The following is a 72,089-nucleotide window of genomic DNA, read 5'->3' as shown; positions in this document are numbered from 1 at the left end:
AAAGTGATGCCGGATGTCACTGTGCTTTGTGCGGCTGTGCTCAACAGGATTTTCCGCTATTCGGATAGCACTCTCATTGTCACATAAGAGTGGGACTTTGCTCAGATTGTAGCCAAAGTCCTGGAGGGTTTGCCTCATCCAAAGTAGTTGAGCGCAACACTGTCCTGCGGCAACATACTCGGCCTCAGCGGTGGATAGGGCAACGGAAGTTTGTTTCTTAGAATTCCATGACACCAGGGACCTTCCTAAGAATTGGCACGTCCCTGATGTACTCTTCCTATCGACCTTACATCCAGCATAGTCGGAATCTGAATACCCAATCAAGTCAAAGTTAGACCCCTTTGGATACCAGATCCCGAAGCAAGGCGTAGCGACTAAATATCTAAGAATTCGCTTTACGGCCACTAAGTGACACTCCCTTGGATCGGATTGAAATCTAGCACACATGCATACGCTAAGCATAATATCCGGTCTACTAGCACACAAATAAAGTAAAGACCCTATCATAGACCGGTATGTCTTTTGATCAACGGACTTACCTCCTTTGTTGAGGTCGGTGTGTCCGTCGGTTCCCATCAGAGTCTTTGCGGGCTTGGCGTCCTTCATCCCAAACCGCTTTAGCAAGTCTTGCGTGTACTTCGTTTGGGAGATGAAAGTGTCGTCCTTGAGTTGCTTCACTTGGAACCCAAGGAAGTAGTTCAACTCGCCCATCATCGAGATCTCGAATTTCTGTGTCATTACCCTGCTAAACTCTTCACAAGACTTTTGATTAGTAGAACCAAATATTATGTCATCGACATAAATTTGGCACACAAAAAGATCACCATCGCAAGTCTTAGTAAAAAGAGTTGGATCGGCTTTCCCAACCTTGAAAGCATTAGCAATTAAAAAGTCTCTAAGGCATTCATACCATGCTCTTGGGGCTTGCTTAAGTCCATAGAGCGCCTTAGAGAGCTTACACACGTGGTCGGGGTACCGTTCATCCTCGAAGCCAGGGGGTTGCTCCACGTACACCTCCTCCTTGATCGGCCCGTTGAGGAAAGCGCTCTTCACATCCATTTGGTACAACCTGAAAGAATGGTGAGCGGCATATGCTAGCAAAATACGAATGGACTCTAGCCTAGCCACAGGAGCAAAAGTCTCCTCAAAGTCCAAACCTGCGACTTGGGCATAACCTTTTGCCACAAGTCGAGCCTTGTTCCTTGTCACCACCCCGTGCTCATCCTGTTTGTTGCAGAACACCCACTTGGTTCCCACAACATTTTGCTTGGGACGAGGCACCAGTGTCCAAACTTCATTCCTCTTGAAATTATTGAGCTCTTCCTGCATGGCCAACACCCAGTCCGGATCTAGCAAGGCCTCTTCTACCCTGAAAGGCTCAATAGAAGAGACAAAGGAGTAGTGCTCACAAAAATTAACTAATCTAGAACGAGTAGTTACTCCCTTGCTAATATCACCCAAAATTTGGTCGATGGGATGATTCCTTTGAATCGTCGCTCGAACTTGGGTTGGAGGTGCCGGTTGTGCTTCTTCCTCCATCACATGATCGTCTTGTACTCCCCCTTGATCACACGCCTCCTTTTGATGAACCTGTTCATCATCTTGAGTTGGGGGATGCACCATCGTTGAGGAAGAAGGTTGATCTTGCTCCAATTGTTCCTGTGGTCGCACATCGCCAATCGCCATGGTGCGCATTGCGGCCGTTGGAACGTCTTCTTCATCTACATCATCAAGATCAACAACTTGCTCTCTTGGAGAGCCATTAGTCTCATCAAATACAACGTCGCTAAAGACTTCAACCAAACCCGATGATTTGTTGAAGACCCTATACACCTTTGTATTTGAATCATAACCTAATAAAAACCCTTCTACAGCTTTGGGAGCAAATTTAGAAGTTCTACCTTTCTTCACAAGAATATAACACTTGCTCCCAAATACACGAAAGTAAGACACATTGGGTTTGTTACCGGTTAGAAGCTCATACGAAGTCTTCTTGAGGAGGCGGTGAAGGTAGACCCGGTTGATGGCGTGGCAAGCCGTGTTCACGGCTTCCGACCAAAAGCGCTCGGGGGTCTTGAACTCTCCAAGCATCGTCCTCGCCATATCGATAAGCGTCCTGTTCTTCCTCTCTACCACACCATTTTGCTGTGGTGTGTAGGGAGCGGAGAACTCGTGCTTGATCCCTTCCTCCTCAAGGAACTCCTCCACTTGAAGGTTCTTGAACTCGGACCCGTTGTCGCTCCTTATCTTCTTCACCTTGAGCTCAAACTCATTTTGAGCTCTCCTGAGGAAGCGCTTGAGGGTCCCTTGGGTTTCAGATTTATCCTGCAAAAAGAATACCCAAGTGAAGCGGGAAAAATCATCAACTATAACAAGACCATACTTACTTCCTCCTATGCTTAGATAGGCGACAGGTCCGAAGAGGTCCATATGAAGCATCTCTAAGGGTCTTGATGTGGTCATCACATTTTTGGTGTGATGAGAGCTTCCCACTTGTTTCCCTGCTTGACAAGCTGCACAAGGTCTATCTTTTTCGAAATGCACATTAGTTAGACCTATCACGTGTTCTCCCTTTAGAAGCTTGTGGAGGTTCTTCATCCCCACATGTGCTAAGCGGCGATGCCACAGCCAGCCCATGCAAGTCTTAGCAATTAAGCATGCATCTAGACCGGCCTCTTCTTTTGCAAAATCAACCAAATAAAGTTTGTCGTCTAGTACACCCTTAAAAGCTAGTGAACCATCACACCTTCTAAAGACAGACACATCTACATTTGTGAATAGACAATTATATCCCATATTGCATAATTGACTAACAGATAACAAATTATATCCAAGAGACTCAACTAAAAACACATTAGATATAGAGTGCTCGGATGAAATAGCAATTTTACCTAACCCTTTTACCTTGCCTTGGTTCCCATCACCGAATATTATTGAATCTTGGGAATCCTTGTTTTTGACGTAGGAGGTGAACATCTTCTTCTCCCCTGTCATATGGTTTGTGCATCCGCTGTCGATAATCCAGCTTGAACCTCCGGATGCATAAACCTGCAAGGCAAATTTAGGCTTGGGTCTTTGGTACCCAACTCTTGTTGGGTCCTACAAGGTTAGTCACAATTGTCTTAGGGACCCAAATGCAAGTTTTGTCTCCCTTACATTTGGCCCCTAACTTCCTAGCAATCACCTTCTTATTCTTTCTACAAATGGCAAATGAAGCATTGCAAGCATGATATATTGTAGAAGGTTCATTAATTTTCCTAGGAACATTAACAACATTTCTCCTAGGCATATGATGAACAACATTTCTCCTAGCAACATTTCTATCATGCACAACATGGGAACCAGAAGCAGTCATAGCATGAGAATCAAAAGCATCATAACTTCTAAAGGCATTCCTAGAATGTCTCCTATCATGATACATGAAAGCATGGTTCTTTTGCACACTACTAGCCATAGGGGCCTTCCCTTTCTCCTTGGCGGAGATGGAAGCCTTATGGCTTGTTAAGTTCTTGACTTCCCTCTTGAAGCCAAGACCATCCTTAATTGAGGGGTGTCTACCAATCGTGTAGGCATCCCTTGCAAATTTTAGCTTGTCAAATTCACTCTTGCTAGTCTTAAGTTGGGCATTAAGACTAGCCACTTCATCATTTAATTTAGAAATGCAAACTAGGTGTTCACTACAAGCATCAATGTCAAAATCTTTACACCCAGTGCAAATCATAACATGTTCTACACAAGAGTTAGATTTATTTGCTACTTCTAGTTTGGCATTTAAATCATTGTTAATTCTCTTTAAGCTAGAGATATAGTCATGACATGTAGACAATTCACTAGAAAGCATTTCATTCCTTTTAACTTCTAGAGCAAGTGAATTTTGTGCACTAACAAATTTATCATGCTCTTCATATAAAAGGTCCTCTTGTTTTTCTAAAAGTCTATCCTTTTCATTCAAGGCATCAATCAATTCATTAATCTTATCTATTTTAGTTCTATCCAATCCCTTGAACAAACTAGAGTAATCTATTTCTTCATCACTAGACTCATCATCACTAGAAGAATCATAAGTAGTACTGTCTCGAGTACATACCTTCTTCTCCTTCGCCATGAGGCATGTGTGACGCTAGTTGGGGAATAGGGATGACTTGTTGAAGGCGGTGGCGGCGAGTCCTTCATTTTCGGAGTCGGATGACGAACAATCCGAGTCCCACTCCTTGCCAAGGTGTGCCTCGCCCTTAGCCTTCTTGTATGCCTTCTTCTTCTCCCTCTTGCTCCCTTGTTCCTGGTCACTTCCATTATCGGGACAGTTAGTGATAAAATGACCAATCTTACCACATTTGAAGCATGAGCGCTTCCCCTTTGTCTTGGTCTTGCTTGGCTGTCCCTTGCGACCCTTTAGCGCCGTCTTGAAGCGCTTGATGATGAGGGCCATCTCTTCATCATTGAGCTCGGCCGCCTCAACTTGCGCCACCTTGCTAGGTAGCGCCTCATTGCTCCTCGTTGCCTTGAGAGCAATGGGTTGAGGCTCATGGATTGGACCATTCAACGCGTCGTCCACGTATCTCGCCTCCTTGATCATCATTCGCCCGCTTACGAACTTCCCAAGGACTTCTTCGGGCGACATCTTGGTGTACCTAGGATTTTCACGAATATTGTTCACCAAATGTGGATCAAGTACAGTAAAGGACCTTAGCATTAGGCGGACGACGTCGTGGTCCGTCCATCGCGTGCTTCCGTAGCTCCTTATTTTGTTGATAAGGGTCTTGAGCCGGTTGTATGTTTGGGTTGGCTCCTCGCCCCTTATCATCGCGAATCTTCCAAGCTCGCCCTCTACCAACTCCATCTTGGTGAGCAAGGTGACATCGTTCCCCTCATGAGAGATCTTGAGGGTGTCCCAGATCTGCTTGGCATTGTCCAAGCCGCTCACCTTATGGTACTCGTCCCTGCACAAGAGGCTAACAACACAGTAGTAGCTTGTGCATTTTTATGAATCTGTTCGTTAATAAATATAGGACTATCCGAGCTATCAAATTTCATTCCATTCTCAACAATCTCCCATATGCTTGGATGGAGAGAGAACAAGTGACTATGCATTTTGTGACTCCAAAATCCGTAGTCCCCCCCATCAAAGTGTGGAGGTTTGCCAAGAGGGATGGAAAGCAAATGTGCATTTGAACTCTGCGGAATACGAGAGTAATCGAAAGAAAAGTTCGAATTAACCATCTTTTGTTTCTCGTAGTCGTAGTCGTCCTTTTGGGAAGAAGTGGACTCATCGCTGTCGTCGTAGTAGACGATCTCCTTGATGCGTCTCGTCTTCTTCTTCTTCCCATCTTTGCGTTTGTGGCTCGAGCCCGAGTCGGTAGGCTTGTCATCCTTCGGCTCGTTGACGAAGGACTCCTTCTCCTTATCGTTGATCACGATTCCCTTCCCCTTAGGATCCATCTCTTCGGGCGATTAGTCCCTTCGTGAAGAGAACGGCTCCGATACCAATTGAGAGCACCTAGAGGGGGGTGAATAGGTTATCCTGTAAAACTTAAACTTAAGCCACCAAAAACTTGATTAGGTGTTAGCACAATAATGCCAAGTGGCTAGAGAGGAGTCTCAACAAAACACAATGACCACAAAGATATCAATCACAGAGATGGCACAGTGGTTTATCCCGTGGTTCGGCCAAGACCAACGCTTGCCTACTCCACGTTGTGGCGTCCCAACAGACGAGGGTTGCAATCAACCCCTCTCAAGCGGTCCAAAGACCCACTTGAATACCATGGTGTTTTGCTTGCTTTACTTTATCCCGTTCGCGAGGAATCTCCACAACTTGGAGCCTCTCGCCCTTACACTTGAAGTTCACAAAGAAGCACGGAGTAAGGGAGGGATGAGCAACACACACAAGACACAAAATCAGAATGTCAACACGCACACAAGTCGCAACAAGAGCTCGCAACACAACCCGACGAGTTCACAACTCAACTAGAGCTCTAGATGCTATCACGAAGAAACAAATGCGTGGAATCGAAGTCTTGGTGCTTAGGAATGCTTTGAGTATGCTTGGTGTGCTCCTCCATGCGCCTAGGGGTCCCTTTTATAGCCCCAAGGCAGCTAGGAGCCGTTGAGAGCATTCCAAGAAGGCTGATCTTGCCTTCTATCGCCTGGCGCACTGGACAGTCCGGTGCACCACCGGACACTGTTCGGTGCGGATTTCTTTCCTTCTATGGCGCAGTCGACCGTTGCAGATTGAGAGCCGTTGGCGCACCGGACACTGTCCGGTGCCCCAATGTGACCGTTGGCTCGGCCACGCGTCACGCGCGGAATCCTCGACCGACCGTTGCCCCGGCTGACCGTTGGCTCACCGGACAGTCCGGTGCACACTGGACAGTCCGGTAAATTATAGCCGTACGCCGTTGATGGTTTCCCGAGAGCGACGAGTTCGCCTGTGAACGGCTCACCGGACAGTCCGGTGCACCACCGGACAGTCCGGTGATTTATAGCCGTACAACGCCGTCGAACTCCCGAGAGCAGCAAGTTCGCCAGAGCCAGTCTGACGCACCGGACACTGTCCGGTGCACCACCGGACAGTCCGGTGCACCCAGACCGAGCTGACTTTGGCTGAACAAAGCCATCTCATTTCCAATTCAATTTTTTCTGTTTCCAGCACTTAGACACAATACATTAGTCCATAAAACAATGTACTAAGTCTAGAAACATACCTTTTGACATGATTTGCACTTTGTCCACCACTTTGCATAGATTAACACAAAAGCACTTGTGTTGGCACTCAATCACCAAAATACTTAGAAATGGCCCAAGGGAACATTTCCCTTTCACCTGGGCGTAGGACAACACGAGGCCGCGGGTTCCCCCTTACTGTTTTCCCCCCTTGTGTCTCCGTCTCGCGCCGACCCATCTGGGCTGGGACACGCAGCGACAATTTACTCGTCGGTCCAGGGACCCCCCGGGGTCGAAACGCCGACATCTCCCTTTCTAAGTTCTATTGCGCCACTCTTTGCTAACATTATTTGGTGTTACTTCAAGTTAAATTCTCATCTTGTGAAGCAACACCTTGCAAGAAAGAACTTGTGATTTTGCTCTTCTTATCTAAGCCCTCTTGTTTTATTCTCGTAGACCTATTAGTTGTATTGATTTATCAAATCCGCATTATTTGACAGCAATACTCTTTACAAACAAAGGACTTAATTTTTATACTCTGATAATTGTTTATCTTGTTCTAACCACTAATCAAGGATCTAGTTGGGGTGTAAAGTTATAATTTTTAGGTTTCGCCTATCCACCCCCCCTCTAGGTGACTTTCAATTGGTATCGGAGCTAGGCACTTCATCTTGAGTCTAACAACTCGAAGTGATGGCTCATAGAAGATCCCAAAAGAACAAGAAGATCCAGGAGAACAAGGAGGTAACTCTTGAGATATTACTTTCCGATAGTTCTAATTATGATTCATGGTCTACTAGAGTGATAAATGCTTTTAGAACCATAGATCCACAATTAGAATAAATTTTAGACAAGAGTATTTTTTCCTCCTAGTTATATTAGGGAAAATGCTTCCGAGGAAGATCTAAGATGTATACGCTTAAACTATCTAGCTTATGACATCTTAAGTAAATCCCTTAGCAAAGAAGATTATCATGCCTTCACAATAAAATATGATAAACCTATTTGTGATGTGCATGATATTTGGACTAGAATTAAAAGCAAATTTGATGAGTCCAAACATGATAGTTCATTTTGTGCCTCTACTTCCTTTGGTATTTGTGAAACTAACCCTTTGAAGGAAGAAGAAGAAAATGAACGATGGAGACCAAACGATGAATCCACCTCTCTAAAAGGTTTGTCTTCCCATTTTGATTCCCACATATGTTGTGTGGCTAATGAAAATGATAACGGAAGCACAAATGAGGATGAGGAGGAAGAAAGAAGCTTCTTTCAACTCTACGCTCGCTTAAGCCAAGAAGATAAGGCGGTCATGCTCAAACTTCTAAAAAGAGCGAGAGAGCAAAGCGAAGCTCGTCAAAGGCTAGAAGATATTCTCTCCATAAAAATGCTAAGCTTTGACGAGTTGACTAAAGAACATGAGGAGCTAAAGTGCTCTCATGTTGATTTGGTCCAAAGGTATGAAACTATTTCAATTGAGCAAGATAACTCTTTACATTGTATCGCTCAATTAGTAAATAAGAATGCCTTGCTTAAGGACCAAGTAGAAAAGCTAAAAATTGAAAATCTAGCTTTTCAAGATAAACATGATATGCTTCTATGTTCTTATGAAAATCTTATGGATGCACATATCATGTTAAACATTGCTCATGAGGTTGTAATAGAAAACTCAAAATTCCAACAACCACACTCATGCACATGTGTTCAAATTGAAACTATATTACCATGTGCTAATGCTTGTTGTCCGTCGACAAGCAAACCTTCCTTTGAGCTAGAATTTGCAGGAACAAAAGATGATACATATCAAAAGCTCAAAGAAGAAAATGAGAGGCTAAAGATGAGCTTGACACAACTAAAAGGGAAGTGCATTGCTCAACCTTCTCAAGATAACCGTGATCACATGGTGAAGATGCTTGAGATGGGAACAACTGTGGCATGCACTAAATCCCTTGAAGAAAATGTCAATGACTTGAGGATTGCCAAGAGGAAGGAACAAAAGATGAAGATCAATGCCTTCTCCAAAAGCCTCAACCATGCCTCCATAAAAGGTAACATCCAAGGTAATAATCAAGCCACACTTCACACTAAAATAAGTAAGAAGTGTAGTGAATGCTTTAAAAAGGGGCACTCGATTAGGTCATGTCCCTATATTAAAAATGACTTGATTATTAACAAGGATGATAAACTTTGTTTTAAATGCTCAAAGAAGGGACACTTAATTAGGTCTTGTCCCTATTTAAAACAAAAAGGCTTTATGTTAGAAAAGAAAATATCCACTAACCATGTAGCAAGCAAAAAATAAGGAAGGAAGAAATCTTCAAGGCTTGAAGATCGCCTATGCTACATATGCCGAAGGAAGGGACATCAATGCAAAGATTGTCCCATTGGTAACAACCCCACTCCTAGCTTGTCAATTAATTCTCATATAACTAGGCAACCCAAAATTGCAACTTGTGCTAGAAAGGTAATGAGTTTACCTAGTGCTAACACAAAGGACGTTTGAGTTCCTAGATATTTGTTGACTAACCTTGATGGACCCATCAAGAGATGGGTACCAAAAGATGCTTGACAAGCTTTGCAGGAGGAGATGATATGAAGCTTTGGAGTGCTTGAGAAAGTTAATTCAATTTAACTCAAGCTATCAATCTTCAATGATCTATATATCCAAGATTGACCCAAAGTTATTTCAAATTGTTATGTCTAAAACTCATATCATCTCGGGGAAGATATTGATGTTGTAGGAAATAAAGAATTATCTTGTGCGAAAAAATCAAGGCCTACAACATGGAGGAAAGCCGAAGGATGGTAACACTTGTGTTTTTGAGTGCAAGTATCTTAAATTATGATTTCTCATATGTCTTGTGTAGTCGCATAGAAAAAGAAGCACTTCAAATGTCTCTAAATTTATATTACCATTCTTTGAAGAATTTCCTCTCATATGGTAGATTGCATACTCATCATTTCCATCCTATGGCAATCTACATGCTTTAAATTGTTGCAAGTATCTCATGGCATGTTTTTCGCTAGTCATTCTATTATTGCCATGATTCTAGATATAGAGAGATATTTCAAATTCTTAAAAGAATAAGGTGTCATGTAAGGAATTCATATCCTTAGGACACTTATAAAAGGAAAACTCTTTCTATAACTAGAATAGTGAGACTAATGATTTTATCTAAGTAACCCAAGTAGTCTCTCTTGTAGAGAATAAGTTTCTCTTTGGAAGCGTGTAATCTAACATAAAAAGAAAATTCAATCTAATAATTTATGATGTATTTCTACTTGCTTAAATTGGATATGATTCTTTCACATTTATCGCTTTCCATATCATGAATTAGATTTATTCCCGTAATCTTAAAGGATTATTTATGCTTATTTTATGAGTTTAAATTAAGCATAACATCATCTATTGGATAATCTAGTTCATGCTATGAAGTTTCCATATTTTAGTAATCTAGCTTTTCATTCCTTATCAAAAAGGATTACAAAAATGGAAACTAGTGCTTGTGTTACTAACAACGTATCTCTTGAGCCTACTTATGAATATCTACAAAAGTGAAAGAGCACAAGCCTCAAGGGTTGCTCTTCACCCAAAGGAAGAAAGGTAAAAGCAAAGGTATGGGAACTCTCTTTCCCATCATTGGTTATTTGCTCAAAATTATGATATTCTATCTATGTGAAGAATAGATTCTTTATTGGACTCAAATTGACTGGGTGTACATTCAATCTCATTCTCATAAATGCACATGTCCATTAGAATCAAATTCATGCCTTTGCTATATATATATATATATATATATATATATATATATATATATATATCTGTTCTCATATTGACTTGCTTCCAAGTAATGATTACTAAATTCAATATGAAGAAGTCAAATTCCAATGATTGATCAAAATGTTTAAAAGGTGCATATTCCTCTTTCTCAATGAAATGCACTAATGTTAAGGATTTTACTTCATGTCTGTGTGACTTATGAATGATGAATTGTTTATATTTCCTATCTAAAGAAATCATCTTTCATCATATACTCCCTTGTGCTATTAACATCTTTCTTGAGTATGTTCAATAAGTTTGGAAGGAAAAAGAAACAACTACAAAGGGAGGACACTCACATGAAAGAGAAGACATCAAGTACAACAACACCTACTTGGACAATAAGATCTTCAAAACAATCAATGTGAGGTTGTGAGTATTCTAAATCCTTTCATAGTGAAGAATACCAGGCTTAAGTTGTTTATTGCAAATTTTATGAGCCTTGATCAAGATGTATAATGCTTCTCCCTATTTGTCTTTAAAGTAAATACATTCATTCAATTGATTCAAATTCTTGATGCATATCTTTAGGGGGAGCTTCTTTCTATATCTTGATTATGTTGAGACTATCGCTTTATCTTAGTAATTTCATATAGTCTCTTGCATGAGAATGAGTTTCTCATGAAGTATGCTACTATTTTTCAATTCTTATCTTTCACTCTAAAGTAGCATATTTGCTGGATTCTCCTACTCTAAGCTTAATTGATAATCTAATGCGTATGTTGTTCTTTTGATCACATCTGTCATTTGTTTGATCATTGAATAACTTCAATTAACACTCATGTTTCTTAGTGTCATATATACTATCAATCGATATCTCTCTTAATATGCACTAAGTTAAAAGGAGAATTCATGATACATTTATACAATTGGTGATCCATTTTGATATGTACTAACAATGTCTTGGAGAAGGATCACTAGTTGTAGAACACTCTATTGTGCAAAACATTTCTATATATTGTCTTGAGTATAGGTCTTAAGCAGCTAAGACTGAGGACAAAGCACAATAAAGAGAGCGTCTCTATGTGAAGGTACAAAAGGGTAAAACTACCACCTTTCATTTAAACTTGTACCTAAATCTTCATTTTCTATACTTTCTTTGCATATCTTGTATAAAAGGAAGAGAAAGCATGTCCATGCATCATCCCTGCTTCAAACCTAGTTTAACTTCTCAAACATTTCATTCCTGCATTTATGCATCTTTGATTAAACTGGGTGAAGCGATTTTATTATCAAAGAGCTTAAAGCTTAACCTTGTAACGAGGATAAGCTGCCTTTGTTCCAAAGGTGGATGGTCCTTAAGCCTCTTTGAAATCCTTAAGGGTAAAAGCTTAAGATGTTTACAACATGCTTTCATCAGTGCATAAACTGTCATGAGCATCACACTTATACTATGACACAATGCACTACACATTATGTATGATATAGATATGTTCTGATTAACCTAATTATGTGCAATTGGCATTTAAGGCCAAAATATGTGTTCATCTCCATGCACATATTTAGGGGGAGCAATCTATGTTATATAGAACTATGATCATGCTTAATTTGATTTATCCTTTGATCATATCTCTTTTATTTCTATGACTAATGTGTTTTCAAGTGTGTTCTCATGCTTAGTCATAGAATTGAAAGGGAAATGGAGTATTCGGCAAAGACGACGCTTCCACTCAACTCCTTCGGTATTATCCACTCTTTGTCGGTATTCCACACAATTCTCCACTTTGGTACAATCTTCACTCATATTTATTTGTTCACCATTGGGGAGAAAGTAAAAGGGCTCATATTTCACTCACAAGTATCCGTTTTTGGCGATTCATGCCAAAGGGGGAGAAAGTATTAGCCCAAAGCAAAAGGACCGCACCACCACACCCGACCACACCCGAATTTTAAAAAAATGAAGTTTTCAAATTGGTATATCTTATTGTGTTCAAAAAGGGGGAGAAAAGTCTAGTATCTTCAAAAATTTGTAAAACCCTCTTGAACACTAAGAGGAGAATTTCATTAAGGGGAGTTTTGTTTAAGTCAAAGGAAAAGCATTTGAGACAGGGGGAGAAAATTTCATATCTTGAAAATGCTTCTTTCAATCTTATTCATGTACCTTTGACTATTTGCAACATGTTTTGAAAAAGAATTTTACAAAAGATTTGCAAAAACAAAACTTGTGATGCAAGCATGGTCCAAAATGTTAAATAAGAAGAAAAGCAAACCGTGCATATCTAGAAAAAGAATAATATTGGTTTAATTCTAAGCAACCTTTGCACTTACCTTAAGCAAACTAGTTCAATTATTCACTTATATATTTTCTTTGGTTTGTGTTGGCATCAATCACCAAAAAGGGGGAGATTGAAAGGGAAATAGGCTTTAAACCTTTTCCTAAATGATTTTGGTGGTTGAAATGCCCAACACAAATAATTGTACTAACTAGTTTGCTCTAGAGTATATGTTCTACAGGTGCCAAAGGTTCAACTCAAAACCAATACAAAGATTAAAAAGGGTTCAAGAAGAAAGGAGCAAAGGAAACCGAGTGCTCCCTGGTCTGGCGCACCGGACTGTCCGGTGTGCCACCGGACCGTGTCCGGTGCACCACCGGACAGTGTTCGGTGCACCAGGGAGGATCGACCTCAAACTCTTCAACTTCGTGTTTCTCAGGCGCAGCTCCGCTATAATTCACCGGACTGTCCGGTGGGCCACCGGACTGTCCGGTGGGCCACCGGACTGTCCGGTGCACCAGCGGAGCACGGCTATCTGCGCGCAACGGTCGACTCTGACAGGGAACAGTGCAACATAGTGATCGCAGCAGAAGTCATAGCAGTTGGTCAGAGGGGCACCGGACTGTCCGGTGCTGCATGAGGACAAAGCCTCCAATGTTCGACCAGCTCCAAGCCCTAACAGGAGGATGACGTGGCGGCACACCGGACACTGTCCGGTGGCGCACCAGACTGTCCGGTGCGCCCATCGCTAGCAGACTTTTCCAACGGCTACATTTTGGATGGTGGCTATAAATACCACCCCAACCGGCCACTTCAAAGGTGGAGCCCAAGCAACATTCCAAGTTATAAAGTTGACATATTCAAGTCCTCCCAACCACTTCTATTCATCGATCCATCCTATGCACAAGATTTAGACCACTACAAACAACACAAGTGCCACAAAAGAGAGAGCAAGCAAGAGAGAGCTACTCGCTTAAGTTTAGCACTAGAGCCTTGTGAGATTCATTGAGAGAAAGTGTGTGCTTCCTTCATCCCAAAATAGTTGGCGCTAATTAATAAAAAATTATTAGCATCATTTATGGCTTCAAAAAATTTATCATAAAAATATATTTAAAGATATATCAAATCGTTCACTGTAGCTTGCTACGACTGCTGCTGCTACGGTAGTCTTAGAGAGAGAAAATGCAGCCACAACTGTAGCTAGGGCAACCGAACAATTTGTATATCTAATCTCTACTACTTATTAAGGCTGCAAGAGTAGTCTGTCATTCCGTGTTCTGCCACCATTCCATGTTCTGTCTTTCCCATTTCCTCCTCCCCGCACAGCCCATTCCCATGTACTGCCACCATTCTATGTTCTGTTATTGTTCTGCCTTTCCCATTCCCCTCTCACCGCAAAGTGAAAGGTAAATAGGCTTTAAACCTTTCCCTAAATGATTTTGGTGGTTGAAATGCCCAACACAAATAATTGGACTAACTAGTTTGCTCTAGAGTATATGTTCTACAGGTGCCAAAGGTTCAACTCAAAACCAATACAAATGTTAAAAAGGGTTCAAGAAGAAAGGAGCAAAGGAAACCGAAGTGCTCCCTGGTCTGGCGCACCGGACTGTCCGGTGTGCCACCGGACCGTGTCCGGTGCACCACCAGACAGTGTTCGGTGCACCAGAGAGGATCGACCTCAAACTCTTCATCTTCGGGTTTATCAGGCGCAGCTCCACTATAATTCACCGGATTGTCCGGTGGGCCACCGGACTGTCCGGTGCACCAGCGGAGCAATGGCTATCTGCGCGCAATGGTCGACTCTGACAGGGAACAGTGCAGCACAGTGAGCGCAACACAAGTCAGAGCAGTTGGTCAGAGGGGCACCGGACTGTCCGGTGCCGCACCGGACTGTCCGGTGCCACATGAGGACAAAGCCTCCAACGGTCGACCAGCTCCAAGCCCTAACAGGAGGATGACGTGGCGGCACACCGGACACTGTCCGGTGGCGCACCGGGCTGTCCGGTGCGCCCATCGCCAGCAGACTTCTCCAACGGCTACATTTTGGATGGTGGCTATAAATACCACCCCAACCGGCCACTTCAAAGGAGGAGCCCAAGCAACATTCCAAGTCATATAGTTGACATATTCAAGTCCTCCCAACCACATCTATTCATCGATCCATCCTATGCACAAGATTTAGACCACTACAACCAACACAAGTGCCACAAAAGAGAGAGCAAGCAAGAGAGAGCTACTCGCTTGAGTTTAGCACTAGAGCCTTGTGAGATTCATTGAGAGAAAGTGTGTGCTTCATCTTGTGTTCTTTTGCGCGTGGAGTTTTGACTCCCATTGAACTTCCTCCAAAGTTTTGGAGGGTTGTAAAGCTAGCAAGAGACACCAAAGAGTGTGGTGATCCTTGCGGGGTCTTAAGTGATCCTTGAGAAGAAGAAGAGCTCGCTGGTCTTTGGTGATCGGTGAAGAGAGGGAAAGGGTTGAAAGAGACCCGTCCTTAGTGGACTCCTCAACGGGGACTAGGCCTTCGAGGGCCGAACCTCGGTAAAACAAATCACTCGTGTCTATTGTGTTTATTACTTGTGATTTGTTTGTTCTCTCCCTTTCTAAGTTCTCTTGCGCTACTCTTTGCTAACATTATTTGGTGTTGCTTCAAGTTAAATTCTCATCTTGTGAAGCAACACCTTGCAAGAAAGAACTTGTGATTTTGCTCTTCTTATCTAAGCCCTCTTGCTTTATTCTCGTAGACCTATTAATTGTATTGATTTATCAATTCCGCATTATTTGAAAGCAATACTCTTTACAAGCAAAAGACTTAGTTTTTATACTCCAATAATTGTGTATCTTGTTCTAACCACTAATCAAGGGATCTAGTTGGGGTGTAAAGTTATAATTTTCAGGTTTCGCCTATCCACCCCCCTCTAGGCGACTTTCACAAAGCCCATTCCAATTCTCATTCCCCCGTACAGCCCACGTCTAGCTAAAATTAAAAAAAACACACATGTCCCCGAGGGGATTTGAACCCGTGACCTCTTAAGCAAAGGCCAGTAGTAGCTACTGTTACACCATATGTGTGTTTATGTCTGCATTTATGACAGGAAATACATCTACTACATCTCTCCCTAAGCCCACCTGCTACCCTTGCACAATGCGTAGTAGTAGATAAGTATCACCGAGATTCTTGAATTATATTTTTTGATGGAGGGAGTATTATTTAAAGAAGTGCTTTGCATGCAATTTTTTTGTTTGAATAATGTTTTATACTTAAATTCCCTTTTTTGCATGCGTGCATTTATTCTTTGTAATATTTTTTCCATGGATCAGACTTATGAGTCATTTTCATAAACCAACGAGAAACATGAATCCATGTTTCTTACTTGGAAACCCCGAACAAACACCATTAGCAGGAGACACTCGCGTTGGCGTCGCTCATTGACGACGAGAAGAAGCTTGGCAACTGTCAGTTCGACCTCTAGAAGCAGTCCTACATGATCGCATGCGCCGCTGTGTACGACAAGCTCTGGCGCAGCCACCGCTTGGACGAGGTCCAGAGCGGCTGCACCACGTTGTCCATCGTTAAGCAGGGGACCTCATGATTGTCGCTAACGTCGATGACTCTCGGGTTGTTCTGGACACCGCATCCGACGACGATGCCATCACGCCGTCTAGCTCATCATCCACTTGAAGCCCAACCTACCACGTAAGTCACTACTGATCGGACATGAATTCTTGTGCGCTGGGACGATGGTCGTTGCTGACGTTGTATGAGTGTCCTCGAACATGATGTATGTAGTGGAGTAGCGCATCCGGTGGTGCAACGGTCAAGGGTACTACCTCGCTGATGAGCCCGGGGTGCACTTCGTTTTGCAGCCAAGCCAAGAGTCATCGGTACTCACCATGTCGCGCGCGTTCGACGACTATTATGTCAAGTACTGTGGCGTCATCTTGGCGTCGGAGGTGACACAGAGGAGGATCGACAACAATGACCAGTTCGTCATCCTCGCCACTGCCGGGGTAGCTTTTGTGCCGGCCTGACTTTAATTCTCTTCACAAACACACACACTTGCCATTTTTGTTTAAGCAAGAGCATATGGTGGTGTGTGCCTGATGACTAACGATGTACGAGAGAATTTCTTCCGGCATGTGTGGAACGTGCTCTCCAATGATGAGATCATACAAATCGTGGCATATATCGAAGTTTGTATGATAATGATGGTTGTAATGTAGTGGTGAAATAGCTAGATTAAAATAACAAAATTTATGTATCGTTAGGATCACAAATTGATTATGAAAACTTTTCTCATAACAGTCTAACACACATCTTGTATATAAGTTATCGTAGTATACTGATATTATATATTCTCGTTGCAACGCACGGACACTCAGCTAGTAATACTAAAAGTCAACTTGGGACTACTCCACTCTTTAAGGACTTGTTCGGTTATTTCTATCCCATATGGATTGGATGAGATTGAAAAAAATTATCAAAGATTTTGACTTATTTAGGATTGAAACCCATGCAATCTTACGCAATCCATATGGATTGAGAGCAAAACAAACAAGCCCTAAAAGTGAATGGATTTAGAATTCACCGTAGAGCAGCACCGCTAGTGGATATGAGATTTACTATTAAAACTATTTGGCTAAACATTAGGTCCAAATCTAATAGAGGGCAATTTTGGTGGAATACTTCTTCCTCGTGACATTCATAAACAAAGAAAAGAAAAACACTACTAGAAAATGATCTTTACAAGCACTCATTTTTTTCAAGCGGCGCTTACAGAGCTATCGACTGCATTGTTTTAGACAACGAGACCCACAAAAGCACCCACTTGCGAAAAAAGTTATTAAAAGCGGCTGATTTAAGACAACAACCTCTAGATGAGCGACCTTCTTGACAGTGGTGTGGGCTTGTCCGACCTTTGGGCTAGAGATTCTGTCTCGCCGACCCCCGACCATAAAAGGGTCGGAGACCCGGGCATCTCCGTCTTAATTATTTAATATATATTATAATTTTACTTAATCTGTTATTTAATGTATTGAAATGGATAAATGAGATGAGAGAGAATCTCTATATATAAAAGATGGAGGAACATCATCTATATTTAGAGGATGCTTTAGAGGATGTTGTTATAGAGAATAGAGGAGGAAAACTCTCTTATATTTGTAGAGTTGCTACTAAGGCAGCCTTATTCGTGACGCCCTCACCTTAAGGAATACCCCCTCCATCCTAAAATAGTATTCATTTTTTAGTGTTAATGAATTTATATAATATTTGATATGTGTGTATTATATATGTGTCTAGATTTATTGTTATCAATTCAAATATAGACACAAAAATAAAGAGCTAGAACCAACGATATATTAGGATAGAGGGAGTAGGTTGTAGTCCATATAAACAAGAAAATAAGATTGGCATACTGCCATAACTAGTCAGTCATACACGTTAGTCGATGGGTGCCAAGTGTATTGAAGAATAAATTTCATTAAACAATGGTGTACATGAATTTATTTATGGTATACACTTATTATGATGACACTAGTACCCTATGTTACATGACAATTTTAGTAGTGTTTGTTTGTGTTGGCTTTTTTCTGATAAGTTTTTTTATCGTTGGAATTACGTGCGGTAGAAGATGAAGATGGCCATAGGGATTAGAATCTAGAAATCGATGAATTCCTTCTATCATGACGATTCAGTCGATTGTGCGTTCATGTTGATTTTGGACGGTTTTTACCAAAACGATTCTCGTAAAAACGGGCTGAAAAGCTAAGTGTTTAACATGCTACAACAACTTCTAACAGCTAAAATCAACAAAAAAAAAAACTAGAACAAACAAGCCCAGCTGATGGCCGCCGCTTAGATAAGTTTATCTGTGCCTTTTCTTTGTATCTAATCCCTTCAAAACAAAATAGACCTTTTTATGCACTAAGCGTTGCCAAAGTTAGGGACCTATTTTGTACTTGGAAACTCCAAAAGGTAATGTAAAAATTTTCCCCAAAAATTGATTATAGGAGATATATAGAAAATTTTGTAGCGGTGAAACAAGGTGTTACTCCAACAGTTCCCTTAAAATAGAAACTGAAAACGAAACTAGGCCAGCTTTTAAAATCCTAGGCCCATTTTGTCTAAATCGCTAGCCCATTTAGTGTATGTCGCTAGGAATTTTTTTTTTTGAATTGCATATCGCTGGTTACAACAGAACTCGGATGAGAGAGAAATCTACTCCCGCGAATCTGAGGGACGCCTGACCTCGTTTCAGAGACACAAATAATTGCGGGTGACGAATAGGGTTCTGTTTGATTAATGAAATCCAGATTTCACCTGTAAACAAGGTTTTGAGGAGCTTTTGTGTCATTTCTTGGAGATGCTCTTACTCGGTTATACTCATGCGGTTTTGAATAAAATTGCATATAAGAACTGCACTGAATATGTCTTTGCAAAGCAGCTGAAATCATTTGGAATCCGATGCAACAATAGAACTGCTGAAAGCTTTGCAAGTAGCAATATGTGCCACATTGTACATACATTTTTTTGACACTGTCATCGGAGAAAGAAATCCTTAAAATGAATTGCAGCTTCTATTATTCGGCACTTGGACATTGTCATTTTCATTTCTATGATAGAACTGCTAAAGGAATCAGTTTAAAACAAAAATAAAATTTTGAACTTTCTCACAATTGTATATTATTTACACCTATGTGTGAATGTGATAGGGCTGGAAGGTGGCAGATGACAAGTAAACATGGGATGAACTGTTTTTTTAAGGGAAAGGTTGTAGGGAAAACCCTACAGGACGAATTTTATTAATAATAATGAGAACCGAAAGGAGCGAAAAGAGAACGAACTAATTTACCTGAGCATAGCAACATTATTGTATCCACCAATATAAATATGAAATGTACACCCTGAGAACATTTACAATGAAATTACAGACCTGTAAAACAAGAACCAAAGACATTCTTTTTCTTGTCAATTGACATGTGACTAGTTGGCAGTTTTGCTGCTTTCGAAAATAATTACTCCCTCCGTTTTCTTTTATTTGACGTTTTTAGTTCAAAGAATGAACTAACCGGCGTCAAATATCTATACTACTTATTAAGAAGGTAAGAGTAGTCTGCCGTTCTGTCATTCTGCCGTTCTGCCTTTAATTGATCTGGACCGTCCGTGACACGGTAGGCGCTGGCGATCCATCCGGTTGCGCTCCCGTCCTCCCACGATAGCCACGAGCAACCTCTCCTTCTCTGGAACCGACGCCGCCGCCCTCTCCCCCTCCCTCTCTCTCTCCGTCCCTCTCGTCTCGCTTCTTCACTCGCAGCCCCCAACCTGCTCGGCTTCACCAGATCGCGCCGGACACGGTCGTTGGGCCGCCACCATGATCTCGACGTGGCTCGCTCTCGGCCACTCGCCGGTCCGCCCCTTCCTTGCTCGAGCTGCCGCCATGCCCCCATTCGAGATCGGCGCCCCCTGTGCCCCCTCGCTCCGATCCATCCACGACTGCACTCGCCGCCCCCGCTCGAGACGCTGACACGCCCTCGTCCGAGATCGGCGCCCCCTGTGCCCCCTCCGCTCCATCCACGACCGCGCCCCCCGCTCGAGCCACCACCATGCAGGCCGCGGCCGCCACGGTCACCGTCACTGCGTGCCCCTTGGAGGCCAACGTCGCTGGTGGAGGTGCGTTCCCAAGTCCGAGGATCTCCATCTCCGACGAGACGACGACGCAGGCAAGCGAGAGTTTCGCGACCTTGCAATGTCAACTTCTCACGCGCTGTTCTCTCGCTGTTTGGCTATTTGCGTTGTAGCGGACGCGACGGCCGCATCGAGCGGCGTGTACCGACGACTGAAGGAGGACCCGAGGCGGCAGCAACAGCCCCGCGGGCGAAGGCTGGGGATGGTGCAGCGGTAGTGACGTCAGCGCAGGAGACGCGAAGCTAGCCGTTGGGACGCCAATGACGCAGCGGAGAGTCCGAGATCAGCGGAGGTGAACGTGGATGGTGTCGCGCGCGTCGTTCGACACCAACCGCAGCAGCGTGCGTGGGGCCACGGCGGCGCCTGGGCTCATGTCCGTGGACCACCACCTAGATTCGATGACCACCACCTCCATCTGCGCGCCCTAGCAAGGTCGATGCCACGGGCTGCCGCCGGCGAGGTGGCCATCCTTGGCATTCGTGCCCCAGCACGCGACCACGGGAGCAGAACCCTTCTCCCGCCACATCCTCATCGCCCCCGATGCCAAACCTGGCGCCTGGGCTCATATATTTATGCAATAGGGATTTGGGTTAAGATTCAACAAGACTCAGGAACAGTTCCCTACTCTAGATGAAGTTGAGGGTTTGAGTGAGTTGTTTCCCCTATTTGTTAATTTATTATTCTTGAATTAACCAATCGACTAAATCCTTTTTCGGTGCGCTGCTCCTGCGCTAGCCGGCCACCTCCACCTTGCTTGAGGTCGTTGCGACAGGAAAGAAGGGGTACACGTGTATGTGTGATCCTGGGCGTTGAGCTCAGTAGGTATGATGGTTGGACCAGGATTGATGAGGGTGATTTGTGAAAGTCGCCTAGAGGGGGGTGAATAGGGCGAAACTGAAATTTACAAAATTAATCACAACTACAAGCCGGGTTAGCGTTAGAAATAATAATGAGTCCGAGAGAGAGGGCACAAAACAAATCGCAAGCGAATGAAGAGTGTGACACGCGAATTTGTTTTACCGAGGTTCGGTTCTCGCAAACCTACTCCCCGTTGAGGAGGCCACAAAGGCCGGGTCTCTTTCAACCCTTACCCTCTCTCAAACGGTCCCGCGGACCGAGTGAGCTTCTCTTCTCAAATCAAACTGGTAGCAAAGCTTCCCCGCAAGGACCACCACACAATTGGTGTCTCTTGCCTCGATTACAAGTGAGCTTTGATCACAAGAACAAGTGAGAAAGAAAGAAGCAATCCAAGCGCAAGAGCTCAAAAGAACACGGCAAATCTCTCTCGCTAATCACTAAAGCCTTGTGTGGAATTGGAGAGGATTTGATCACTTGAGTGTGTCTAGAATTGAATGCCTAGCTCTTGTAAGTGGTTGAGAAGTGGAAAACTTGGATGACTTGAATGTGGGGTGGTTGGGGGTATTTATAGCCCCAACCACGAAACTAGCCGTTTGGTGGGGGCTTCCTGTCGCATGGTGCACCGGACAGTCCGGTGCACACCGGACATGTCCGGTGCGACAGCCACGTCACCAGGCCGTTAGGGTTCCGACCGTTGGAGCACTGACTGCTGGGCCCGCCTGGATGTCCGGTGGCGCACCGGACATGCACTGTGGAGTGTCCGGTGCGCCAGCATGGGCGTGCCTGACTTCTGCGCGCGCTGGCGCGCATTTAATGCGCTGCAGGTAGCCGTTGGCGCCTGAAGTAGCCGTTGCTTCGTTGTCACACCGGACAGTCCGGTGTACACCGGACATGTCCGGTGAATTATAGCGGAGTGCCGTTGCGAATTCCCGAAACTGGCGAGTTCAGAGTCGCTTCATCCTTGGAGCATTGGACACTGTCCGGTGTACACCAGACAGTCCGATGAATTATAGCGCGACGACTCTGAGAATTCCCGAAGGTGCGAAGTTCAGCTTGGTGTCCCCTGGTACACCGGACACTGTCCGGTGGCACACCGGACAGTCCGGTGCGTCCGACCAGGGTGCCTTCGGTTGTCCCTTTGCTCCTTTGTTTGAACCCTTTCTCTTGATCTTTTTATTGGCTTATTGTGAACCTTTGGTACCTGTAGATCTTATAGACTTGGGCAAACTAGTTAGTCCAATTATTTGTGTTGGGCAATTCAACCACCAAAATTAGTTTAGGAAATAGGTGTAAGCCTAATTCCCTTTCAATTTGTCTTTTCCTACTCGTGTTCTTTGATCTGTGTCGACTTAATTTGCGTTCTTTTGTCAATGGAACATCCATCCCAGGTACCTTTGGAGCACCCAAAAAGATTCTATATAGGGATGACATTTAGCCATGGTACAGATAATAAGTTCCTTGGAGGTAATATTTATCCGTTTTAAATTCTTAGAAGGTGTCGTTTCAATATTTTTGATGACTCGCATGAATAGATTTTTTGTATGATCACGCTATTTTGATGTTTCCATGCGGAGTAGTGGCAAAGAATTTTTGTTGCCTGAAGACCACACAATGTCGATTATGGACTAGAGATTGTAGGAAGTTGGGAAATATATCACCTTAGACAAATTTGATAAAACGGCTCGCCCATTTGCAATACTAGCTGAAGATTTTCCTCCAACTGCTCCTGAACCCTTGCATGTTCGCTTCTGCAAAGATATTGAATTACAAGGAGGAAAACTGGTAATCTCTAGCTCTGTTACAAGGTGCGAAGTTCAGCTTGGTGTCCCCTGGTACACCGGACACTGTCCGGTGCGCCCGACCAGGGTGCCTTCGGTTGTCCCTTTGCTCCTTTGTTTGAACCCTTTCTCTTGATCTTTTTATTGGCTTATTGTGAACCTTTGGTACCTGTAGATCTTATAGACTTGGGCAAACTAGTTAGTCCAATTATTTGTGTTGGGCAATTCAACCACCAAAATTAGTTTAGGAAATAGGTGTAAGCCTAATTCCCTTTCAATCTCCCCCTTTTTGGTGATTGATGCCAACACAAACCAAAGCAAATATAAAATTGCAGAATTTGAACTAGTTTGCATATGCAGGTGCAAAGGTTACTTAGAATTGAGCCAATAAATATTACCTACTAGATATGCATGGATTGTTTCTTTATTTTTAACATTTTGGACCACGCTTGCACCACAAGTTTTGCTTTTGCAAATTCTTTTTGTAAATCCTTTTCAAAGTCTTTTTGCAAATAGTCAAAGACAATTGAATAAGATTTTGCGAAGCATTTTTGAAATTTTGTCCCCTTGTTTCAAATGATTTTTCTTTGACTAAACAAAACTCCCCCTCAATAAATTCTCCTCTTAGTGTTCAAGAGGGTTTTAAGATATCAATTTTGAAAGTACTACTTTCTCCCCCTTTAGAACTCAAAGAGATACTAATTTAAAGTTTATCAATTGAAAATTTACTTTTTTAAAAAAAATTAGGATGGTGGTGCGGTCCTTTTGCTTTGGGCTCATACTTTCTCCCCCTTTGGCATGAATCGCCAAAAACGGATACTTTGAGTGAGATATAAGCCCTTCCCTAACTATTTTCTCCCCTTTGGCAAATAAAACATATGAGTGAAGATTATACCAAAGACGAAGAAATGCTCGGAGCGACGGCGAAGGATGAGTAGTAGAGTGGAGTGGAAGCCTTTGTCTTCGCCGAAGACTCCAATTCCCTTTCAATATACCTATGACTTGGTTTGAAATACACTTGAAAACACATTAGTCATAGCATATATAAAAGAGACATGATCAAAGGTATACTTATGAGCTATGTGTGCAAATTAGCAAAAGAAATTCCTAGAATCAAGAATATTAAGCTCATGCCTAAGTTTGGTAAAAGTTTGTTCATCTAGTGGCTTGGTAAAGATATCGGCTAATTGATCTTTAGTATTAATGTATGAAATCTCGATATCCCCCTTTTGTTGGTGATCCCTAAGAAAATGATACTGAATGGCTATGTGTTTAGTGCGGCTATGCTCAACGGGATTATCCGCCATGCAAATTGCACTCTCATTATCACATAGAAGAGGAACTTTGGTTAATTTGTAACCATAGTCCCGCAGGGTTTGCCTCATCCAAAGCAATTGCGCGGAACAATGGCCTGCGGCAATATACTCGGCTTCGGCGGTTGAAAGAGCGACCGAATTTTGCTTCTTTGAAGCCCAAGACACCAAGGACCTTCCCAAGAACTGGCAAGTCCCCGATGTGCTCTTTCTATTAATCTTACACCCCGCCCAATCGGCATCCGAATAACCAATCAAATCAAATGTGGATCCCCGAGGGTACCAAAGCCCAAACTTAGGAGTATAAGCCAAATATCTCAAGATTCGTTTTACGGCCGTAAGGTGTGATTCCTTAGGGTCGGCTTGGAATCTTGCACACATGCATACAGAAAGCATAATGTCTGGTCGAGATGCACATAAATAGAGTAATGAACCAATCATCGACCGGTATACCTTTTGATCGACGGATTTACCTCCCGTGTCGAGATCGAGATGCCCATTTGTTCCCATGGGTGTTTTGATGGGTTTGGCATCCTTCATCCCAAACTTGTTTAGAATGTCCTGAGTGTACTTGGTTTGGCAAATGAAGGTGCCCTCTTGGAGTTGCTTGACTTGGAATCCTAGAAAATACTTCAACTCCCCCATCATAGACATCTCGAATTTCTGTGTCATTATCCTACTAAATTCTTCACATGTAGATTCGTTAGTAGACCCAAATATGATATCATCAACATAAATTTGGCATACAAACAAATCATTGTCAAGAGTTTTAGTGAATAAAGTAGGATCGGCCTTGCCGACTTTGAAGCCATTAGCAATAAGAAAATCTCTGAGGCATTCATACCATGCTCTTGGGGCTTGCTTGAGCCCATAAAGCGCCTTAGAGAGCCTATAGACATGGTTAGGGTACTCACTGTCTTCAAAGCCGGGAGGTTGCTCAACATAGACCTCTTCCTTGATTGGTCCATTGAGGAAGGCACTCTTTACGTCCATTTGATAAAGCTTGAAGCCATGGTAAGTAGCATAGGCTAATAATATGCGAATTGACTCAAGCCTAGCTACGGGTGCATAGGTTTCACCGAAATCCAAACCTTCGACTTGGGAGTATCCCTTGTCCACAAGTCGAGCTTTGTTCCTTGTCACCACACCATGCTCATCTTGCTTGTTGCGGAAGACCCACTTGGTTCCTACAACATTTTGATTAGGACGTGGAACTAAATGCCATACCTCATTCCTAGTGAAATTGTTGAGCTCCCCTTGCATCGCCATCATCCAATCCGAATCTTGGAGTGCTTCCTCTACCCTGTGTGGCTCAATGGAGGAAACAAAAGAGTAATGCTCACAAAAATGTGCAACACGAGATCGAGTAGTTACCCCCTTATGAATGTCGCCGAGGATGGTGTCGACGGGGTGATCTCGTTGGATTGCTTGGTGGACTCTTGGGTGTGGCGGCCTTGGCTCTTCATCCTCCTTGTCTTGATCATTTGCATCTCCCCCTTGATCATTACCGTCATCTTGAGGTGGCTCATCTCTTTGATCTTCTCCTTCATCAACTTGAGCCTCGTCCTCATTTTGAGTTGGTGGAGATGCTTGCGTGGAGGAGGATGGTTGATCTTGTGCATGTGGAGGCTCTTCGGATTCCTTAGGGCACACATCCCTAATGGACATGTTCCTTAGCGTGATGCACGGAGCCTGTTCTTCACCTATCTCATCAAGATCAACTAGCTCTACTTGAGAGCCGTTAGTTTCATCAAACACAACGTCACAAGAAACTTCAACAAGTCCTGAGGACTTGTTAAAGACTCTATATGCCCTTGTGTTTGAATCATATCCTAGTAAAAAGCCTTCTACAGTCTTAGGAGCAAATTTAGATTTTCTACCTCTTTTAACAAGAATAAAGCATTTGATACCAAAGACTCTAAAATATGAAATATTGGGCTTTTTACCGGTTAGGAGTTCATATGATGTCTTCTTGAGGATTCGGTGTAGATATAACCGATTGATGGCGTAGCAAGCGGTGTTGACTGCCTCGGCCCAAAACCGATCCGGTGTCTTGTACTCATCAAGCATGGTTCTTGCCATGTCCAATAGAGTTCGATTCTTCCTCTCCACTACACCATTTTGTTGTGGGGTGTAGGGAGAAGAGAACTCATGCTTGATGCCCTCCTCCTCAAGGAAGCCTTCTATTTGTGAGTTCTTGAACTCCGTCCCGTTGTCGCTTCTAATTTTCTTGATCCTTAAGCCGAACTCATTTTGAGCCCGTCTCAAGAATCCCTTTAAGGTCTCTTGGGTATGAGATTTTTCCTGCAAAAAGAACACCCAAGTGAAGCGAGAATAATCATCCACAATAACTAGACAGTACTTACTCCCGCCGATGCTTATGTAAGCGATCGGGCCGAATAAATACATGTGTAGGAGCTCCAGCGGCCTGTCACTTGTCATGATGTTCTTGTGTGGATGATGAGTGCCAACTTGTTTCCTGGCTTGGCATGCGCTACAAATCCTGTCTTTCTCAAAATGAACATTTGTTAGTCCTAAGATGTGCTCTCCCTTTAGAAGCTTATGAAGATTCTTCATTCCAACATGAGCTAGTCGGCGGTGCCAGAGCCAACCCATGTTAGTCTTAGCAATTAAGCAAGTGTCGAGTTTAGCTCTATCAAAATCTACCAAGTATAGCTGACCCTCTAACACTCCCTTAAATGCTATTGAATCATCACTTCTTCTAAAGACAGTGACACCTACATCAGTAAATAGACAGTTTTAGCCCATTTGACATAATTGCGAAACGGAAAGCAAATTGTAATCTAAAGAATCTACAAGAAAAACATTGGAAATGGAATGGTCAGGAGATATAGCTATTTTACCCAAACCTTTGACCAAACCTTGGTTTCCATCCCCGAATGTAATAGCTCGTTGGGGATCTGGGTTTTTCTCGTAGGAGGAGAACATCTTCTTCTCCCCTGTCATGTGGTTTGTGCACCCGCTGTCGATGATCCAACTTGAGCCCCGGATGCATAATCCTACAAAACAAGTTTAGTTCTTGATTTTAGGTACCCAAACGGTTTTGGGTCCTTTGGCATTAGACACAAGAACTTTGGGTACCCAAACACAAGTCTTAGAACCCTTGTGTTTGCCCCCAACAAACTTGGCAACTACCTTGCCGGATTTGTTAGTCAAAACATAAGATGCATCAAAAGTTTTAAATGAAATGCCATGATCATTTGATGCACTAGGAGTTTTCTTTCTAGGAAACTTAGCACGGGTTGGTTGCCTAGAGCTAGATGTCTCACCCTTATACATAAAAGCATGGTTAGAGCCAGAGTGAGACTTCCTAGAATGAATTCTCCTAATTTTGCTCTCGGGATAACCGACAGGGTACAAAATGTAACCCTCGTTATCCTGAGGCATGGGAGCCTTGCCCTTAACAAAGTTAGACAAATTTTTAGGAGGGGCACTAAGTTTGACATTGTCTCCCCTTTGGAAGCCAATGCCATCCTTGATGCCAGGGCGTCTCCCATTATAGAGCATACTTCTAGCAAATTTAAACTTTTCATTTTCTAAGTTATGCTCGGCAATTTTAGCATCTAATTTTGCTATATGATCATTTTGTTGTTTAATTAAGACCATGTGATCATGAATAGCATTAATATCAACATCTCTACATCTAGTGCAAATGGAAACATGCTCAACGGTAGATGTAGAGGGTTTGCAAGATTTTAATTCTACAACCTTAGCATGTAGTATATCATTCTCGTTTCTAAGGTTAGAAATAGTAATATTGCAAACATCAAAATCTTTATCCTTAGCAATCAATTTCTCATTCTCATTTCTAAGGCTAGCAAGAGAAACATTCAACTCATCAATCCTAGCAAGTAAATCAACATTATCATCTCTAGGATTGGAAGTTGTAATATTACAAACATGTGAATCAACCTTAGCTAACAATTTAGCATTCTCATTTCTAAGGTTGTCAATAGTCTCATGGCAAGTGCTTAGCTCACTAGACAATTTTTCACATTTTTCAACTTGTAGAGCATAGGCATTTTTAACCTTAACATGCTTTTTGTTTTCCTTAATAAGGAAGTCCTCTTGAGAGTCCAAGAGATCATCTTTCTCATGAATAGCACTAATCAATTCATTTAATTTTTCCTTTTGTTGCATGTTGAGGTCGGCAAAAAGAGTACGCAAATTATCTTCCTCATCACTAGCATTATCATCACTAAAGGACTCATATTTAGTGGAGGATTTGGATTTAACCTTCTTCCTTTTGTCGTCCTTTGCCATGAGGCACTTGTGGCCGACGTTGGGGAAGAGAAGTCCCTTGGTGACGGCGATGTTGGCGGCGTCCTCGTCGGAGGAGGAGTCGGTGGAGCTCTCATTCGAGTCCCACTCGCGGCACACGTGGGCATCACCGCCCTTCCTTTTGTAGTGTCTCTTCTTCTCCTTTCTTCTTCCCTTCTTGTCGTCGCCCCTGTCACTATCACTAGATACTGGACATTTAGCAATAAAATGACCGGGCTTACCACACTTGTAGCATACTTTCTTGGAGCGGGGCTTGTAGTCTTTCTCCCTCCTTTGCTTGAGGATTTGACGGAAGCTCTTGATGATGAGCGCCATCTCCTCGTTGTCGAGCTTGGAGGCGTCGATGGGAGTTCGACTTGGAGTAGCCTCCTCCTTCTTTTCTTCCGTCGCCTTGAATGCGACCGGTTGTGCCTTGGGTGTGGAGGAAGTGCCTTGCTCGATGATTTTCTTTGAGCCTTTAATCATTAGCTCAAAGCTTACAAATTTTCCTATCACTTCCTCGGGAGACATTAGCTTATATCTAGGATCACCTCGAATTAATTGAACTTGTGTAGGGTTAAGAAATACGAGGGATCTAAGAATAACCTTGACCATCTCATGGTCATCCCATTTTTCGCTCCCGAGGTTGCGCACATGGTTTACCAAGGTCTTCAAGCGGTTGTACATTGCTTGTGGATCCTCCCCTTGGTGAAGCATGAAGCGACCGAGCTCCCCCTCGCTCGTCTCCCGCTTGGTGATTTTTGTCACCTCATCTCCTTCGTGCGCGGTCTTTAGTACGTCCCAAATTTCCTTCGCACTTTTTAACCCTTGCACCTTGTTATACTCCTCTCGACTTAGAGAGGCGAGGAGTATAGTGGTTGCTTGGGAGTTAAAGTGGTGGATTTGGGCCACCTCGTCCGAGTCGTAATCTTCATCCCCTACGGATGGTACCTGTACACCAAACTCAACAACATTCCATATGCTTGTGTGGAGTGAGGTTAGATGATGCCTCATTTTGTCACTCCACATATTATAATCTTCACCGTCAAAAACTGGTGGTTTGCCTAATGCAACGGAGAGTAAAGGAGTACGCTTTGAAATGTGGGGGTAGCGTAGGGGGATCTTACTATACTTCTTGCGCTCTTGGCGCTTAGAAGTTACGGACGGCACGTCGGAGTCGGAGGTCGACGTTGATGAAGTGTCGGTCTCGTAGTAGACCACTTTCCTCATCCTCTTGTGCTTGTCTCCTCTCCGATGTGACTTGTGGGAAGAGGATTTCTTCTCCTTCCCCTTCCCTTTGTTGGAGGAGCTCTTCTTCTTCTCCTTCCTCTTGGTACGGGACTCTTCCGATGAAGTGCTCTCGTGGCTCGTAGTGGGCTTGTCGCCGGTCTCCATCTCCCTCTTGGTGTGATCTCCCGACATTACTTCGAGCGGTTAGGCTCTAATGAAGCACCGGACTCTGATACCAATTGAAAGTCGCCTAGAGGGGGGGTGAATAGGGCGAAACTGAAATTTACAAAATTAATCACAACTACAAGCCGGGTTAGCGTTAGAAATAATAATGAGTCCGAGAGAGAGGGCACAAAACAAATCGCAAGCGAATGAAGAGTGTGACACACGAATTTGTTTTACCGAGGTTCGGTTCTCGCAAACCTACTCCCCGTTGAGGAGGCCACAAAGGCCGGGTCTCTTTCAACCCTTACCCTCTCTCAAACGGTCTCGCGGACCGAGTGAGCTTCTCTTCTCAAATCAAACTGGTAGCAAAGCTTCCCCGCAAGGACCACCACACAATTGGTGTCTCTTGCCTCGATTACAAGTGAACTTTGATCACAAGAACAAGTGAGAAAGAAAGAAGCAATCCAAGCGCAAGAGCTCAAAAGAACACGGCAAATCTCTCTCGCTAATCACTAAAGCCTTGTGTGGAATTGGAGAGGATTTGATCACTTGAGTGTGTCTAGAATTGAATGCCTAGCTCTTGGAAGTGGTTGAGAAGTGGAAAACTTGGATGACTTGAATGTGGGGTGGTTGGGGGTATTTATAGCCCCAACCACCAAACTAGCCGTTTGGTGGGGGCTGTCTGTCGCATGGTGCACCGGACAGTCCGGTGCACACCGGACATGTCCGGTGCGACAGCCACGTCACCAGGCCGTTAGGGTTCCGACCGTTGGAGCACTGACTGTTGGGCCCGCCTAGATGTCCGGTGGCGCACCGGACATGCACTGTGGAGTGTCCGGTGCGCCAGCATGGGCGTGCCTGACTTCTGCGTGCGCTGGCGCGCATTTAATGCGCTGCAGGTAGCCGTTGGCGCCTGAAGTAGCCGTTGCTTCGTTGTCACACCGGACAGTCCGGTGAATTATAGCGGAGTGCCGTTGCGAATTCCCGAAGCTGGCGAGTTCAGAGTCGCTTCATCCTTGGAGCACCGGACACTGTCCGGTGTACACCGGACAGTCCGGTGAATTATAGCGCGACGACTCTGAGAATTCCCGAAGGTGCGAAGTTCAGCTTGGTGTCCCCTGGTACACCGTACAGTCCGGTGCGTCCGACCAGGGTGCCTTCGGTTGTCCCTTTGCTCCTTTGTTTGAACCCTTTCTCTTGATCTTTTTATTGGCTTATTGTGAACCTTTGGTACCTGTAGATCTTATAGACTTGGGCAAACTAGTTAGTCCAATTATTTGTGTTGGGCAATTCAACCACCAAAATTAGTTTAGGAAATAGGTGTAAGCCTAATTCTTTCAATTTGTCTTTTCCTACTCGTGTTCTTTGATCTGTGTCGACTTAATTTGCGTTCTTTTGTCAATGGAACATCCATCCCAGGTACCTTTGGAGCACCCAAAAAGATTCTATATAGGGATGACATTTAGCCATGGTGCAGATAATAAGTTCCTTGGAGGTAATATTTATCCGTTTTAAATTCTTAGAAGGTGTCGTTTCAATATTTTTGATGACTCGCATGAATAGATTTTTTGTATGATCACGCTATTTTGATGTTTCCATGCGGAGTAGTGGCAAAGAATTTTTGTTGCCTGAAGACCACACAATGTCGATTATGGACTAGAGATTGCAGGAAGTTGGGAAATATATCACCTTAGACAAATTTGATAAAACGGCTCGCCCATTTGCAATACTAGCTGAAGATTTTCCTCCAACTGCTCCTGAACCCTTGCATGTTCGCTTCTGCAAAGATATTGAATTACAAGGAGGAAAACTGGTAATATCTAGCGCTGTTACATTGGACACTTTCATAAGTAGACAAAAAGAATTTTGTATTTTTTTGGACTTTATTATGGTATTTTTCCTTACAAGACAGAAAAGGTATTTTGCCTTACAAAAACCACAAATAGGACTATGAAATGTTGCAAATGATATGCCAATAAAAACAAGGATGATAAATTTTAGCCTCCATACACCACATATATGCTTCTTACCTTCTTACAAAAAACATAGTCAACACAGAAATGTACTTTCTAGATTTTTTGAAGTCCTCAAAATAATTGACAAGCACAGCAAGACCATAAGCAAGAGGTAGCTGCCCAACATTTTCCAAGATCTCAACTCTCTTATTACCATCCCCAATATTTCATTCTTCAGATTCTTCACCAAAACTTGATTGTTACTCCTCTCAAGGCCACAAAAACAGTAGAACCAAAGACAAGGAGACTAAGTGGAAATAAACCAAACTTACGGGGGTTCAAACTTGCAACTGTCCACTGTTACAAAAACTACAAATTTCATTGTAAAAAGAAGCTACTCGGGTATTGAGAGTCTAGCAGCAAAAAACAAAGAGACGATGTAAAAAAGATAAAAATGGATCATCACTAAGGAATAATTTATGTGTACTACTTTCTTGAAGATAAACGGTAAATGAATTGTGTTGATGAAAGACTCAAACAGTAACCAAGCTACATGACTATTATTATGCTATATTCATATGAGAACATTCTTTATTTTATATGTTTAAGTTACTTGCATGCAGTGAGATAGCCTCAATAGGTTGTGCACAATTCAGTCCCAACAATAATTGTCTTGCTTCCTATCAACAGGAAAAAAAATGTCAATATCAACAAACTGAACCTAGATGCCATCTAGATATCCATATGATTATGACCCAATAGAGTAAACCAGGAGTTGAGTACAACAAGGTATAATATTTGATATATAGCTGTTAGAGCAACTCCAGTTGGATCATCTACAATATCTTCTATTTAATATTGATACCCAATTTCATAATTTTACACAATAATAATAGAAGTAACAATCAAAATTCTCTAATATTGGTAAACAAAAACAGTGTTCTTGTGATCTCAGTTCAGTCAGCATGGCTCTTGGTTGTATTATCAGCTACCCACTAGGAACTTGACTCCCTTATCTCAGTCTCTACGGACAAGGACCATGACAACCTCGTCGACGAGTATGACTACATCGTTGTGACCTCCTACGATGGCGGATCCTCATGCACCTCTTAGATCTGCCTCTTCCTCTTCCCCTCCAAGTCCTTGTCCTCACTTGGCTCCTTGTTGGACGACTTAAAAGTCCGAGAGTGAACATCATCTTGGTGGGGATGTGGTCCACCTACGTCCCGGAGCAGTGCCCCATCACCTTCAGCTCGTTGATGTCCTTTAGGCTCCCAATGACGCTCTTCCTGTTTCTGGTGCTCTACCTCGAGTCTGCACCAATAACATGGGAAGGGTGATGTCCGCTTACCTCGACAGGAACCACCTCAGAGTTCAGTTTGATGGGTAGGTTTTCCCCTTTTGGCGATCTCTAGAATATTCTAAAAATAAACGCCACAATGGCTTGAATTGTTCCTTTGATAGTTATTCTAAAGCACAAAAGTCTAGCGCATGTCATTTATTCCAGTTTTCTGATGGGGTCTCCATCTTGATTGATTTGTGATAGACTGACATGTTCGATGACATTTACACGGAAGATGGTTTTGGCCGTCTTCGGGGTGTCGCATGCATTTGTGATTTTCTTGCCAATTCAGGTTTTGGATAACATAAATCTCACTAGAACAATTGGACAATTCTTATAGGATCTCATTATCCTATGGATGACCAAGAGCCTGATGGACAACATCCATGGGTGGGGAGTTCTCTTCGACGACAGAGTTGGGGATGGAACCGTCACTGTAAGTGCACAAGATCCACACCCTCTTAACCATTCTGCAGTGAAGATTTGCTACATGGGTTCACATGACAGCAACCTCTAATAGTTCTGTTTGTTTGATATTTTAGTGTACCTTTTACTTGCAACTAAATTAATCATGCTCTACTGGATTAAGAGTTTTTAAACTGGTCATTGCAAATATCATATGATTTTTTTAGGTTGGTACATCTATGATCTTTCTCATCTCCTTTGAATTTGTTCTGTTTATAAATCATGTAGGGGAAAACTGGAAGCCATTTTGAATCGAATACGATTCCACCACCTCTAACTCTGGGTGATTAACCCACTTGAATTTGACTTCACAAAAGCGATTTCTATCAGAAACCAGGTATTCCAATTCCACCTGTCGGGATTTAAGGCCTTGGCTAGAAAATGGAACATAGAAATTTTTATGTGCTAGATAGTTGTGGGAGTGTCAGAATCTCATTCTTTCTGAGAACACCATGGAAGATATGGAATTTGATAGTTTATTCTATAGTACAAGTTGGTAGGCTTGATAGTTTAACTATCTGTTTGCAGGTCGCTGATGTTGTATTTAAAGAATTTGCTTGACATCCAAAGGTCTATATTTGGAATGGTGAAGGTACAATCTGAAGTCTAGCTCTAAGTTGTTCAGTATTTATGCTTTTTGCTCAACTTGATGAACTAGCGACTATTTTTACTTCTGTAGAACCTAAACCTAACATGGGACATCTTGAATGGGCTGATCCTTTTGTCATAACAGCAGACTCGATAAGTATGTTAAGTGAGGCATGCCCACTGATAACAAGTTAAACGCTAAAACAGAATAGACCAAATTTACTAAATTAGCGCATAGTGTAGTTTAACCAATTTGATCACTTTGAGAAAAAACAACACACATTTTTTCATAATTGTGCATTCAAAGGGTTGTCTGGTATTAAACTGTCATCACCACTTCTCATCTGATAGCTTCTACACTCCCAAACTATCTTTTCCTTGTTATGAATATTAAAATTACTGGTGTTAAAAGGACCATAAATTCAATGGTCTATGTTTGCTTTATACATTTCGCAGGACATCCATTACCCATGGTGGTGGCAGCACCTGTCCAGCTAAACCTCGACGAGGTCCGTCATGGGACCACCGCAGCGCCTACTGCTTTGAGAAAGCAGATCGACGAGGGCACCTACGGGTAACACCCCCTCCCATCCCATCCTCCCTAATCGATCTGGTGATTACTCTACCTGTCTACTCTCCTAATCCACCGATTCGCTTCATTACTTCGCCACCGTCAGCAGTGAAGTGTACATGGCGAAGGAGACAGACTGGATCTGCATGATGTTACATGAGCATGAGGGTTGTGGACTTGAATTCCACAAATTATACACACATGAAAAAACTGCTAGGGATTAAGTGTGACTGTGTGATGATGTCTGGCGCTCCTGTTCAGCAGGTAAGGTAGCCATCATGCTTTTATAGTTGTATATTTTGATTTTCTTTTGCAAAAAAACCGTACCACCTATCAATATCACCCTAGAAGATGGCAGATTTCATATGAACAGTGGTGGAAGAGCTATCGATCAGCCACTGCATCAACACATCATATTGTGTTGGGCTGCTCCTCCGCGGTGTACGATAGGGACAAGACCACCTCTTCCCCCTCCCCGCGCTTTTGTTGATCGGCCTTCAGTTTCTCAAGGTGAGTTTAGTCAAAACTTTCTTCAATATGCTTTTGCTTATCGACATGTATATTGTGCTGGATTAGCGATTGTTTGTAGTATTGAAAATATTTACTTGTGGCTGGTTTGCTCTTGCTGATCGACATGTATATTCTGTTGGATTAGCGATTGATTGTAGTATTGCAAATATTTACTTGTCGCTTGTTTGTTCTGTATTGAGGAAGAATTGGTAAATCATATGTGTGTGGTAGCTAAATAGATCTGGTAACCATGACTTCCTAAATTATGTCCTGATCTCCAATATTCATCTATTGGAATACTGATGACGATAAGGTCCAACTAATGATTTCTCTCATTAACAGGTACGTGACTGTGAGCACGGGGTTGCTGCTAAACAGCGACCACCTCAACCTACACCTCAATGGTACGCTACTCTGTGTGCTTGATATATTGTTCCTTTTTCCCACAACCAAAAAAACATTTCCCTAAAATAAGTTGCAGATATAACTTGGATGTTTGAACAATTTTCCATCATTTTTTTAGTTCTAAGCTTCTCAACAATTGGATTGTACTTTCTATACTCAAATAAACTGATTCTTAGCCAGATGAAAAGTTTATTCCAAATGGGCTCCTGGACATTTTAATGTTGTGGCGTTTAAATGCTCCCATTCCGTCCTTCCTGATAAATGGTCTTCTCTTACAGTTTTTTTGAGAAATTACTGTGAAGGACCGTACTAGAGGAACCATTGGAAGAACGCCACCTCTGTGTAGAATTTGAGTAAGTTCCCACTCTATGCAATAAATATCCATATTACGCATGTCTGCAGATTACGACATATGCTGCAATAGCAAAGGACACATTTGTGGCATATTGCTTTCCTTTCAAAACTTGAGAATCATGTAGTCATGCATTAGATTGACATGCACCAAATTTAAGCTAACTAGAAAGTGGGGCAAAAGGTTGAGGCAAGCAAAATATTCAATAACTCTCATTTGATAACAAACCAAAAAAATGATATCTGAACCAGTTAAAACTACAAAGCAGGAATAAGTTTAGCTTGTTACCGAGTGCACAAATTTCAGGGAAAGAATGTCGCTTTTAGAACGACATAGCCACGACAATCCCCTTGTTTCCAAATAGAGCAGACCAGCACCAAGGTCCGAACCTAGAAATAAGATGAACAAGTGAATCCCAATCAAAAAGATATAAAAGAGTTTATACCATCTAATTTCCAATGAGTGTGTTTTTAGATTCTAACAACTTGTGCTCATTCTTTATAGAATTTTAGAGCTACCAGTGTTTACACTTTTACTGAAATTTTTTATCCATTCACAATTCATTTTCATATGTCTTGTGTGTCTGAAGCTTTTACTCTATGAAACCCTTCAATTGCTGCATTGGTTATAGTATATATAGCCCCAAGAAAAAGGAACAATTTTAAACCATAAAATTCTGCATGCTAATATTTTGCTATATGCCAAGAAAAAGAAAGACATTCTAATAAGCAAGGAGTTAAATAATGTGGGAGAGAAACCTTCCAGACATGTGTCCTCACTGCAAATCGAATAAGTAGTCAAAGGACATTGCCTACTGGTTTTTTGTTTCTTTACGCACACTGTACCCTGTAGCAAGCAATTCACGGATGAGCGAAAGAAAGGTCCCTGATTTGTACTGCTGCACATCTCCTATATATACTACCTACTCGAGGTGCTAGAAGTATGGAACATTCTCTTTAGATGATGTACCTTTTAATTACAGTTTTAATATTTTCCCATTATAAACACTTTGTGATATTCTTAGTAGCTCATCATCTTTCTCTCTCTCTTTCTCAACATTGTAGATTGGCAATGATGCTTCTGAATTTGTTGGTCCACTTGTATTGAACCTGTTGATAATGGTATGTTTCTCATTCCATGACTTCCCCCATCGTTAAAATGACTATTGAAGTGCATTGATCCCAGAACATACTATGCGATTATGCGTATCTCAGCGCACCTTTATTATGCTCCTTGCACCAATATACTTTGTTTTTTTTCCTTTTTCGGTCTTTGAAAAAAGGTGATCCATCTTGGAGCAGTACATCTATGCTTTCTTGATTTTTGCAAAAGTGGTCTAGGTCATTTTTGTTTCCTGCATGTTGTGCACCATATTTCTTTATTGTTTGGTGTACTTGGAAGTTGAAACAACAATTATAGTACTTGTGACTCTTTTCATTTTTTAGTCACTTGGGGTTCTTGCTGAGGCACATTATTTCTAGAATGTCATGTGTGTGGGTTTCAGATTCAGATCCACATTGGTATGTGTTTCTTTATATGCAGAACTTTTATTGTCCTTCTGCAAGAGATGAAGTAGTCCTTTTTGGCTTGCACTTATTCATGCTGTCAGCAATCAGCATGTGTGCTTTCTTATGCAATCATTGTGGCTTTGTTTGAGTTGTTCAACTTCTATTTAGAAATTTCAATTAGAATTTAGATCAGCATAAAAAGGCTATGATAGTTCTTTTGTAGTAGAAAGAAGCATCATCTGTCAGGTTGTGTTGACCTCATAGTTTGTTTCCCATTTATTGCTCCACTGCTGATTAAAGATCAAGAGTAGAAATCCACTTTGTTGCCTTTTGTTGTCTAGACTTCCCTATGCTTTATAGTCCTGCGGATGCTTAGTATTCTAACTATCTTAGTTTACTTAACCTTATGTAGCAGAAGATAGTTGTGTGTTTGGTCCTAACTAGCCAAAAAATCAGTGTTCTAAAATAAAGTTGGTGGCAATGCCATATTCCCTTATAAATCAGTGAAGGATGAGGGTGACATGCTAAAAATCAAGATGAACACATGATGTCATTCTTTCAAATAATACAACATTTAGACCCCAACAAGCCTGACTCCCAACACTTTTTTGTGTTCATGTGAGATACAACTTTTTCCCATCTCTTGTTTTAATTTTTTGCTATATACTTATTTCTGGATGCGACAGTTGGTTCGATCGGTGCTGCCCTCTTTTGGCATAGGTTTCTGGACTCTGGACTGCTGTGCAGATCCAACTGACTAGATCGATCTTTCTATTTGTTTGTGAGCAATGCTGACCTCTTCGGGTGAATTGCTCTACGGGTTCACAATTATAACACATTAACATGTACATTCTCTACATATGGAAACTAACCCAATTTGTTCACAATTTGTAGCGCGTAGACTTAGAAGCGTTATTGTACAGGTATAGTTGAGCTACAGTTTACTAAACTTTGGTTAGCAGGAACATGATAGGCTTAAAATATGATTCATCCTTTTGCAGGCAACATGTGGTACACTTGCTTTATCTACGGCAACAGTGAAATTGATAGCACCAGATGGAGAGGAGAAAATAGCATGTTCAGTCAGAATGCAGCTTACAAGGCTGTTGACAAAATAATCCAGATTTGTTGGCACCACACTTTTAATCTTTCTTGCATTGGTACACTACTTCTAAGTTCTAACAATGGAATATGGATGATGTTTTTTCGGTACACTACTTCAAACCTGAACGAATATGAATGTTGTATTTTTCTTTTAATATTAGAAGTGCCCTCTCCGTACTTTTAAAAGAAACTTTACTTTGTGATCCTAAGTATTTATAACATCTCTTTCAATTGTTTCAGGCATTGCGTGATCCATACTTCAAAGGTCTTGCCAGGGCTGAAAGAGAACCATCCTGTCAGCCAATCAGAAAAGTGGAATTTGACTTTGAGCACAAAAGAATGTCAAAGGAAGAGATAAGAGAGCTGTTATTCCGGGAGATACTGGAATATCACCCACAACTGCTGAGTAGCTACATTAATGGCACAGAGAGGACAACCTTTCTCTACCCAAGGTTTTAGCTTTTCTGTGTTTGCACATGTATGTTGCTTTGCGCATGCATGTAATTGCTCATGTATCCATTCGTTTGAACACTTGACGGAACAGTTGCTGGCTATTTTTATGCAGTGTTGTTGATCAATTTAAGAAGCAGTTTTCTCATCTTGAAGAGAGTGGTGGTAACGGCCCATCAGTTCCAACAGACAGGAAACATGCATCCCTTCCCAGGTAAATAGGGCATCATAGTCTTGATTTCATTTTCACACTGCTTTGAGGTGCAATTTCAAGTACATTTACATCTTAGTTCCTCTCCATATTAAGGTTCTCCCTTGTGGCCTGAGTGCCCAATGGTAAGGAGTAGCCGGGAAAGTTGCTCCCACTTGTCTGGGCTTCTGTCCTTTTGTCACTGTAATTTAGTTGAGTGAAAGCTTTTGCCTTTTGGTTTTGCTAATCTGCAGCTTCATTTTGTAGGACCACTGTGGTTCACTCGAATCCAATTCCTGCCAAGGAACAACCTCTTGCTGTGTCATCAAGGGTTAGACCAGTCTCTGATGATTCGTGTAAGAATCCTTGGGAGAAAGCAAGTAGTCCTGGAAATGTTACCAGGACATCTCTGACTCCACAAGGGCTGCAAGCACAAGCATGTACTTTCGTGTTCACTTACTACCAACTCCCTCTGTTCCAAATTGCAAGTCAGTCGTTTGGGCTTAGATACAGAGCAAAAACTATGTTATCTACAAAAACCAAAACGACTTATAATTTGGTTCGAAGAGAGTACTACAAATGATCTGTTGATATTTTCTGACTTACGATGTTCCTCCCTGTTCTGAGATTGTTTTCCATTTGCCACAGCAGGATCAGTAAGAGTTAATGGCCCAGTGACGGATTCAAGGTATCCTGCTCACCAATAGATCCCACAAGCATACGGTTACCGCCAAATGCCTGCAAGGTTGGACAGTACCAACCCATCGCAGGCCATGGGAGGTTACACGCTGCAGTCACAGAAGGAAACATTATTTGAAGAGTTGCCATTTTGAAGAGTTACTCGAATCCAATATTTTGCTCTTTTGAATTCCTTGGTGTACACCGGCAAATATTAGCATATTTGAAGAGTTGTCATTTTGATCATCATCTTCATTTGTACTTTTTGGGTCAGATCTAATAAAGCATCAGCATTAAATTTACAATGATCACCTAAATCCATGGTTTTTATTGCCTAGAGCTGGTAATGTTTCTCTGGTTTTGCATTAGTTGCTTGAAAACTGAAAGTATCTACATGCTTCTCTATTGCATTTTACTGCACATGATGGATTTGTTTGATGTGTAGGGATTTTAAGGTATGTAAAATATCTTAACTTTTAAAAGATGTTAATAAGAACATAAAATAGTAATTAGTATTTTGAATTTTAATGTATCTTATCGTAACATGTTCGCTCCGTAGCAACGCACGGGCATTCACCTAATTTGAGAATGGAGGTAGTAAATATTTGAGAATGGAGGTAGTACCGTACAGGCAATGCGTTGTACTGAACAATGAAGCTTAAGTTATATTTACATTGGATTGCAGAATGGCTCGTAAGCGCAGTATGATCAATACTAATCTTCTTGCCCCTATGCTACTTATAAATTCTAATCCCTACTCAACGTTTCTGAGTACATGTTTTCCACCACAATTTATTCAGACTATACATATGAAGTCAAAGAGAATTGACCAGAGGTACCCGATTGCTCCTTTGCCTATAATGTCAGTAGTATCTTCAGGCTCCAGCAGCAGTGTCATTCTATCGAGCAATTAATGTAAATGTTCAGGATGAAACTGTAACAGGTCACCAGTGAAGTTATACTAGAAGGGGCTCCACCAAAGGTCTCCGCCGAGTATCAGGGTCAGGGAGGTCCATGGTATAAGCCACTATTGATGAAAGCAGCGAACAGACAGCTGGAACTAAGCCCAAGCCAAGTCTTGTAATTGAATAGCCAAATGCTGTTCCTAAATTTGATCTGATCTCTGTACTTCCTGCCATGCAAAATACCAACCTCATCAAAACTTTCACCGGAAGATTACAAAGCCAATTTTGCTTATGATGATGTGCAAGTATTCAGATAGTGGCAGTAATTACCTTGATAGGACTCAAGAATATACAGAACTACTCCACATGAAACTTTGTCAACAAAACTTAATGAGCCATACACAAAAGCACAACCATTTAGATCTTCTCCTACTAAAACACCTTCCATGCTAATACTTGTCACCTGGTATCAACGAAAGCACAAGAAAGATAAAATTATCTAAGTGACTCCCATTGCATCACAAGAGCATACACTAAAATATGTGTAAATGAAATTCAGCTGAAATTAAACAGGATACTATAACATTTAAATTGAAAGGGCAAATAAAACACTCATAGTAAGGAGTTGCAGCACATAACGTTCAAAAAAAGAAGTTGCAGCACAATGTTAACAGTGACACAGGAACAAATAAACTAAGACATACCTAAACAAAATTTATCTCATCATAACATGGTATGTTGAGTTCGCAACTGGTTCTTTTTCTCTCAAACACACAGGAAATGCGCATAATTTCATTACAAGGGGGAGAAAAGAGCCAGATTTATAACACCACATGCATACCCACTAGAAACAAACCAATGCTGCACAGACATTAGAGCATACACATCATAGGACACTCAACAAGGCAACCAAGAGTCAATTCTTAACTAGTGATGTAGTTTTTCACACATACGTAAGTCAGCTTTTCAAGGTTAGGACAGAATAGGAAGTGAGCCTAGCTCAACTGGTTAGGTGAGAGACTAAGAGGTGTGGCCATGCACCCAATCACCCAGGTTCAAGTCAACCCTTGGACTAAATTTGGGTGCCTATCTCTCTTCTTAATGAAAAAAATACCTAGTTCCTCAGGTTCGATCTCAAGATATATAACAGATCTGATATGTAACATCTCACCAAGATATATAACATAACTGATCAGCAAGGACACATTTGCTAAACCAGATAGTCCTGAAGGCCAGGGTTGAAATTTAAGAGCCAGCATACCCGATACATTAGCAAGCTAACAACAAGGTACGGTGGGCCAGAATTAGAGCATACCACTATGACATGATAAATTGATAATGTAGCTTCTTACATGTAGAATTTTTTTATTTAAATGTGTATTATCAAATTAGCTACATAGTATAAAATTTAATCAACATACTATAATAAATCTTATATCCTAAAGTTTGTAACATCTCTGGGAAGTACAGGTGCTAATTGAAGTTACAGTATACTTACTGTCATAAGTGCATTCGCAGCTCCTATTATGATTGAAATAGCATACATGAGGTTGTGCATTCTGCTCGGTAGAAAAACAATTCCAAGACCTGACAATATCCAAAGCACTGCTCCAGCTGAAAAGTAAAGCTTAAGACGCCAACTTGACCATCTAGTCTCCTATAAACAGTTTTGGAAGTAATTGAGTTGAGTAACAAAGAATTCAATTAGACAAATTAGATATTAACAAAATAGTCTGACCTGTAATATTACAGATACTATCAAACTGCAGATGTAGATAATAGCAGGTACCTGAAATGGAGAATGAAAAAATAATTAACCCAGGGGGAAAACTATATGTTTTTTTAACAAACACAGGAGAGTTGCGTGTCATTATATTAAGAAGGAAAAAAACATAGGAGAGACAAGACTTGTCCGCCCCTAATACAAAGGCCCATAAGCCAAGACCCCCTTCATTCTAACACAACGCGCCACTCACACAAAGTAACACCACGACCAAAACTATATGTAAAAGGGACAAACTACTAATTCTTACTGACACTCCTTCCGTCCACAAATGTTGGTCGTTCTCACTTTTCAAGGAGTAAAACATTTTTAACTTTGACCATATTTATATAAGACAATATTAATATTTATAGTACATAATTAGTATCATTAGATAGATCTTAGAATCTTTTTTTGTAGTAAAATTATTTGAAGATACAAATGTTGCTAATATATTACAAATCTGGTCAAACTTTAGAAAATTTGACTGGCACGAATACCATAGCGACAAACATTTGTGGACGGAGGGAATACAAGTTATTAAAATGCGGTTGTGTCTTCACTGGAGACAAATAAAAAACAAATTTTATCTAACATATGGTTCAATATTCAAATTATTTTGACTATTAACCATCAGGTTATCTGAATTGACCACCAAATGTACTAGAGTTCATAGATAGCAAGCTTAGTCTCAGAAAACGCTTAAATTTAGAAACTTTTGAGGATTCAAAGTTCATAATTCGTTGATAATAAGTTATACTGAATATAATAAATCACTCGTTTGTTCAATCATTTAAGATTTCTGCAGTAGCATGTCCATCAGTTGAGTTGAGTACACTTCCACAAGGATATGTCAAATGATAAAGACAAACTAAACACAAGAGCCAAAACAAACAGATGGGACTTACCAATGCTTTGGAGGATTGACTCATTTCTAAATCATTGATTACATAGAAAGCAAGAAATGCCTGTTCAGATAAATGAAATGTTATCACTGACGGGTCATCTGGTTGAAGCTCCAATGACAGGTCTTATAGTTTAAATCTACTTAAATAAAGGTAATGCAAGTCTACATACACCAGAACTTTGTGATAATGAACAAAAGAAGATCTTTAATTTGTCCAAGAAACATAAATGGTAATTTGGTAATATTCATGGCTTAAAAATATGAATAAACTATAATGTATAATAATAATTCACTTAGCCACAAAAGGCCTCTAGTAGAGTTTGTTAGGTGGTGTGAGTAGCACTCCTCAGGTCCTAAGTTCGACTACTTGTGTGAGTGAATTTCAGGCTAGGGTTAAAAAGTCCCCTCGCCACATGTCTAAGCCTTTTTTTTAATAATTCAATTAGCCTAGGGTGATCTGAAATTGATATATTAAACACACTACTGCCTTGTTGAAAGAAATGCGTATATTTACATTTATAATGCAGAAATTAATAAGTAATTTTGAGATATGTAACATTTAACACCATAGGAAACAATGAACCTATATGCACACTCTCATTAGCATGTCAAACTGAAGATAGATACACCAACTTATGCTATTTTGAGCAAGTCGAGGTTCTATAAGGGCACGTACAGTGGACTACTGGAGGTGATTATCTAAGAAATCAGTTTCGTTTTTCTTTTGCCATATCATAACGCTAGGTTTTTATAAACTGGATACGATGCTTAAGCTCGCTCGGGTGCTTAAGGTGTGCTAACAACATAGTTAAGCCTATTTTGAAGAACTTGTTTTCAACCCTAGCCTACCCCAACTTGCTTGGGACAAAGACTTTGTTGTTGTTTGCATTTGAGTGATTAACTTTTATACATGTGCTTAATGATGTGACAACATTATCTCTCTTTAAGAACTCATGCCTAACCACCCTGTGTAGCATGTGCCCAGGGGCGGACTCACCACCCAGGCACCGCAGGCGGTGGCCTGGGCTGGCTCGCCGGCTGCAATGGAGGGCAAGGCGCGAGCACAGTGCACGGAAGCAAGCAGCACGTGGCACGAGCACAGGCGTGGGGATCACACCGTATTCTCGCCTAGGCTGTCATCAGTTCCTGGGTCCGCCACTGCATGTGCCCTTAAGAGAAACCACAACCAACTGTAGAATCCATGTTCAAGGTAAAAAGCAAAGAAAAAGCTAAGGAAAAACTTAGTGAGGTAGGCATATGCTCACATCTACAAGCACAAAGAAAAAGGCACTATGCCCAGAAATAATCTAAACCTTGCTATGTATCTGAAAAACACTCTCAGACACAAATTAATAAATTGTGTTACGTACTGGCATGCCTTGGTTTGCTGGTAATTTTACAGTAAAAAGGGAAGTTTACTCTTGAGTACAGTATATTAACCTACTGGAGATAGTGAGATATTCTCTGACACAGCTGGTAGAATATGTCATGGCCAAAAGGGAGCACAACATAAATCAACTAAAGTTTTTTTTATCTTACGCGCAGGAGAACTGCGCATCTGTAAACAGAATGAAAAGTACAAATGCCTTTAGAAGTTCCCAAAAGAAGAGACGATTTCATCCCTATATCACAGAGCAAAAGATTACAAGATACCTGTGAAACATTAGTCACCAGTCTAGTCAGAGTATAGACTAGAGCAACTTGGTAGTACAATACTTTCTTGAACCAGTAGGTCCATGAAATTCTGGAAAGACTCTTATCTACACAGTGCCGAATTGATCTGAAGATAAAGATTTTGTTCAAGAACAGCAAAAAAGAAGAGATGAAAAAACTAGGGGGAGACTATGAAGGTTTCCATCTTACCCTGGCTCTTTGGTTCCAACCAAGAAGATGACAACAAAGCAAGATCCAATGGAAATGGACACATAAGCAATCCAACGATACTGGCCAAAGTATTTAAAAATATAATAAAATCAACAATATGAGAAACATAGAAATACAAAATAGTTAATACAAGAGAGTACCTGAAACATTACGTTCACTGACTGCAATATAGTAAATATCAACAAAGCAATGCCATACAGGCTAAGATTTGCAACCTAGCAAAAGCATGAAAATTAAGAACATCAGATGCAATTACTTTGTCATTTGGACATGGTAGAATGAATTATCGAGTGGAGTGTCCTAACCATCGTGAAGGCATTACGACAGCTTACAAGTGAAACCCGGCTAGTTGGATTTGATGACATGCAGTTTACCATAGACCTTAGGAGCATATAAAAGATATCCATAAATGTAATGCTGAAACCATAGAAAAGCATGGAGAGAAGTAGAGAAAGAAAAGCCATTACATATGAGCGACTTGAGTAACTGCCCAACCAACATTAAAAATAGTGGCAAATGTGCTGTATCCAACAGTCTCCAAAGTAGATGAATTAGTTCCCATAAGTTTGCAAGGAACACAGCTACCAAAAACAGACGAGAAGGAAATTGCCACTAAAATAGATCCTCCTGCATGCCACAGTTTGAAATGCCCAAAGCGATCCATCTGGAACAGAAATGGTATGATCATAACTTCATATATCTACCCCCAGAATCATGCACAGTAAATGTTAAAAATGAATCTAGCTTGTTGTGGCTAAAAGGAGAATCAATTAAATGTTATTTTATTGCAACTTCTAATAAATAAATCATGTTATTTCTAGGCGCATACCAATTCCCCAACAAAGATTGTTGTGAAGCCATCCGCCAATTGTCCAGAAAGCATGACAATAGCAGCATCGCTGCAAAGGTGAATTATAAAGTAAAGCGTCTGAAATAATCCTGAAGCTTTTACTTCCAATCTGTCAGCATCTCAATATTACTCAAAACCTGGATAAACAAGCATGATCAAATCTGACAACTCAAGATTTTAGACAGACCCTACGACATGCCATGGATGAGAAAATTAGTAAGCACTTTCCTAGTAACTGACATGTTGCTATTGCCTTACTAGTTTTTTTAGCATAGTAAACCATTATTTTTCTTTCTGAACATTACTAGCACAAGTAGTAAAGAGGGACATCAAAATTGTGATGATCAGTTGTGCAAACATTTGACAGTTTTAAAGAATTTTTTTTACCAAGGATGTTTTAGAGTATATTGCAGTAAAATATTTTATGTAGTATAACTTGGAATTAAACATGAATTTACTTCCTAATGCATAGCAGCAGAGGTAAAATTCCTGTCGCAGTAGAGTAAATAGACTTAAAACAAGGCTAAAGTGAGTGCATAAATGCCTCCAATTCCACGTGATTTAGCAACATGCTAGAGAACAGAGTATAACCATTACGATAGGAGAAAAAAAAGATGTAACCAAGAAAGCACATACCCTGGACTGAGTCCCACATCCGTCAAGAACACCAGCAAATAGGTAAACCAACAACTTGATGTGATGTCATTGAGCATATGCCCAGAACCATAAGAGATTATGGACACTCGCCCTAAGGGCTCGTCCAATTGTCCGTCGTTTGATGTCTCAATGTCCCTCATATTAACCATTAACTGAAGTTGACAAGATTACAGAATTAACACCTGCGCCAAAATGGCACTATTGTTACATTCAGTTATTAATATGTAAATAGTACAAAATATCACTCCCAACTTCCGGGGGGAAAAAACAACACTGCGAAGCTGCTGTGCAGAACATCCATTAAAACTGAAATTGTTTGCATGGTACTCATGAGTTTCTGGAAACAAGGCAAAATTCCAGGTAAAAAACCAAATTTGAGTTCATCTTTAATATATTTTGATTGATCGACTGGCAACAAGCTAATACATGATCATATTTTGTGAACTTGTACACAATTCCTACAGTGACAGCTCACAGCTGACACAACAAGATTCAAGTTCAACTCGCATGACTGGTCCTGACATGTGCTTACATTGTCCTGCAATAAACACGAGACACGGACCATCTTACCGATGGCGAATTGGCGACTGGGAAAGTACAAAGCCACTGCATAAGGTCAGCTGGTCAACCAGGCTTTAAGTCGATCGCCCAAATCGAATACATGACCATTTACCCAGCACCTACGGGCTACAGGCAACAGCGACTACTTCAGTGCGCCATAGTTTTAGGAAGAAAGAGTGGAAAAAAATTTACACGCGGAAAGATATATTCGCATTTCCACAAAGGCACTGACCCCCGCCCTCCCACTCATTCCAGAACTTTATGGAGCCTCCTCTGGTGTAACCTTTCCCAGTCCGAAGAAGGATCCCCAAATATTCACGCCCACACGTACAGCCTGCCCAAGCAATTTCAATAGGACTCGACACGCACTAAAGAAAAGCTTCGCCACAAGATCGGTTTTTTTGGCACTCCCACCTCCCAGGTCCAGAAGGACGGAAGGACTGGCTCCATTCGAAACTAAATCGAGTCAAACAATAGGGAGTAAGCATTGAAAACTTGCGAAAATGGTCGGTTTTTTAGCAGCCCTGGTTCACACGAACTACCAGCAGGCTGTAAAGAAAACTACACATGACCCCCAAGAACCTTTGAACTAACTAAACGGATGCAGAGAGGAACTCACCTGCGCCGGCGAGGGTCTCCGGTTTTCTGCCCGCCCGCGCCGCGCGGCTCCTCTAGTTCAGAACTTTTTCGAAGAAGGAAACCCCGCCGCAACTATATCTCGGGAGTCGGGACCCAGCCCGAGGAAGGCGACGGGGAGTCGGGGACACAAGGAACGTCGCTTGGAGGGCAGGCAGGCAGGCAAGGTAGGGGTGCAGCGGAGGACGGGAGGAAGAGCGGAGCGCGGAGGGAGCAGCGGCGGGGACGCAACGCAATCGTGGAGGAGAAATATAAAAAAGTACAGTGATGTGGTGGGTGCTCCGAGGTCCGAGCGGAGCCCGCTCGGGTGGGAGGCCAAGCATTTTTTTCAGAATTTACAATCGCCGACTTGAGGTGGCGGGGCGGCGCGCGTCACGTCACGGCCGTCACCCCGATCTGCCTACCGACCGGTGCCCAGGCAGCCCCGGCCCCGGCCCCGGCACGGGGTGACGGCGACAAAAAACATACCAAAAACGTCGCTTGAGCTTGGAGGACAGGCAGGCAAGAGGCATGGACGGGAGGAAGAGCGGCGCGCGGAGGGACTCGGGAGCAGCAGTGGGGACGCAACGCAATCGTGGGGGCGCCGAGGACCGAGGCTCCGAGCGGAGTCCGCTCGGGTGGTGGGCCACCGGTTGGAGACGACGAAAAATACGACGGGGAAAGCTTTTTTTTCAGAATTTACAATCGCTGACTTGTGGTGCCAAGGCGGCGCGCGGGACGCGCGTCACGTCACGGCCGTCACCCCGGTCCGCCTACCGAGCGGCGCCGGCAAGGGGTGGAGACGTACGCAAAGACGACGCACCGGCGGAAGTGGTCTCGGGCGGCATAATTAGGGATGACAATGGGTACCCGAAACTCGATGAGTAAAAACCCTATTAGGGCATAGGTATGGCGGATTTTGATACTCATGGGTATTTTATTGGGTCATTTGTTATGCCCATTGGGTACGGTGGGCGTGGGTATGTTCTCTGTTGCCCTATACCCGCTACCCGATGGGGAACCCGCTAATATATGACATGTGGGTCCGGATTTATATGTCTCATATAAAATGAATGATATGTTTTGTCCACAGTTTTGTAGAATCAATGCTATGTTTTGTTGATTTGAAGGCATGATATTGCCATTTAATGTTGAATATTGTTTAACCTGTGATGAAATTACGTTGGGTTCGATATATTTGTTATGCTGGTACTTATTTTTGCGATTTAAATGATCATGTCTATTGTAATGTTAATGGGTATGGGTACCCGATGGGTACCCGCTACCCATGGTGGGTATGGGTATGGCGTAATTTTGTACCCATGATGGATAGTGGGTATGGGTATGGGTCAATTTTTTCTAATGGGTATGAGTATGGCTTCGTGTGCCCACTGGGTACCTTACCCACTGCCATCCCTAGGCAGAAGCCTGCGAGTGCTTGCCTGCCACTCTTATTTGTCTTCCAGTACCCACGTGCTACCTAGCGTATGCTGCTGTAGCTTGACCGGTGGGGGTGTACCGTACTGTCGGGGACCAAGGGGTACCCTCAAGACGCCTAATTCTCAGCTGGTAACCCCCATCAGCATAAAGCTGCAGAGGCCTGATGGGTGCGATTAAGTCAGGGATCAGTCCATACGAGTGACTCGATCACGCTTCACCCGAGCCTAGCCTCGGACTCGGGCAGCCGACCTCGAGGGACTTCCGTCTCGCCCGAGGCCCCCCTTTTAACGGCGGACACATCTCCGGCTCGCCCGAGGCCTTGGCTTCGCTAAGAAGCAACCCTGACTAAATCGCCGCACCGACTGACCGAGTTGCAGGGGCATTTAACGCAAAGGTGGCCTGACACCTCTATCCTGACGCACGCCCCCCGGCAGAGCCGAAGTGACCGTCGTCACTCCGCTGCTCCACTGACCGGTCTGACAGAAGGACAGCGCCGCCTGCGCCACTCCGACTGCGGTGCCACTCGACAGAGTGAGTCTGACAGGCAGTCAGGCCTCGCTAGGGGCGCCATAGGGAACTCCGCTCCGCCCGACCCCAGGGCTCGGACTCGGGCTAAGACCCGGAAGACGGCGAACTCCGCTCCGCCCGACCCCAGGGCTCGGACTCGGGCTAAGACCCGGAAGACGGCGAACTCCGCTCCGCCCGACCCCAGGGCTCGGACTCGGGCTAAGACCCGGAAGACGGCGAACTCCGCTTCGCCCGACCCTAGGGCTCGGACTCGGGCTAAGACCCGGAAGACGGCGAACTCCGCTCCGCCCGACCCCAGGGCTCGGACTCGGGCTCGGCCCCGGAAGACGACGAACTCCGCCTCGCCCGACCCCAGGGCTCGGACTCCGTCCTGACCTCTGCCGAACGACTTCCGCCTCGCCCGACCCAGGGGCTCGGACTCGGCCTCGGCAACGGAAGACAGATTCGACCACAGCTTCGGAGGAGCCCCCACGTCGCCCGGTCTCGGGCGCGGGCCCACCACGTCAACAGGGAGCGCCATCACCACTCTACCCCGAGCCGACTCGGGCCGCAAAAAACAAGACCGGTGTCCCATCTGACCAGCTCCGCCAGATAGGCAATGATGGCGCCTCCCAAGCTCTATGACGGCGGCGGCTCTCAGCTCTCTTACGGAAGCAGGTGGACGTCAGCAAGGACTCGACCGCTCCGACAGTTGTCCTTCCGCCAAGCTCCGTTGCTCCTCCGACAGCCACGACATCACACCAGCAGGGTGCCAAGATCTCTCCGGCTGCCACATTGGCATGTACTTAGGGCGCTAGCTCTCCCTCCGCTAGACACGTAGCACTCTGCTACACCCCCATTGTACACCTGGATCCTCTCCTTACGCCTATAAAAGGAAGGACCAGGGCCTTCTCAGAGAAGGTTGGCCGCGCGGGACCGAGGACGGGACAGGCGCTCTATTGGGGCCGCTCGCTTCCCTCACCCGCGTGGACGCTTGTAACCCCCCTACTGCAAGCGCACCCGACCTGGGCGCGGGACGAACACGAAGGCCGCGGGACTTCCACCTCTCTCACGCCCGTCTCCGGCCACCTCGCCTCTCCCCCCTTCGCGCTCGCCCACGCGCTCGACCCATCTGGGCTGGGGCACGCAGCACACTCACTCGTCGGCTTAGGGACCCCCCGGTCTCGAAACGCCGACAGTTGGCGCGCCAGGTAGGGGCCTGCTGCGTGTTGACGAACAGCTTCCCGTCAAGCTCCAGATGGGCAGTCTCCAGGAACCTCTCCGGCCCGGGACGGTGCTCCGTTTCGGGAGTCTTGAGTTCATGTCCTTCGACGGCAGCTACGACATGATACTCCTTCCACCGCCGTGCGACAACGACAATGGCGGCCGACAACCCGCCCGCCGGCGGCGGAATCGACGACATCTTCCCCGCGTGGTGGAAGAACAACATTCGAGCTCGCTCCGTCCTCTCCCCCGCCAACGGAGGAGGAGGCGGGGCAACCAAGGCCAAGCGGGAGGCCGTGCTTCGTCGGCCGTCGAGCGAATCGACGCCCCCGACGCCCAGACGGAAGGCACGCCGGGCGTCGACCTCGCGTTCGAGACGAAGGCAAGCGTCGTCCCCCCGCGACACGCTGATCCCGAGCAAGAAGACGACGCCAGCGCGCTCGCGGAAAGCTTGCAGGACGTCGCCCTTGTACCTGAGATGACGGCGCAACCAGTCCCCGATGTGACTACGTCGCTCCGCGTCGACCAAAAGGTACTGACTAATCCCCATCTTACGTCATTTCGACTCGGCCTCAACCCGCCTAGCAACCTTGCTTTGGCGGGCGCTCTCATTGAGGCGAGTGCAACCCCACTGGGGTTTCGTATGCGGTCGCCTTGGGACCGGTTGACGGACGTCTCAACCTACGGGCCCTCTGGGTCCGAGGAAGATGACGATCCCAGCATCTGTTGGGATTTCTCTGGACTTGGCAACCCCAGTGCCATGCGGGACTTCATGACCGCATGTAACTACTGCCTCTCCGACTGTTCCGACGGAAGCCGCAGCCTTAACGACGAGGGCTGCGGCCCAAGCCGCGAATGTTTCCACATCGAGCTAGGGGATCCCTCCGAAGGCAACATCTCGGCATGCCGGAGGACGGTGATCTTCCTAGGCCGGCGCCTCGCGCCGACATCCCGCGGGAGCTAGCTGTGGTCCCCGTTCCGGCGAGGGGTCACGACCCACAACTCGAGCAAGTCCGCGGGGCGCAGGCCAGGCTCAACGAGGGAACAGGAGCGCTTGAGCCGATCCGTCGGGACGTCGGACAGGTATGGGCGGGCCAACCCCCGGCCGGAGAAATACGTCACCTGCCCCAAGGTCTCCAGCACTGCGTCGCCAACGATGTCAGGGTCAGGCCGCCGCCCGCATCCAGCGGGGTTGGTCAGAACCTGGCAGCCGCAGCGATGCTCCTCCGCGCGATGCCGGAGCCATCAACTACCGAGGGTCGGCGGATCCAGGGAGAGCTCAAGAATCTCCTGGAAGGCGCTGCGGCCCGACGAGCCGAGAGCACTGCCTCCCGAAGGCAGGGATACCCCTCGGAACCTCATGCCGCGACTTCCCGATTCATGCGGGAAGCCTCGGTCTACACCGGACGCACGCGCAACACCGCGCCTGCGGCCCCGGGCCACCTCGGCAACGAGCACCATCGACGTGACCGTCGGGCCCACCTCAACGAAAGGGTGCGCCGAGGCTACCACCCCAGGCGTGGGGGGCGCTGCGACAGCGGGGAGGATCGGAGTCCCTCGCCCGAACCACCCGGTCCGCAGGCCTTCAGTCGGGCCATCTGACGGGCGCCGTTCCCGACCCGGTTCCGACCCCCGACTACCATCACAAAGTACTCGGGGGAAACGAGACCGGAACTGTGGCTCGCGGACTACCGCCTGGCCTGCCAACTGGGTGGAACGGACGACGACAACCTCATCATCCGAAACCTCCCCCTGTTCCTCTCCGACACTGCTCGCGCCTGGTTGGAGCACCTGCCTCCGGGGCAGATCTCCAGCTGGGACGACTTGGTCCAAGCCTTTGCCGGCAATTTCCAGGGCACATACGTGCGCCCCGGGAATTCCTGGGACCTTCGAAGCTGCCGGCAACAGCCGGGAGAGTCGCTCCGGGACTACATCCGGCGATTCTCGAAGCAGCGCACCGAGCTGCCCAACATCACCGACTCGGATGTCATCGGCGCGTTCCTTGCCGGCACTACTTGCCGTGACCTGGTGAGCAAGTTGGGTCGCAAAACCCCCACCAGGGCGAGCGAGCTGATGGACATCGCCACCAAGTTCGCCTCTGGCCAGGAGGCGGTCGAGGCTATCTTCCGAAAGGACAAGCAGCCCCAGGGCCGCCCATCGGAAGAGGCTCCCGAGGCGTCTACTCCGCGCGGCGCCAAGAAGAAGGGCAAGAAGAAGTCGCAATCGAAATGCGACGCCGCTGACGCGGACCTTGTCGCCGCCGCCGAGTACAAGAACCCTCGGAAGCCCCCCGGAGGTGCAAACCTCTTCGACAAGATGCTCAAGGAGCCGTGCCCCTACCATCAGGGGCCCGTCAAGCACACTCTCGAGGAGTGCGTCATGCTTCGGCGCCACTTCCACAGGGCCGGGCCACCCGCGGAGGGTGGCAGGGCCCACGACGACGACAAGAAAGAAGATCACCAAGCAGGAGAGTACCCCGAGGTCCGCGACTGCTTCATGATCTACGGTGGGCATGCGGCGAATGCCTCGGCTCGGCATCGCAAGCAAGAGCGCCGGGAGGTCTGCTCGGTGAAGGTGGCGGCGCCAGTCTACCTAGACTGGTCCGACAAGCCCATCACCTTCGACCAGGCTGACCACCCCGACCACGTGCCGAGCCCGGGGAAATACCCGCTCGTCGTCGACCCCGTCATCGGCGACGTCAGGCTCACCAAGGTCCTGATGGATGGGGGCAGCTGCCTCAACATCATCTACGCCGAGACCCTCAAGCTCCTGCGCGTCGATCTGTCCTCCGTCCGAGCAGGCGCTGCGCCCTTCCACGGGATCATCCCTGGGAAGCGCGTCCAGCCCCTCGGATGACTCGACCTCCCCGTCTACTTCGGAACGCCCTCCAACTTCCGAAGGGAGACCTTGACGTTCGAGGTGGTCGGGTTCCGAGGAACCTACCACGCGGTACTGGGAAGGCCATGCTACGCGAAGTTCATGGCCGTCCCCAACTACACCTACCTGAAGCTCAAGATGTCGGGCCCCAACGGGGTCATCACCGTCGGTCCCACGTACAAACACGCATTCGAATGCGACGTGGAGTGCGTGGAGTACGCCGAGGCCCTCGCCGAGTCCGAGGCCCTCATCGCCGACCTGGAGAACCTCTCCAAAGAGGTGCCAGATGTGAAGCGTCATGCCGGCAACTTCGAGCCAGTGGAGACGGTTAAGGCCGTCCCTCTCGACCCCCGTGGCGACACCTCCAAGCAGATCCGGATCGGTTCCGGGCTCGACCCCAAATAGGAAGCAGTGCTCGTCGACTTTCTCCGCGCAAACGCCGACGTCTTTGCGTGGAGTCCCTCGGACATGCCCGGCATACCGAGGGATGTCGCCGAGCACTCGCTGGATATTCGGGCCGGAGCCCGACCCGTCAGGCAGCCTCTGCGCCGATTCGACGAGGAGAAGCGCAGAGCGATAGGCGAGGAGATCCACAAGCTAATGGCAACAGGGTTCATCAAAGAGGTATTCCATCCCGAATGGCTTGCCAACCCTGTGCTTGTGAGGAAGAAAGGGGGAAATGGCGGATGTGCGTAGACTACACTGGTCTCAACAAAGCATGTCCGAAGGTTCCCTACCCTCTGCCTCGCATCGATCAAATCGTGGATTCCACTGCTGGGTGCGAAACCCTGTCCTTCCTCGATGCCTACTCAGGGTATCACCAAATCCGGATGAAAGAGTCCGACCAGCTCGTGACTTCTTTCATCACGCCGTTCGGCATGTACTGCTATGTCACCATGCCGTTCGGTTTGAGGAATGCGGGCGCGACGTACCAGCGGTGCATGAACCATGTGTTCGGCGAACACATCGGTCGCACAGTCGAGGCCTACGTCGATGACATCGTAGTCAAGACAAGGAAGGCTTCCGACCTCCTCTCCGACCTTGAAGTGACATTCCGATGTCTCAAGGCGAAAGGAGTCAAGCTCAATCCTGAGAAGTGTGTCTTCGGGGTGCCCCGAGGCATGCTCCTGGGGTTCATCGTCTCCGAGCGAGGCATCGAAGCCAACCCGGAGAAGATCGCAGCCATCACCTGTCACACCCGGTTTTAGAAGGCAAACCGAATGCGAACCATGTACGTGCCAGGATCAGTTATTCACGTACACAGCAGTTACATAATATGGACATCATCACACAGTGCTCAAAATAGTATTAAAAGGGATAATAGTCGATTACATCATACGTCTGAGACGTCCATATAGTTCTTACAATAAATCAAAGTGCGGAAAAGAAACGTAGATAACGCGGCCTTCACAGGCAGCCGACTGGGGGTTGCCGCTAACCCACACCTAGAACTCGTCGTAGTCTTGGAACTCCTGGAAGTCTCCTTCCACAGCTTCATCTTCGCCCGAGCAGTGGTTGCAATGCTGACAACCTGGGGGGGGGTTTGGTGTGTAGAGCAAGGGTGAGTACACATCAACATACTCAGCAAGTATCCTGTTTGGCTGTAGTGGACTAGCTTTATGTGGGGATAAGTCAAGCAGTTGCTTTTAGTTGGTCAGATTATTATTTACTAGTAGAAAGCCAAGTTTTAGCGTTAACCCAAGTTATTAACCCGATGTACCCTTTCCAAACGGAAAGAATACCACTTACCAGCACCATAGTCATAACCAAAACCATCAATCTTATTGCCACCTGTAAACCAAAAGGTCTCTTATCAAGTACCACTAATCACTGGAGCTCCCTTGGCCGCTCATAACCGCGAGCACGGCTGATATATCAGTTTCATAACACTCTGCAGAGGTTGTGCACTTTACCCACAAGCCGTGATTCCCTCTTGCCTCGGGCCGATCAAACCCTTAAACACTACCAAGGTGAATAGGCAGGGTTTCACTACGTAGCCTTTACAAAGATTCCCCGGGGCTGTAGCCACCCGTTAGGTTTCCTAAATGCACCGCACTCCTCCCCAAGGGGCGAACCCAAACTTGGCAGAGCAAGCCGCATACACCGAGCCCCATTGACGGCACGACGGCTAAGTGAACTACATCCCGGATCCTCTAATTATTCAGCTAAGGGCACCCCATTCCACCCTCATGGTTGCACTGTTTTCCCGGGCGGTCATCCATAGAACAGGTCCTTACGGAGAGGCACTCGAGAAACCGCTCGAGCCCCCTTGAATACCACAAGTACCACATCATAAATAAGAACGGGAAAACAACGTATCATAGATAATCTCATCATGTTCATTGATTAGAGTTGAGCAATAGCATAAAGCTAAACAGTAATAATCCAACCCAAATAGGTAAACAAGGACAGGGATAACAAAAGCTAGTCAATCCTTAGGTATAAAGGTGTAATGCGGGAGGTGAATTAAATAATGAATAGGACAGAGATAGGTCAAAGGACACTTGCCTCCACCAACCGACTGCTGCTCAGGGGCTTCTCCTGCGAATTCCTCGGGCTCTTCGACCGGATCGTTCTCTATGCGAGCGCAAACATACATACATCCACATATTTAATACAAAAGAACAGTACACCATACAAGGAAACAAATAAAGCGAATATGCATCAAGTATGACATTTGACATTGCATTTGTTATGGTTAGAAAGAAACGGGAAAGAGTCTCGCAGGGGGTTAAATCTTATGCACTAACGATCAATTACAATTGGTTCTTAACAAAAGAATTCCGTTATATGCACTAGTGAGAACCTAATCATTTTAAGTTGTTCAACATCGCACGAGATAAACAATTAACTACATAAATCAATTAGCATAACGGAATTTTAAATTAAGATTCATATTTCAATAACATTAACAATGATTAGCCTACCTAAAATAAAATAGCTATGATCACAGAAAGTAAATAAAATAAAATAAAAAAAATAAAAAAACAGAGGGGGGGGGCGGTTGAACCGGCCCTAGGGGCGGTTGAACCGGCCCTAGGCAGGGCGGCCGAGCTGGGCGGCCGGGGCGGCTGAGCCGGCCCGGTTGAACCGGCGGCCAGGCGAGCGCGCGGGGGGGGGGGGGGGGGGGTCGGGGTGGCCAGGCGGCCGAGCCGGCCAAGCGGCCAGGCGAGCGCACGACCAGGGCGGCCAGGCGGGCGGCCGAGGGCGGCCAGCGGGGGGGTTGGGGTGGCCGGGGGCGCGGCCAAGGCCGGCCGGGGGCCAGGGGCCAGGCGGGCGCGCGACCAGGGCGGCCAGGCGGGGCGCGCCAGGGCGCGGCCGGGCGGGCGGCCAGGGCGAGCCGGCCATGGCGGCGGCCATGGCGCCGAGCGGCGAGGGGAAAGGGGAGGGGGGAGGGAGGAGAGGGGAGGGGCCTCACCGGCGACGGGGACGGGGACGGGGCGGGGCGACCGAGCGGGGCGGCCGATCGGCGACGGGGCAGGGGGCGGCGGCGGCTTAGGGCAGGGGTAGGGGCGGCGCTAGGGAGAGAATGAGAGAAAATGAGAGGGAGAGGGAGAGGGTTTGGGGAAAAAGGGGAGGTGGGGGGCGGCATGGGCCAATTGGGCCCAAGGGGGGGCGCCAGGGGCGGCTGGGCCGGCCGGGGTCGGCCCACGGCGCGGGAGAGAGAGAAAAAGAGGAGAGAGAAAGAGAGAGAAAAAGAAAGAAAAGATCTTCTCCTCATTTTCGAAATCCGATCTTCCTACATGAATGCATTTGCACTTTCAAAGCAATCAAAAGAAATGCAAGGTTCGGCATGGTGCATCAAACAACATAAAGTATTTAGGGTTTTTCTTACACGGGAAATCCAAACCGAATCCCGCTAGAACTTTTGGAAAAGGTCAAGGTTTAGCGAAGGGAAAAAGAAAAAGAAAAGGTAACGCCCGAATTTTGGCGAGTAAAGAAAAGAAAAAATTCAACTGCAAAAAATTCGGGGCGTTACAAACCTATCCCCCTTAAAAGAATCTCGCCCTCGAGATTCAGGGCTGGCTAGCAAAGAGCTCTGGGTACTTGGCCATCAGATCATCTTCACGCACCCAGGTTGCTTCTTCCTCAGAGTGGTGATTCCATCTGACTTTGCACATTCTGATGGTCTTCCTTCGGGTGACTCGGTCTGCAACCTCAAGGATTTGCACTGGCTTCTCAACGTAGGTCAAGTCCTCCTGGACCTCAAGACCTTCCACTGGCAACTGCTCTTCTGGCACACGCAAGCACTTCTTCAACTGAGACACATGAAAGACATTATGCACAGCAGACAAACTCTCTGGCAAACTGAGCTGATAGGCCACTTCTCCTCGTCTTGCAAGAATCTGATACGGACCAATGTAGCGGGGTGCTAGCTTGCCTTTCACTCCGAATCTTCTGACTCCTCTGATCGGTGACACTTTTAGATAGACAAAGTCTCCGACTTCAAAACTCAGCTCCCTTCTTCTTGTGTCTGCATAGCTTCGCTGCCTCGATTGCGCTATTGAAAGGGAAATGTGCCCTTGGGCCATTTCTAAGTATTTTGGTGATTAAGTGTCAACACAAGTGCTTAGATGTGAACCAATGCCCATGAATGAACAAAGTGCAAATCTACAACAAAGGTATGTTTCTAAGTCTTAGTACATTGGTTTTGTGTACTAATATATTTGTCTAAGTGTTAGAAACAGATAGAAGAAGAGAAGAGAAGACTTGGCTGTGTACAGCCAAGGGGCTGTTTCGGTCTGGGGCACCGGACTGTCCGGTGGTGCACCGGACAGTGTCCGGTGCACCAGGCTGCCTCGGCCGAACAGGCCGCTCTCGGGAATTTGTCGACGGCGTACGGCTAAAATTCACCGGACTGTCCGGTGTGCACCGGACTGTCCGGTGAGCCAACGGTCGGCCGGGCCAACGGTCGGCCGCGCGATCGGCGCACGACACGTGGCCGAGCCAACGGTCGGAAGGAAGCACCGGACTGTCCGGTGTGCACCGGACTGTCCGGTGCGCCCGATCTGCAACGGTCGGCAACGGTCGGCTTCGCTGTTTATGGAAATAAATCGGGCACCGGACAGTGTCCGGTGTGCACCGGACTGTCCGGTGCGCCCGACGACAGAAGGCAAGGATAGCCTTCCAGATGTGTTCTCAACGGCTCCTAGCTGCCTTGGGGCTATAAAAGGGACCCCTAGGCGCATGGAGGAGTACACCAAGCATTCCTTGAGCACTCTTGATCACTCACACATCAATCTCGCGCACTTGTTCGACATTCTAGTGATTTGAGCTCCGTTCTAGTGTGCTAGTCTTTTGAGCTCAAGTCTGGGTCTTGTGTGTGCGTATTCGCTGTGATCTTTGTGTCGTGTGTGAGTTGCTAATCCCTCCCTTGCTCTGTGATTCTCTGTGAACATCTTTTGTAAGGGCGAGAGGCTCCAAGTTGTGGAGATTCCTCGCAAACGGGATTGAGAAAAGAAAAGCAAGAACACCGTGGTATTCAAGTTGATCATTGGATCACTTGAGAGGAGTTGAGTGCAACTCTCGTCCGTTGGGACGCCACAACGTGGAGTAGGCAAGTTTTTGTACTTGGCCGAACCACGGGATAACCACCGTGTCATCTCTGTGATTGATTTCTTGTGATTATTGTGTTTTGACTCCTCTCTAGCCACTTGGCCATACTTGTGCTAACCCTTAACAAGTTTTTGTGGCTTAAGTTTTGAAGTTTTATAGGATCACCTATTCACCCCCCCCCCCCTCTAGGTGCTCTCAATTGGTATCAGAGGCGTTCTCTTCAAGAAAGGGACTAACCGCCCGAAGAGATGGATCCTAAGGGGAAGGGAATTGTGATCAACGACAAGGAGAAGGAGTCCTTCGTCAACGAGCCAAGGGATGACAAGTCCAACGACTCGGGCGCAGGCCACAGGCACAAAGATGGGAAGAAGAAGAAGACAAGGCGCATCAAGGAGATCGTCTACTACGACAGCGACGAGTCCTCTTCTTCCCAAAAGGACAACGACGATCACGACAAACAAAAGACGGTTAACTCAAACTTTTCTTTTGATTATTCGCGCATTCCACATAGCTCAAATGCTCATTTGCTCCCCATTCCACTTGGCAAGCCTCCTCACTTTGATGGAGAGGACTACGGATTTTGGAGTCACAAAATGCGTACTCACCTATTTTCTCTCCATCCAAGCATTTGGGAGATTGTAGAAAGTGGAATGAAATTTGATAGCTCGGATAGCCCTTCATTTATTAATGAACAGATCCATAAAAATGCACAAGCTACTACTGTGTTGCTAGCCTCTCTGTGCAGGGATGAGTATCACAAGGTGAGCGGCTTGGACAATGCCAAGCAGATTTGGGACACCCTCAAGATCTCTCATGAGGGGAATGATGTCACCTTACTCACCAAGATGGAGTTGGTGGAGGGCGAGCTCGGACGATTTGCGATGATAAGGGGCGAGAAGCCAACACAAACATACAACAGGCTCAAGATCCTTATCAACAAAATAAGGAGCTACGGAAGCACGCGATGGACGGATCACGACGTCGTCCGCCTAATGCTAAGGTCATTTACCGTTCTTGATCCTCACTTGGTGAACAATATTCGTGAAAATCCTAGGTACATCAAGATGTCGCCCGAAGAAATTCTTGGAAAATTTGTGAGTGGGCGAATGATGATCAAGGAGGCAAGGTACGTGGACGACGCGTTGAATGGTCCAATCCATGAGCCTCAACCCATTGCTCTCAAGGCAACAAGAAGCAAGGAAACGCTACCCAGCAAGGTGGCGCAAATTGAGGCGGCCGGTCTTAATGATGAAGAGATGGCCCTCATCATCAAACGATTCAAGACGGTGCTAAAGAGTCGCAATGGACAGCCGAGCAAGACTAAGACCAAGGGAAAGCGATCATGCTTCAAATGCGGTAAGCTTGGTCATTTTATTGCTAACTGTCCTGATAATGAAAGTGACCAGGAAAAGGGGAACAAAAGGGAGAAGAAGAAGCACTACAAGAAAGCCAAGGGCGAGGCGCATCTAGGCAAGGAGTGGGATTCGGATTGCTCCTCCTCCGACTCCGACAATGAGGGACTCGCCGCCACCGCCTTCAACAAATCGGCCCTTTTCCCCAACGAGCGTCACACGTGTCTCATGGCTAAGGAGAAGAAAGTAAGTACTCGAAACTCTACTTATGCTTCGTCTAGTGATGATGATTCTAGTGACAATGATGAAATAGACTATTCTAGTTTATTTAAAGGTGTAGATAGAATTACAATTGGCAAAATTAATGAATTAATTGATGCATTGAATGAGAAGGATAAACTCTTAGAGAAACAAGAGGATTTATTGTATGAAGAGCATGATAAATTTTTAGAAGCTCAAAAATCTCATGCTCTAGAAGTTAAAAGAAATGAGATGCTTACTTGTGAATTATCTTCATGCCATGAAACAATTTCTAAATTAAAGAGCATTAACGATGAGTTGAATGTTAAGATAGAAATAGCTAGTAAATCAACAACTTGTGTAGAAAATGTTGCTATTTGCAATAGATGTAAAGAATTTGATATTGATGCTTGTAGTGAACACATAGCCTCTATTGCAAAGTTAAATAATGAAGTGGCTAGTCTTAATGCCCAACTTAAGACTAGCAAAAGTGAATTTGATAAGTTAAAATTTGCAAGGGATGCCTACACAATAGGAAGACATCCCTCAATTAAGGATGGGCTTGGCTTCAAGAGGGAAGCCAAGAACTTAACAAGCCATAAGGATCCCATTCCCGCCAAGGAGAAAGGGAAGGCCCCTATGGCTACTAGTGCTAAAAGGAACCATGCATTTTTGTATCATGATAGAAGACAAACTAGAAATGTAAGTCATGATGCTTTTGATTCATATGTTTATGATTCTCATGCCATGTTTGCTCCTAGTTCCTCTTATGTGTATGATAGAAATGTTACTAGGAGAAATGTTGTTCCTAAAAGAAATGCTATTCATCATGTGCCTAGAAGGAATGTTATTCATGCTCCTAGGAAAATAGCAAATGAACCTTCTACAATTTATTGTGCTTTGAATGCTTCATTTGCAATTTGTAGAAAGGATAGAAAAGTAATTGCTAGGAAGTTAGGGGCAAAATGCAAAGGTGATAAAACTTGCATTTGGGTCCCTAAGGAAATTGTGACTAACCTTGTAGGACCCAACAAGAGTTGGGTACCTAAGTCCCAAGCCTAAATTTGCCTTGCAGGTTTATGCATCCGGGGGTTCAAGCTGGATTATCGACAGCGGATGCACAAACCATATGACGGGGGAGAAGAAGATGTTCACCTCCTACGTCAAGAATAAAGATTCCCAAGATTCAATTATATTCGGTGATGGGAATCAAGGCAAGGTAAAAGGTTTAGGTAAAATTGCAATTTCTAATGAGCACTCCATATCTAATGTGTTTTTAGTTGAGTCTCTTGGATATAATCTGCTATCTGTGAGTCAATTATGTCATATGGGGTATAACTGTCTATTTACAAATGTAGATGTGTCTGTCTTTAGAAGAAGTGATGGTTCACTAGCTTTTAAGGGTGTATTAGACGGCAAACTTTATTTAGTTGATTTTGCAAAAGAAGAGGCCGGTCTAGATGCATGTTTAATAGCTAAGACTAGCATGGGCTGGCTGTGGCATCGCCGCTTAGCACATGTGGGGATGAAGAACCTACACAAGCTTCTAAAGGGAGAACACGTGATAGGTCTAACTAATGTTCATTTCGAAAAAGATAGACCTTGTGCAGCTTGTCAAGCAGGGAAACAGGTGGGAGGCTCTCATCACACCAAAAATGTGATGACGACATCAAGACCCTTGGAGATGCTGCATATGGACCTCTTCGGACCCGTCGCCTATCTGAGCATAGGAGGGAGTAAGTATGGTCTAGTTATTGTTGATGACTTTTCCCGCTTCACTTGGGTGTTCTTTTTGCAGGATAAGTCTGAAACCCAACGGACCCTCAAGCGCTTCCTCAGGAGAGCTCAAAATGAGTTTGAGCTCAAGGTGAAGAAGATAAGGAGCGACAACGGGTCCGAATTCAAGAACCTTCAAGTGGAGGAATTTCTTGAGGAGGAAGGAATCAAGCACGAGTTCTCCGCTCCCTACACACCACAGCAAAATGGTGTGGTAGAGAGGAAGAACAGGACGCTAATCGATATGGCGAGGACAATGCTTGGAGAATTCAAGACCCCCGTGTGTTTCTGGTCGGAAGCTGTGAACACGGCTTGCCACGCCATCAACAGGGTCTACCTTCATCGCCTCCTCAAGAAGACTTCGTATGAGCTACTAACCGGTAACAAACCCAATGTATCTTACTTTCGTGTATTTGGGAGCAAGTGCTACATTCTAGTGAAGAAAGGTAGAAATTCTAAGTTTGCTTCCAAAGCTGTAGAAGGGTTTTTGTTAGGTTATGACTCAAATACAAAGGCGTATAGAGTCTTCAACAAATCATCGGGTTTGGTTGAAGTCTCTAGCGACGTTGTATTTGATGAGACTAATGGCTCTCCAAGAGAGCAAGTTGTTGATTGTGATGATGTAGATGAAGAAGATGTTCCGACGGCCGCTATACGGACCATGGCGATTGGAGAAGTACGGCCACAGGAACAAGATGAACGAGATCAACCTTCTTCCTCAACTATGGTGCATCCCCCAACCAAAGATGACGAACAGGTACCTCAAGTGGAGGCGCTTGATCAAGGGGGAGCACAAGATGATCAAGTGATGGAGGAAGGAGCGCAACCGGCACCTCCAACCCAAGTTCGAGCGATGATTCAAAGGGATCATCCCGTCGATCAAATTCTGGGTGACATTAGCAAGGGAGTAACTACTCGATCTCGATTAGCTAATTTTTGTGAGCATTACTCCTTTGTCTCTTCTATTGAGCCTTTCAGGGTAGAAGAGGCCTTGCTAGATCCGGACTGGGTGTTGGCCATGCAGGAGGAGCTTAACAACTTCAAGCGCAATGAAGTTTGGACACTGGTGCCTCGTCCGAAGCAAAATGTCGTGGGAACCAAGTGGGTATTCCGCAACAAACAGGACGAGCACGGAGTGGTGACGAGGAACAAGGCTCGACTTGTGGCAAAAGGTTATGCCCAAGTCGCAGGTTTGGACTTTGAGGAGACTTTCGCTCCTGTGGCTAGGCTAGAGTCCATTCGTATCTTGCTAGCATATGCCGCTCACCATTCTTTCAGGTTGTACCAAATGGATGTGAAGAGCGCTTTCCTCAACGGGCCAATCAAGGAGGAGGTGTACGTGGAGCAACCCCCTGGCTTCGAGGATGAACGGTACCCCGACCATGTGTGTAAGCTCTCTAAGGCGCTCTATGGACTTAAGCAAGCCCCAAGAGCATGGTATGAATGCCTTAGAGACTTTCTACTTGCTAATGCTTTCAAGGTTGGGAAAGCCGATCCAACTCTTTTTACAAAGACATGTGATGGTGATTTGTTTGTGTGCCAAATTTATGTCGATGACATAATATTTGGTTCTACTAATCAAAAGTCTTGTGAAGAGTTTAGCAGGGTGATGACGCAGAAATTCGAGATGTCGATGATGGGCGAGTTGAACTACTTCCTTGGGTTCCAAGTGAAGCAACTCAAGGACGGCACCTTCATCTCCCAAACGAAGTACACGCAAGATCTGCTAAAGCGGTTTGGGATGAAGGACGCCAAGCCCGCAAAGACTCCGATGGGGACCGACGGACACACCGACCTCAACAAAGGAGGTAAGTCCGTTGATCAAAAAGCATACCGGTCAATGATAGGTTCTTTGCTTTACTTATGTGCTAGTAGACTGGATATTATGCTTAGCGTATGCATGTGTGCTAGATTTCAATCCGATCCTAAGGAGTGTCACTTAGTGGCGGTAAAGCGAATTCTTAGATATTTGGTTGCTACGCCTTGCTTCGGGCTCTGGTATCCAAAGGGGTCTACCTTTGACTTAGTTGGATACTCAGACTCCGACTATGCTGGATGTAAGGTCGATAGGAAGAGTACATCGGGGACGTGCCAATTCTTAGGAAGGTCCCTGGTGTCATGGAACTCTAAGAAACAAACCTCCGTTGCCCTATCCACCGCTGAGGCCGAGTACGTTGCTGCAGGTCAGTGTTGCGCGCAACTACTTTGGATGAGGCAAACCCTCCGGGACTTTGGCTACAATTTGAGCAAAGTCCCACTCCTATGTGACAATGAGAGTGCTATCCGCATGGCGGAGAATCCTGTTGAGCACAGCCGCACAAAGCACATAGACATCCGGCATCACTTTTTGAGAGACCACCAGCAAAAGGGAGATATCGAAGTGTTTCATGTTAGCACCGAGAACCAGCTAGCCGATATCTTTACCAAGCCTCTAGATGAGAAGACCTTTTGCAGGCTGCGTAGTGAGCTAAATGTCTTAGATTCGCGGAACTTGGATTGAATTGTAGCATACATGTGTTTATGCCTTTGATCATGTTCATTCTGCATTTTGTTGCTTATTGTGGTGCTCAAGTTGTACAAACACTCCCTGGACCTCACAAGTCCGTTGCAAAGTGATGCACATGTTTAGGGGGAGATGTGTTACAACTTGACCCTTTGAGACTAACCATGTGCTTGAGTTTGATAATTTAGTCTCGAAGGAGGATTGAAAGGGAAAAGGTGGACTTGGACCATGAAAGACTTCCACTGCACTCCGATGAGAGGGTAACTTATTCCAAGTTCATCTCTATGATCTTATTGCCTTTGTACTCTTAATTGACGATTTTGGTGAGGCAATGGGGTTAAAGGGCCAAGATTGATCCCGTTTTGGTGCTTGATGCCAAAGGGGGAGAAAATAAAGGCCAAAGCGATAAATGGATCAGCTACCACTTGAGAGATTTTGAAAACAGTAGAATAGAGCTTTTTGTTTTAGCAAAACTCTTTTATTGTGTCTCTTGTCAAAAGTTGGCTTTTTGTGGGGAGAAGTGTTGATTATGGGAAATAGGGGGAGTTTTTGAAATCTTTGGTCAAATTTCTTTGGAATGACTCTCTTTATGCTTCAACATGTGTGTTTGACTTAGAGATAGAGATTTGAGTTTGATTTGCAAAAAACAAACCAAGTGGTGGCAAAGGATGATCCATATATGCCAAAATTGAATAAAACTCAAAGTTAGTTTTTATTTGAAGTAGTTTTGCACTTGTTCCACTTGCTTTATGTTGTGTTGGCATAAATCACCAAAAAGGGGGAGATTGAAAGGGAAATGTGCCCTTGGGCCATTTCTAAGTATTTTGGTGATTAAGTGTCAACACAAGTGCTTAGATGTGAACCAATGCCCATGAATGAACAAAGTGCAAATCTACAACAAAGGTATGTTTCTAAGTCTTAGTACATTGGTTTTGTGTACTAATATATTTGTCTAAGTGTTAGAAACAGATAGAAGAAGAGAAGAGAAGACTTGGCTGTGTACAGCCAAGGGGCTGTTTCGGTCTGGGGCACCGGACTGTCCGGTGGTGCACCGGACAGTGTCCGGTGGTGCACCGGACAGTGTCCGGTGCACCAGGCTGCCTCGGCCGAACAGGCCGCTCTCGGGAATTTGTCGACGGCGTACGGCTAAAATTCACCGGACTGTCCGGTGTGCACCGGACTGTCCGGTGAGCCAACGGTCGGCCGGGCCAACGGTCGGCCGCGCGATCGGCGCGCGACACGTGGCCGAGCCAACGGTCGGAAGGAAGCACCGGACTGTCCGGTGTGCACCGGACTGTCCGGTGCGCCCGATCTGCAACGGTCGGCAACGGTCGGCTTCGCTGTTTATGGAAATAAATCGGGCACCGGACAGTGTCCGGTGTGCACCGGACTGTCCGGTGCGCCCGACGACAGAAGGCAAGGATAGCCTTCCAGATGTGTTCTCAACGGCTCCTAGCTGCCTTGGGGCTATAAAAGGGACCCCTAGGCGCATGGAGGAGTACACCAAGCATTCCTTGAGCACTCTTGATCACTCACACATCAATCTCGCGCACTTGTTCGACATTCTAGTGATTTGAGCTCCGTTCTAGTGTGCTAGTCTTTTGAGCTCAAGTCTGGGTCTTGTGTGTGCGTATTCACTGTGATCTTTGTGTCGTGTGTGAGTTGCTAATCCCTCCCTTGCTCTGTGATTCTCTGTGAACATCTTTTGTAAGGGCGAGAGGCTCCAAGTTGTGGAGATTCCTCGCAAACGGGATTGAGAAAAGAAAAGCAAGAACACCGTGGTATTCAAGTTGATCATTGGATCACTTGAGAGGAGTTGAGTGCAACTCTCGTCCGTTGGGACGCCACAACATGGAGTAGGCAAGTTTTTGTACTTGGCCGAACCACGGGATAACCACCGTGTCATCTCTGTGATTGATTTCTTGTGATTATTGTGTTTTGACTCCTCTCTAGCCACTTGGCCATACTTGTGCTAACCCTTAACAAGTTTTTGTGGCTTAAGTTTTGAAGTTTTACAGGATCACCTATTCACCCCCCCCTCTAGGTGCTCTCAGCTATCTTCAGATTCTCTCGGACCATCTTGATGTTCTCTTCGGCTTCAAGCAAAATGTCTGGCCCAAACACTTGCTTTTCTCCAGGCTGATCCCATTGCAACGGAGTTCTGCAACTCCTTCCATAAAGCGCTTGAAACGGTGGCATCTTCAAACTGGCCTGATAACTGTTGTTATAGGAAAACTCTGCATAAGGCAATCGCTTATCCCATCCGGACTGATCTTGCAACGCACAGGCTCTCAACATGTCTTCGAGAATTTGATTGGTCCTTTCGGTCTGGCCATCTGTCTGCGGATGATAAGCTGAACTGAAATTCAGATGCGTGCCCAAGGCTTCATGCAACTGCTGCCAGAAATGAGAGGTGAACTGCGTTCCTCTATTTGACACTATCTTCTTTGGCACACCATGAAGACAAACGATCCGAGACATATACAATTCTGCCAATACTGCACTGTTGTAGCTGGTCTTGACAGGTATGAAGTGGGCTGACTTGGTCAAACGGTCCACCACTACCCAAATAGAATCGTAGCCGGCTCGAGTGCGAGGCAATCCGACTATGAAATCCATACCAATTTCATCCCATTTCCACTGAGGGATCTGCAACGGTTGCAACAATCCAGCAGGTCTCTGGTGTTCTGCCTTAATTCTTCGGCAACTATCGCACTTAGCCACATGCTCTGCGATTTCCCTCTTCATTCCGTACCACCAGAATTTCTTCTTCAGATCCTGATACATCTTCTCACTACCAGGGTGAATCGAATAAGCTGTCTCATGAGCTTCCTTAAGAATCAACTCCCGAATAGACTGGACATTGGGAACACACAAGCGGTCTTTGAACCATATCACGTCTTCTGCATCCTCTCGAAAATCTTTGCCTTTGCCTTCTAGAATCAGTCGCCGGATCTCACTGATTTTCTCATCATTCTTCTGCGCTTCTTTGATTTCGCGCTCCAAGGTAGGTTCCAACTCAACTGTGACTCCTCGCGAATTGTTCAGAAATCCGAGACTCAACCTGTCAAACTCTTTGGCCAACTCATAAGGCATCGGACGAGCGACCATCAGATTGACTTGACTCTTTCTGCTCAAAGCATCTGCCACTACGTTTGCCTTGCCTGGATGGTAATGAATCTCCAACTCATAGTCTTTGATCAACTCTAACCATCTTCGCTGCCTCATATTCAACTCTGACTGAGTGAATATGTACTTCAGACTCTTGTGGTCTGTGTAAACATCGCACTTCTGTCCATACAAATAGTGCCTCCATGTCTTCAGTGCGTGAACCACTGCTGCCAACTCTAGATCATGGATTGGGTAATTCTTCTCATGAACCTTCAGCTGTCGGGACGAGTAAGCCACAACTCTTCCCTCTTGCATCAACACACATCCCAAACCTGTGTAGCAAGCATCGCAATACACCGAAAAGGGCTTGTGCACATCAGGCAAGACTAGGACAGGCGCTGTAGTCAACTTCTCTTTCAGCGCTTCAAAGGCCTCTTGACATTTCTGGGTCCACTTGAACTCAACTTTGTTGCCTAGCAATGCTGTCATTGGTTTCGCAATCTTCGAAAACCCTTCAATGAATCGCCGATAATATCCGGCCATTCCAATGAAACTCTTGATTCCTCTAGCATCTGTTGGCGCTTTCCAGTTCAAAATGTCTGCCACTTTCTTCGGATCAACAGCCAATCCTTCCTTGTTGATTATGTGACCCAAGAACAGGACTTCACTGATCCAGAACTCACATTTGCTCAACTTTGCATACAACTGGTGCTCTCGCAATCTCTGCAACACCATCCTCAAATGATCTGCATGCTCTTCTTCGCTATGAGAGTAAACTAGAATATCATCAATGAATACCACCACAAACTTATCAAGGTAATCCATGAATACACTATTCATCAAGTTCATGAAGAATGCTGGCGCATTGGTCAAACCAAATGACATCACCATGAACTCATACAACCCATACTTGGAAATGAATGCCGTCTTCGGAATGTCCGAAGGTCGGATCCTGAGCTGATGATAACCTGACCTCAGATCAATCTTGGAGAACACCCTGGCTCCTCTCAACTGGTCGAACAGATCTTCTATTCTGGGCAAGGGATACTTGTTCTTGATCGTGACCTCATTCAAAGCTCGGTAATCAATACACATCCTTTTGGTGCCATCTTTCTTCTCCACAAATAGGACAGGGGCGGCCCAAGGCGAGGTGCTTGTCCGAATGTAACCTTTCTCTGACAGCTCATCAATCTGCTTCTTAAGTTCATCCAACTCTGGTCCAGATATTATGTAAGCTCTCTTAAAGATAGGGGCGGTTCCAGGAAGAAGCTCTATAGCAAACTCAACTTTCCGCTCTGGTGGCATACCTGGTAAGTCCTTTGGAAACACATCTGGAAATTCGGAAACAACCTTGATACTCTCGATCGGGTCTGCTTCACTGCTATCAACAGCCATCTGATAACAACTTCCTTTCTTCGGCTCAGGTGGGACTAACTCGGTCACCACTTCCTCTCCTAGTGGGGATACCAACTTGATTGTCCTTTTATCACAACTGATAACTGCCTGATACTTATCTAGCCAATTCATCCCTAGGATGACATCTATTCCCTGAGTACCCATTACTATAAGGTTGGCGGGAAATGCTATCCCCCTTATTTTCACACTTATATTTAAACAAATGCTATCGGCTCGAATTCTACCACCGGCTGAGTCAATTTGAATGGGGGTTGACATGGTAGTAATTGGAAGATTATGTGCTTCTACCCATGATGCAGTAATGAAAGAATGCGTTGCTCCAGTATCAAATAACACTTCTGCAATATGGGAGTCGACTGGGAACATACCTACTATCATGCCGGGGGTCTCCTGAACTGCTTCAGCCTCCAAGTGATTCAATCTTCCATGATTATAGCGCTGTTGAGGGCGATTGCCTGCTCCAGGCTGAGGCACATTCTGCTTTGCTGGGGCATTGGGGCCTGACTGCTGCTGGGCTGCCTTCTTCGGACATTGCATCACCCAGTGGCCTTGCTCTCCACAGTGGAAACACGCCCTGTTTCCAACCTGAGCTGGTGCTGCCTGACTGTTCTGCTGATTTGCTGGGGCAGGAAGACGAGGTGCTTGCTGATTCTGCTTCTGAAACTGACCTCCTGACTGATTGCTCTGACGGTTCTGGTACTGATTCTGAGGGTACTGCCTTTGAAACTGCTGATGCTGCTGAGGTGGACGCTGGTTCTGCCTGAACTGCTGGGGTTGATTGCCTGAGAAACGGGGACGACTGCTACTTCCAGACTGCGGTCCACTGATCTTGCGCTTACGATCTTCCATCTCCTTGCGCTTTCTCTCCGTCATGATCGCTCTATCAATCAGGTGCTGGAATGTCGGGAAGGTGTGGTTCATCAGCTGATACTGCAGAGGGTCAACCAAGCCTCTCAGAAAACGGTATTGTCGCTTGGCGTCAGTGTTGACATCTTCAGGAGCATAACGAGACAATTGCAGAAACCTGTCTCGATACTCACTGACAGATGATGACCCTTGCTTGAGGGCCAGGAACTCTTCCTTCTTCACTGTCATCAGACCTGCAGGAACATGGTACTGACGAAAGCTACCCCTGAATTCTTTCCAGGTGATGGTGTCGGGGTTGGCATGGGTGGCGAGGTAAGACTCCCACCATGACTGGGCTGCTCCTCTCAACAGACGGGGACCATACAGAACTTTCTCCCTGTCATCGCACTGAGCGGTATGCAACTCCCGCTCCACAGTGCGCAGCCAATCTTCAGCATCCATGGGGTCAGAAGAGTGAGCGAACGTTGGTGGATGACCTCTCATGAATTCAGCACGCTTGTCTCTGGGCATCTGAGGCATCTGAGGCTGAGGTGGTGCTTGCTGCTGCTGCTGCTGCTGCTGTTGAATGGCGGCCAAAGTCTGACCGATGGCTTGAACTGCCTGAGTCTGCATCAGAAACATCTGCTCGATGGACATCGGGGGTGGGGGCGGCAGCTGCTGCTGCTGGGGCACCTCCTCCTGTTGACCGGCTTGCTCCTGCTGAGCACGCCTTCCTCCTCTGCGCCTGTTCTCTGACATCTGCAGAATGCAACCACACATCAGAACTGATCTGGCAGATCTTGCAGCATAAGAAAAGAGAATAGAATTCTTCAACAGCACTGAGCAGGTGAGCATCTTCACTGATCTCCAACACAGACCACACAGCTTCTCAGATAAAGAGGAAAGGAGAATAATGGGTTTCCCAACTATATAACTAACTTTATTAACATAATAGGTAAACCAAAATGCAGGGGATA

The 72,089-nt window shown here is 45.1% G+C and overlaps 2 protein-coding genes across 4 annotated transcripts; one reads left to right on the top strand and one right to left on the bottom strand.

Moving 5' to 3' along the window:
- Window positions 1-39,016: 39,016 nt before the first annotated feature.
- Window positions 39,017-40,462, top strand: LOC109940821 (mitogen-activated protein kinase 10). Its single transcript, XM_020541128.1, has 3 exons — window positions 39,017-39,257; window positions 39,371-39,469; window positions 39,713-40,462. The coding sequence occupies exons 1-3, from the start codon at window positions 39,145-39,147 to the stop codon at window positions 40,026-40,028; spliced, it is 528 nt and encodes a 175-aa protein (XP_020396717.1). The 5' UTR covers window positions 39,017-39,144; the 3' UTR covers window positions 40,029-40,462.
- A 279-nt stretch (window positions 40,463-40,741) lies between these two features.
- LOC100193601 (uncharacterized) lies at window positions 40,742-48,764 on the bottom strand. 3 transcript variants are annotated; one of them, XM_035960386.1, is made up of 13 exons: window positions 48,269-48,625; window positions 47,068-47,270; window positions 46,411-46,568; window positions 46,049-46,245; window positions 45,887-45,962; window positions 45,722-45,796; window positions 45,561-45,640; window positions 45,351-45,477; window positions 43,699-43,758; window positions 42,767-42,817; window positions 42,527-42,685; window positions 41,359-41,491; window positions 40,742-41,255 (listed from the first exon to the last, which is right to left on the bottom strand). In XM_035960386.1, exons 3-13 carry the CDS (start codon window positions 46,462-46,464, stop codon window positions 41,080-41,082), a joined length of 1,188 nt encoding a protein of 395 aa, XP_035816279.1. In that variant the 5' UTR covers window positions 46,465-46,568; window positions 47,068-47,270; window positions 48,269-48,625; the 3' UTR covers window positions 40,742-41,079. The 3 variants fall into 3 exon arrangements, with proteins under 3 accessions (XP_035816279.1, XP_008650910.1, NP_001132176.1); XM_008652688.2 differs by lacking the exon at window positions 48,269-48,625 and adding an exon at window positions 47,659-47,775 and having other exon boundaries at window positions 46,411-46,480; NM_001138704.1 differs by having other exon boundaries at window positions 40,743-41,255; window positions 46,411-46,480; window positions 48,269-48,764.
- Window positions 48,765-72,089: the final 23,325 nt, after the last annotated feature.

Source organism: Zea mays, chromosome 7, assembly GCF_902167145.1.
Source record: "Zea mays cultivar B73 chromosome 7, Zm-B73-REFERENCE-NAM-5.0, whole genome shotgun sequence".
NCBI lineage: Eukaryota > Viridiplantae > Streptophyta > Magnoliopsida > Poales > Poaceae > Zea > Zea mays.
The sequence above is the reverse complement of the archived record's forward strand: the minus strand, read 5'-3'. Positions and strand labels throughout refer to the sequence as shown.

Bases quoted from the DNA above. Each gene is read 5' to 3' on its own strand.
- LOC100193601 (NM_001138704.1), bottom strand. From the start codon at position 47,237: ATGGTTAATATGAGGGACATTGAGACATCAAACGACGGACAATTGGAC. The intron at 45,478-45,560 runs GTAAGATGGAAA...CTTTATCTTCAG, and splicing joins GTTGGAACCAAAGAGCCAGG to ATCAATTCGGCACTGTGTAG. The intron at 42,818-43,698 runs GTAAGTCCCATC...TCTCCATTTCAG, and splicing joins GTCAATCCTCCAAAGCATTG to GTACCTGCTATTATCTACAT.
- LOC109940821 (XM_020541128.1), top strand. From the start codon at position 39,145: ATGTCAAAGGAAGAGATAAGAGAGCTGTTATTCCGGGAGATACTGGAA. The intron at 39,258-39,370 runs GTTTTAGCTTTT...ATTTTTATGCAG, and splicing joins ACAACCTTTCTCTACCCAAG to TGTTGTTGATCAATTTAAGA. The intron at 39,470-39,712 runs GTAAATAGGGCA...TTCATTTTGTAG, and splicing joins AAACATGCATCCCTTCCCAG to GACCACTGTGGTTCACTCGA.